The sequence below is a fragment of the Erpetoichthys calabaricus genome, chromosome 2 (genome assembly GCF_900747795.2).
Source record: "Erpetoichthys calabaricus chromosome 2, fErpCal1.3, whole genome shotgun sequence".
In the NCBI taxonomy this organism is placed as follows: Eukaryota; Metazoa; Chordata; class Cladistia; order Polypteriformes; family Polypteridae; genus Erpetoichthys; species Erpetoichthys calabaricus.
The window spans coordinates 348,703,189-348,771,522 of record NC_041395.2 but is presented as its reverse complement, the minus strand read 5'-3'; the positions used below and the strand labels follow the sequence as shown (position 1 = coordinate 348,771,522).

The 68,334-nt window shown below is 46.6% G+C and overlaps 2 protein-coding genes across 3 annotated transcripts in view; one reads left to right on the top strand and one right to left on the bottom strand.

Moving 5' to 3' along the window:
* Positions 1-31,198: 31,198 nt before the first annotated feature.
* tnnt3a (troponin T type 3a (skeletal, fast)) lies at positions 31,199-52,964 on the top strand. Of its 2 annotated transcripts, none has more exons than XM_028796130.2 (10): positions 31,199-31,274; positions 38,603-38,621; positions 40,461-40,506; positions 41,673-41,789; positions 42,578-42,655; positions 44,264-44,377; positions 47,567-47,676; positions 47,887-47,977; positions 50,054-50,094; positions 52,628-52,964. In XM_028796130.2, the coding sequence occupies exons 1-10, from the start codon at positions 31,214-31,216 to the stop codon at positions 52,662-52,664; spliced, it is 714 nt and encodes a 237-aa protein (XP_028651963.2). In that variant the 5' UTR covers positions 31,199-31,213; the 3' UTR covers positions 52,665-52,964. The 2 variants fall into 2 exon arrangements, with proteins under 2 accessions (XP_028651963.2, XP_051779474.1); XM_051923514.1 differs by lacking the exon at positions 50,054-50,094 and adding an exon at positions 49,225-49,265.
* A 12,855-nt stretch (positions 52,965-65,819) lies between these two features.
* Positions 65,820-68,334, bottom strand: part of myod1 (myogenic differentiation 1) — a 3,256-nt gene continuing 741 nt past the window's right edge. Inside the window, 4 exon segments of the mRNA XM_028796120.2 lie at positions 65,820-66,512; positions 66,514-66,588; positions 66,591-66,673; positions 68,070-68,148. Coding sequence (XP_028651953.2) covers positions 66,300-66,512; positions 66,514-66,588; positions 66,591-66,673; positions 68,070-68,148 — 450 coding nt within the window. The 3' untranslated portion in view covers positions 65,820-66,299.

Below are 68,334 nucleotides of genomic sequence, written 5' to 3'. Positions count from 1 at the left end.
TCTGATCAGCTGCCTGACCACTAAAAGTGCCTTGAGCATGGGAAAGGCGCTATATAAATAAAATGTATTATTTTTATTATTATTATTATTATTATTATTATTATTAAAAGAGGCTGCCACAATGACAGTTCGCAGACATCCTAAAGGTTTGCGGCGGCCCCCCGTATATTGTACCCTGGTAGCAAATGGCTATTTGGTTGAGCCATTCACAGGACTGATTAAAAAGTGCAAATAAAGGCCGGGACAGGAAGTGATGTCATCAATGACCTTAGTGGGATTTCCTGTGGATGGTGTGCAGATGATTAAGAGAGAGAAAGTCAGTGCAGCTCGCCACCCCCTGGTCTGCCGTGGTACTACTACTATTATTCAGGCCCTTTAGCTGCCTCCCGATCACATCCACAAATTCTACAACCTGACGTAAGCCCATCGTGAGGTAGAATTTGAAGAGTAAACTCATCCGTAGGTGATGTCGCACAGAGGGCATCTTTGTTGTCAGACAGACGAGTTCACAGATTCGCCAAAGTTATGACCCGAGAGTCCTAAAACACACAAGAGAGTCCCAGAATGCCCACTAGAGGGGGTATGCCATCAAACCCCAGCCTGATGTAAAGCCACACACAAGATCTTCACAAACTAAAACAATTTATTCTTTAAAAATGCTCTTCGACAACAACGAAGCTCTGTGAAGCCTGGAAAGGCAAAAGGAGTTGCCAGACAATCCAAAGCAAAGCGAGTCTCAGCAGAAAGAGAGCAGGAGGTGACAAACGTCAGAGAGGCTCACGTGAAGTCGCCGACTCCCAGCCGCAGTATTAACCTCACACCACTGTGACCTGCACAGGATTATGGTAAGAAGTGGACGTCGTCACCAACCTGCGACTAAAAGGCGTCTGAGCTCATTAATTACCTGGGGAGGTGCAGCTCCTCTAAGCGGTAGAAATAAAGCAAAGGGTCAGAACGGGACGGGCACTTTAAGGACCAGCAGAAGATCAGGGCCACCAGGACCACCGTGTCGTGTTCAGTGAAGAGGCAGATTGTGCCACAGAGAGAGCAGCTGGCACCGTAGTTAGTGGTGAAATCGTACAACAAAGTGTGCGTTGAGCTCCCCGTTCATCGGCGTCTACAGAGACAATTTCACTTCTTTGTATCTTCAGATGGTGGAGTGGTGGCTCTGAGGCTGGGAGTCTGCACTGGTAATTGGAAAGTTGCTGGTTCAAATCCCGTAAACACCAAAAGTGACTCTACTTCTTTGGGCCTTTGAGCAAGGAAGGCCCTTAACCTGTCATCGCTCCATCCTGTGGATGACGTTAATCTTCACCCAGCCCTCCAACAAGCAGGGAAAAACCTGGGGATTGGTGGCAGAATTGGCACTGCAGTGACCATAAAAACCTCACACTGGTCCCATTCCACCTGAACTAGTGTGGTGCTGAGGTGTCACCTGTCACATGGCTGCACTCGTGTCCAAATCTGGCATCTCAAGTTGGATTGGCATGTGTTGGGTGCGACAATGCGCTGTGTCAGTGTGTACTCCTAACCTCTCTCTTCAGACTGAAATCCTGATCTTTTGGTATTCCTTTTAAACAATGAACCAGTTCCATTCCAGTGTGATGAAGCTTCTAACCACTGGTGCACCTACTGGGGAGCCGAGGCGGCTTGCTGGCCCCTTTCGAATGAGCATTTTGGAAACAAAAAAGTCCAAAAGAAAATCAAAATGTGCTCAGCCGTCCGTCCTTACAACAAAATGATCTGCAATGATGGCCAAGATGGCCGCCCCCCTTTTGTTTGGGGTCAAAAATGACGACCTTCCCGGCCCCACCCTTCTCTATTTATAGGTCCTGCTCCATGGAGGGTGGGGCCAGTGCAGCCTGTTAGGGCGGAGCTTTGGGGAAAGCAGGAGACGTCATTGGCGAGGACGCTGCCCGTCGCCCTGAGGTGATTTCAGTAGACGTGCCAGAGCCGTCCCCCCAAGTACACACACGTGACACCAGTTTAAGAATATTTGGGTTATTACGAATATGAATAATATTAATAGTCACATCATATTTAAAGTTTTATAGTCTTTGGTAATATCACCTTATTGCTGATATAATGGGCGGCAGTGGGTAGCGCTGCTGCCTTGCAGTTAGGACACACAGGTCCTCCCTGTGTGGAGTTTGCATGTTCTCCCTGTGTCTGTGTGGGTTTCCTCCCTCAGTCCAAAGACATGCAGGTTAGGTGCATTGGCCGTCCTAAATTGTCATAGTGTGTGTGCTTGGTGTGTGTGTGTGCCCTGCGGTGGGCTGGCACCCTGCCCGGGGTTTGTTTCCTGCCTTGCGCCCTGTGTTGGCTGGGATTGGCTCCAGCAGACCCCCCTGACCCTGTAGTTAGGATATAGTGGGTTGGATAATGAATGGATGGATGGATGTTGATATGATGTCTAAAATATCAGAACAGACTTGAAATGATCCCCCTCAGCTGAGGTTCGCCACTTCCTTGACATCAGTCATTCTGTGCACGTGGACCACCCGAGGCAAATGCAAAACTTAAGCATTTCTGTGGTGGCATTAATGTCCTTCTCATTGCTGTCTAACAGTTGCGATGACACTGGCCAGTGTTGAGTGGCCCAGTAGTTCACGGTGTGTTTACACGCATTGCTTTCAGGACACCAAACACAACTATCTATCTATTGTCTTCTATTATTATCACGACTCTCTGTCTATTATCTTCTATTATTAACACAACTATCTATCTATTGTCTTCTATTATTAACACGACTATCTATCTATTGTCTTCTATTATTAACACAACTCTATTATTATCACGACTATCTATTTATTGTCTTCTATTATTAACACGACTCTATTATTATCACGACTATCTATCTATTGTCTTCTATTATTAACACAATTATCCATCTATTGTCTTCTATTATTAACACGACTATCTATCTATTGTCTTCTATTATTAACACAACTCTATTATTATCACGACTATCTATTTATTGTCTTCTATTATTAACACGACTCTATTATTATCACAACTATCTATCTATTGTCTTCTATTATTATCACGACTATCTATCTATTGTCTTCTATTATTAACACGACTATCTATCTATTGTCTTCTATTATTAACACGACTATCTATCTATTGTCTTCTATTATTATCGCGACTATCTATCTATTGTCTTCTATTATTAACACAACTATCTATCTATTGTCTTCTATTATTATCACGACTATCTATCTATTGTCTTCTATTATTAACACGACTATCTATCTATTGTCTTCTATTATTATTGCGACTATCTATCTATTGTCTTCTATTATTAACACGACTCTCTATCTATTGTCTTCTATTATTAACACGACTATCAATCTATTGTCTTCTATTATTAACACAACTCTATTATTATCACGACTATCTATCGTCTTCTATTATTAACACGACTCTATTATTATCACAACTATCTATCTATTGTCTTCTATTATTATCATGACTATCTATCTATTGTCTTCTATTATTAACACGACTCTCTATCTATTGTCTTCTATTATTAACACGACTATCAATCTATTGTCTTCTATTATTAACACGACTCTATTATTATCACGACTATCTATCTATTGTCGTCTATTATTAACACGACTATCTATCTATTGTCTTCTATTATTAACACGACTATCAATCTATTGTCTTCTATTATTAACACGACTCTATTATTATCACGACTATCTATCTATTGTCGTCTATTATTAACACGACTATCTATCTATTGTCTTCTATTATTGACACGACTATCTATCTATTGTCTTCTATTATTATCACGACTATCTATCTATTGTCTTTTCATATTGTCTGAACACAGCAGCTGCTTCAATAATAGTACATTGTATTTTTATAGCGCCTTTCCCATGCTCAGGGCACTTCAGTTAAAGTGTGCCGTTTAGTGGCTGACTGAGTGCTGTCGTCCTGCCACCAGAATTCAGCCATTGGATTTACTGCCCTAATACTTGGGTTGGGTGCTTATTGGGGTTTTGATTTGTTTGGAGTCACCTTTGATATTAACTTTTATATATTTTAAAATCAAAACTCACTTTACATAATAATTCAATAGTTCTGTGACACTACAGTCTATCAGCAAGGCTCCAGTCCTGGCATCAGATTTATAAAAGTGGCGAACGCACAGAGAGAGGCCTGCAATGGGCCTTAACCTGACGGGAGGACGTGTGTAAATTTAGGGCGACTCCTACCCATCCATAATGAGAAACTGGGAAGTGACGCCCCCCCCCTCCGCGATCACGTAAGGACGATCGTCCAAACCAGCCCCACCACGAGACCTGCGGGCGTGTAAGAATTATGAGAATGACATCCCGAGCCTCGTGGCCCAGTTGTGATGTTTTGCCCGCATGCCGTTTGCCTGTCCTGGCAGGTCACATTCATCAGTACAAGTGACCTGGACGTCTGACTGTCCTCTGAAATGACACACATGTGGCGCAATGAGGCAAAAGTTCACAAGTGATCTGGGCCACCGACAACAAAAAAAAGTCACCTTTGTGAGATGACTTGTGCTGTCAGCGCCACCAAAATGGTCGTGCAAGTGCTTAGTGCATGCATGACATTGTGCTCTGGGGGACAACAAGCAGTCCGTCAGCTGTGCACGAGAAGGTCAAGAAGGTGAATAAAATTCGACGGCTCGCCTCGTCACCCGTCACAGCTACTGCTGGCACCGCTGAGCCAAGAGATGTGTGGCTACAAGAAACGAGGCAGCAGTGTTGAGATTGTGACTGTCACCGCTGTCCGTCCCCTCCAGTACTGGCTGATGACGACGGCGCTCGGCCCACGCGTATCCAACCTGTCCACAAATGAGACACCTCACCAATCAAAGGGACACAAATCAGATTTGAAAAGACGGGATTTCAGAAAACATAAAGGCAAAAAAAGTTCGGATCTGAGTGACCTCAACCTGGTCATGCGAAGGCAGCACGGGATGCACAGATGCCATTGGAGGGCCCTTTCCAGAGGGCTGGCGCTGCACGTTGGCACTGAAGAATGTTTTTGGTTTGTTGTCCATTTCGATCTTTTTTCGCTTTTTGGACCTGGCCGACAGGTTAAGAATATCTTCAGCTTCACTCTGTCAGGCCTGTCGTTGCTGAAGCCATTAACCAACTGGCGAGGCGCTCCATTCAGTTTTCATGGGGTGTGAGTGCCCTGACGTAAAGCATACGAGGGTTATGCCCACATAAAAAGTGAATCTGGTTCTCCTAACTTTCCCTGCACTCATATTTGAGTAAGGCCACCTAGTGAGAAGGACGTGGCTTTTGTTAGTTATGACATTTCATTAAAGCACAAGTCATCTGTGATGCCATTTTGAGACTGGCAATCGTCACAACTGCTCTGCCATAATGCCACCTCCAATCACAGCATAGTTGTGCTTTCTGCTCCTCCTCCCGTTAATCGCACACTCGGCTGGTGACCAGCAATCCACTTTGTCACCTGAGATTGGACCTTTTTCTTTTCTTTCTTTCTTTATTTCATTTCAGGCATGGTGCAGCTGGCAGAGCTCGTGTCACTCACAGCAGCAGTCACCTGTCATAGTTGTGCTTGTTGGTGCCACCCAGTACATGTTCATTTGTGTGCCCCTGATTTAGAGACGAGAATGTCGACCTCGTGCTACTGGATGTGATCCTGATTGCATATGCATGAGAGTGATTAGCATTGTCCATATATGGGGGACTGGGCGGAGCTTGAGTTGCATTTGCATACACACATTTACATTATTGTTGTGATTTATGAAGGTACAAATGTGCGCATGCCAAGTGTTAGAAGTGCCATCCTTTCATGGCAGAGTTTTACAAATGTGACTCCGCCATTCTGCTCATCCTGCTCATGCTCCACATGAGGCCGGGCATTGTCGTGCACCAGGAGGAACCAGCATAGGGTCTGACAATGGGTCCAAGGATTTCATCCCGATACCTAATGGCAGTCAAGGTGCCCACCATTGTCTAGCCTGTAGAGGTCTGTGTGTCCCTCCATGATTATGCCTCCCCAGATATACCATCACTGACCCACCACTAGACTGGTCATGCTGAATGATGTGACAGGCAGCATCACGTTCTCCACGGCTTCCTCAGACCCTTACACAATGAGCACATGTGACAGACGTGAACCTCCTCTCATCTGTGAAAACGCCAGTGGTGGACCTGCCAGTTCTGGTATTCTATGGCAAATGCCAATTGAGCTCCACGGTGCCCAATAGAGGACATCGGGCCATCAGGCCCCCCTCTTGAAGTCTGTTTCTTTGGTCAGAGACCTTCACACCAGTGGCCTGCCTGCCTGCTGGAGGTCATTTAGTAGGCTCTGCCAGTGTCCATCCTGTTGCCCAAAGGAGCAGATAGCGGTGGGTCCTGCTGATGGATTAAGGACCTTCTAGGAGGGGCCCTGTCCAGCTCTCCTAGAGTCACTGCCTGTCTGTCTCCTGGAATCTCCTCCATGCCCTTGAGACTGTGCTGGGAGGCACAGCAAACCTTCTGGCAATGCCACGTGGCATTGATGGAGAAGTTGGACTGCCTGTGCCAACTCTGTAGGGTCCAGGTATGGCCTCATGCTACCAGTAGTGACACTGACTGTAGACAAATGCAAAACGAGTGACAAAACAGATGAGGAGGGAAAAATGTCCGTGGGCTCCCGCCAGCTGTTAACCCATTCATTCCTGTTTTGGGGGTCGTCTCATTCTTGCCCCTCTAGTGCACCAAAGCAGCTGAAACTGATGAACAAGCCCCTCTGCTACTTCACTGACCTGATCAATAGAAGACAAGTGTCACTGACTTGATGCCATACTCTCATTAATAAGGGGTCCTTTCACTTTTTTGAGCAGTTTATACATACAGACATGTGTTGACAGGACGCCATCATTACTCTCAGAAGTGAAATACGGTGTCCTGCAAAAATGGACTTGAAGAATTTAACGTCTGCCATCCTGGCTGTCACTCAGCTGGCTCTTTCACTTCACTTCACTTTCCTACCTGCACCTTTGACCCATTTGGTGGTCCGGATCTCCCAACGCTGCTTATGGAAAATAAAACGTCACAGAAATGGAGCTGATGAGCAGCAAAACCGCCGAGTCTCGTGTCACGTGCAGGTTTGTGAAGGGGACACCGACGTTCATTTCACTTGGGATTTGGTCCAACGCTAAACTCACTTCCAAGATTTTCTTGAACTTTTTAATTTTAATTTTATTTTTTTTGGGTTGGGCAGAAAGGGACCTCCTACTCCTTGAGGGTCTGACCACACTGTACACTTCTGGTCGACCAGTAGATTTCTCACAAAGAGGGGAAACGCAATCTACGATGTGACAGGAGATGTCATCCAAACGAAATGAGAGGAAAACGCTGCAGCGCTGCTCTTTGTATGAGAAGATAAAGTGTCCTCCCATCAGCCCCGGCTCACTTCCGCTGCCTGATGGGAATTGTAGTCCCTGTGCTGGCTCTGCCATCAGGTTGCTGATGAGATGAAAAAATTGGTGGAATTAAAATGGATTTCTTCCTGGGTCAACGGCATGAATTGTATGGTCACAAGATGTCAGTTTAATGTATTTATTTGTTTATTTATTCATTTCTTTATTTTTAGCACATTCAATTTTGCTTGCATTGCTGCCTTGTTTTTACGAATAGCGCAGGCCAGGGGCCGGGTGGTCTCCCCAGTTTCATGGTCTCTGGGGTAGCCACAGTTGCCTCCTTGAAGCCATTGAGGACATTTACTTTTTATTAATTTGGAGGCTCATGTGTCATTCGAATGACTGTAATGTGATTACATGAATTTAAATTCATTACGGGTGGGGCGGACCACCGGGGGTCCCTTACCCAGCGGGGACGCCTTTGTCATAGAAGGACTTACTCCAAACACTATCTCCCCTGGAACGCTAGAGGGCAGAGGGCAATGGGTTTGGAGCATGGAAGCCCAACCACCTACTGGGGTCCTTGGCACTGCCAGGGGGCACCTGAACGTCTCCCGAGCCCCTTTTAGCAGCACATCCGCCACACCCATTGGACACCTGGTAGCAACTCCAATGGAGCTCGAGATTAAAACACAATTTCTGACAATGTGGAGGGCGCACTGTCACTTCACACTGATGACATGCCTCCAATGGTCCTTTGGTGTCGGTGGCAGGTAACTGGGGGGAAGAGGGGCAAGAGAAGATGTCGGCCATCCGCTTTACTACAAATGTCAAATCCTGTGCCCGCTGTAGTGTCCTGCCGCCCTGGGCTGAACAGATGACTCTGCAGGAGATAACACAGCCACTGTGGCTGAACAGCACTATGCACCCGCAGAACAGAACTGGGGGGCTACAAGGGCAATGGGACAGGACTGGGAGGTCAGCAGGATAACAAACAAAGTGGGGCCAAACCTGGAAAGACAAAAGAGACCATGGAACCAAGAAATAAACTCAGCAAGAGGGCATCATGCAGGGCCTGAGGGTCTATGGAGGATTCAGAAACCGTTTAGAGGTCTTCACTGTTTGTTCAATGGACTCATGCTCTTCATCATTTTAAACCCTTCAGTCAGGTCTCCTCTTCATCTCTCTAAAGGCTCAGCTCTTTTTATCTTTCCTCATAACTTATCCCTGTAGCTCTGGAATCAGCTTGGTCGCTCTTCTTTGGATCTTCTCCAGTGCTGCTATGTCTTTATGGAGACCCAAACTGCACCCAGGACTCCAGATGAGGCCTCACCAGTGTGTTATAAAGCTTGACCAGAACCTCCTGTGACTTGTAATCCACACATCAAGGCGCTATATAACCTGACACTCTGTGAGCCTTCTTAATGGCTTCTGGACCCTGTGTGACAGTCGATAGCTTAGAGTTCACTGCGACTCCTAAATCTTCTCATAAGGTGGTCTCTCGATTTTCAGACCCCCATTGTGTACTCAGACCTCACATTTTTCCTTCCTATGTGTCATTCTTTACGTTTACTGACATTCAATGTCATCGTCCACAAATCTGTCCAAGCCGGTCTGCTGCCTGGACTTGGGGACTCGGTGACAGATGGAGTCCTTTGTGTTAATTCAACGGATTCTCGATTATCTGCCAGTCCCCCTATCATCTGTAAACTTCCCCAGCTTGTTCTTTATATTCCTATGCAAATCATTTCTAAATATTCAGAATAATTAATTAATTAAAAAGAATTAATATCAGCGGCCCCCCACACTGCCCCCTGTGCATATACAGTCAGTTTGTTTTTTTAGGTCATTATTGCAATTGAACTTTCTTTTCTTTTCTTTTCCTGTCTCTACGTGACTGAGGGCTTTGAATCAGACCACCATAACCAGAGCTCACCAGGGTCCACAACTCTAAAATGAGCCCGAGCTGCGCGGGTGGCACGTATTCCCATAAAGGACCATTGTGGGGATTCTCTGAGATGCCAGCAGCCCCCACACTTGTGCTGAGTGCCACTGGCTCGTCCTCCTTCACTACCCGAATCTTCCCTCTGGGCTCCTGGGCATGAGAGTAGGTGCCAGTGCCTGCTATGAGGGGCTGCATGTGATGCTCATCATCTCTGTTTTCAAACTGTCAGTCATTTTATAACCTACTGAGCCCTCTGGTCAAGGGGGATGATGGAGCCCACCCAGGTAACATACAGCATAAGGCAGGAAGAAACCCTGCAGAGGGCGCCAGTCATTCACAGGGCGATTTTAAAAATGTGCCTTTGATAAGATAAGTTGTGCTTAAAGTCAAAGGAGACTGAAAATAAGAGAGACACAAAATAAGAGAAACAAACGAACTGCGGGGCGAAGAAACGTAGTTAGGTGGTCGAAAAAGAGGGGGCCGTCGCGGGGGCTAAGTGCATGGCTGCTGATCTTTGACATTTTAACAAATGAACAACATAAAATGTAGCCAAGCGGTTCATTCTACAGATTATTTAAAACTAATGTACAGTATACTGGCACTCTTTACTTAGCAGACATTGTTATCCAAGGTGACATACAAAGCAAGTTATAATGAATGACTAGAAGGTGCAGCCATCAAAAGTAACAGACAGTGAGATCAGAGACAGGGAGGCGGACGACTGTGACTGAAGAACAGAATCCAACCACAACAAGACGAGGACACAAACCAACAGCTCAGTACAACGGCGACCGGCCTGTAATATCATGGAAAAAGACAAAAGGGGACGAAACAGGGGGGCACTCTGAACAGACAAAAGGGGGTCAAAGAAAACTTTGGAGCAACAATGGAGGAGAAGCATCAGCAGACCCTGACACCTCAGGAGAAATGAGGGATGGACAGCAGTGAAAGGCACTATATAATAGATAGATAGATAGATAGATAGATAGATAGATAGATAGATAGATAGATAGATAGATAGATAGATAGATAGATAGATAGATAGATAGATAGATAGATAGATAGATAGATGTGAAAGGCACTATATGATAGATAGATAGATAGATAGATAGATAGATAGATAGATAGATAGATAGATAGATAGATAGATAGATAGATAGATAGATAGATAGATAGATAGATAGATATGTGAAAGGCACTATATGATAGATAGAAAGATAGATAGATAGATAGATAGATAGATAGATAGATAGATAGATAGATAGATAGATAGATAGATAGATAGATAGATAGATAGATAGATGATCAGAAATATAAAATCCACCAATTGTCCATTAACTGAATTTCACCTCCAAATCAGAAGCTAAAAACTGTCAGAAAATGAAGCTCTAAGTTGTCACCATATTGATTAAAAAATGAGACTTCTGTCTCCAACCTCCCTGGCACAATGCCAGTTTAAAAATTGTCACTCCAATGACGTCATGTGATGCCACTTGCAAGGGCCCGTCTCAGCAGTGGGCACCCACATCATAAAGTTGGCAGCACCACCTTTATGCCACTTGATTTCGTTTCAGTTTTCTTTCAGTTGTCCTCGTGTGTTTTGGACCTGGCGCTCGTTGCGTAAGATCAATGGAAATGAATGGGAGTCAAAAATGAAATGAAGACCACCAAGACACCAAAGACCAAATGCGATCTGAAGTTTGAACTCTAAAGGTTCGCCTCACAGATCTTTAAACACAAACACAACTGGAGTTTCTTGTGAGGATCCGTGATCTCGGACAACCTTGAAATCCAAGATGATGACTTTTATACCCACAGCATCACACATTAAAGAGGACGTCAGGACCAAAGGTGCCGTCAACACCAGAAGTGTCAGCTGCCAGTTACTGCAACACCACAACGAGGAGCAAAGAATCAAAGTGAAAACAAACAGGAGCTCAACTCAAAAACGACTTAGAAATAAGATTTGTTTTAGCGTAAGACTGAATGTCAAAAGCGTTTGTGGAATTGGCCAACTCGAAATGGTGGCCTTCTGACAGGACATCATTACTGGCAGTTCACGACCTCTGAGGCCACGCCCCTAATACTGAGGGGGCTGTCCTAATGACCAGATGACAAAAATAGCGGAGATTGAAAATAAACAAAATGGCAGCAGAAATGGACCAACATTTTCCATAGAAGTAAATGTGGGATTTAATTCAACAAGCTCAGGAAACCAACAAGGAGAAGATCTCATAAGATGATGAAGATTAAAGTTCTAAGATATTCACTAATGAGAGCGTTTATAAAAGTGACCGCACGCCTGTATCTCCACTTGTTATCATTTCTGCACCACCGTCAGGTTTTCAGGAATGTCGCTCTTTTTGAGTTCTCCAGCCTTGTTTGACGTCCCGGTGCTACCCTGAGGTGACCTCGAGTTGTGACACGTGATGCCATCGTGACGACTCGACTGATGCCGTTGCCAGGGTGATGCCCAGTTTTCTGGTGGTGGTGGCAGATCTTTCTGTCCTTATCTTAAAGATCCATTGAAGGAGCTGGTTGGAGTTCTGGGTCCTGCGCTGGCCTTTCCTATAAGGGTGCCAAGATGATCAGATCCTGACATTTTACAATTGTTCTCATTTTTGAAGGGTCCAATTTTTGGAATCCCCTTTTTGTTTGGATGGGGAGTCACATTTTGGGGTTGTTTGTTCGGCCATTTTGTGTTGTCATGGTTGCCTCCCGTGATCTGGACAGTTGCTGTCAGATGGTGGTCTTGTGAAGCTGCGTCTCATCACCGAAATGTCCAATGGCAGTTGAGTTCTTTCTTGGTTCGTCACTCCGGTATTTGGACTCTTCTTCTGCCTTACATTTTGGTCTTTGATCAGATACACTTTATTAATCCCAGTGTAGATATTCCCTCTCCTTCTTTGTGCTCTCCCAGTTTCTGACCTGTCTCCAGGGTCCTGGCTAACTTTAAGTCCATCCATCCATCCATTTTCCAACCCGCTGAATCCGGACACAGGGTCACAGGGGTCTGCTGGAGCCAATCCCAGCCAACACAGAGCACAAGGCAGGAACCAATCCCGGGCAGGGTGCCAACCAACCGCTAACTTTAAGTCTTTGATGTTAATTTTGTTAATCATTTGTATCATTCAGTGTTTTTTTATTATTCTTTTAGTGTATAATTTAACTTCTACGTCTCCATCCCTTGTGTTTTGCAGGTGGCTCGTTACTCTGGGGCAGGGCGCAGAACGGCAGCACGGCAGCATGGGCACAGCCGGTGCTGATCTCCAGTCTCATCTCCGTAGCTCAGAGGGTCTGCCGAGTGTCCAGAAGGATCCTGCCTTCCATCAGGGTACCAAGACGGTGAAGGTGGGCGCAGATGGAGACGACTCTGGTGTTGAATTGAGTGGCGAGAAGCAATACGACAAAAGTCAAAGTTGCACCAAGTTAAGGGGGATTTGGCAAAGCCCTCAGTGCTCCTTCGCTCATCACAAGTTCTCAGCATTGTTGCATCTGTTGGAATGCAAATGTTTGTGATGTGCCATCTGTTGGAATGACAAATGCAATGCATTTTATTTCATAGAGAATGTGCACTGTAGATGTTAACACTGAGGTCCACATTGGCTACTTAGATTTCAACTTTTCTTAGGTGGGTAGCACAGCTAGTGAACTTATTCAGAGTTATCGATTTGGCAGCGATGGAATCGTATTTGTGACAGATCTTGTAGGTTGTGTGACGGATCCATCCACACGGAGAAGCCATGCACTGCCAGCCACAATGCAACTCTCTGAAAAACACAGCATGGCAGTAGCAATGAGGTGGGTTTTTGCACCAACACCTGAATGCCACGACAACAACGCATGCCATAAAATGTAGAAGTGTTCATTTGCCGACAGCTCCATGGGAAGTCATGTTAAGGCAAACTGCATTCGTGCAAATCAACACTCACACAAAAAGAGCACAGAGATGTGAATCTCAGGCAGATGTCATGGCGACAACACACAGGAGCCCATGGATACAAAGCACATTGTAGTCACCCTGAAGATAGGCGGGGCTGGATGGGTGATTGACAGTGAGCTCTGCATTCCGTCAAACCCCTGGGAAGGTTCAAGAAGGCCAGCAGAGACTTCCGTGGCATCAGATGAACGGAGTCACACAGAGGATAAGTGGGAATCACAGAGAGGGACTCGGCACACGACTCCGGAAAACGATCGATAAATTTTGGGATGGTGAACACGGCACATGACAGCACTGCAATAGCCATGGCTGGCTTCAGTAACTGCTGCTTTATGAGGTGCCCTCCACAGCCATAACAGCTGGAAGAGGATTCTTCTACAACATGGCAGTGGATCATCCACCTATTTCCTCAGCCCTGATTACGCCAAGCAGGTGAAGCTGGAGCCCATCCCAGAGTGCAAAGGGCACAAGGCAGGAACAATCTCTGGCACATCAATAAATGTGCCCGCCATCAAACTTAACTCTCACTCGGTGTGTGTGTCTCAGTCTTTGATCTTGGTGTTTGTCACTTTATTATTCTTGATGTTGTCACAAAGTGGTGACAATGACGAGCAGCTTAGTGCAGTATTTTCCTTCTTCTTCTTCTTCTTTGATGATGAGGGTGGTGATGATTATTATTACCATCATCTTCGTCCTCGCACTGAAGCCTTAGTGTCAGTACCAGTAAACTATTAAACATCAGGACGAGTAATCGAGATGTCATTCATCCTCAGACATGGACTTCTGCTCCTGGGTGGGCCCGACTGCACCTCTCGTGTCCTGCCCTGTGGCCGCACAACTTCTCATCCTAGTCAGACGCTGGATACGCACGGCCGCAGGTATTTTCATCAGCACTATAAAAAGTTTGACTTGCATGAAACCTCAGAACCCACTAAGACGCAGACACAGCGGCCATGTCGGCTCTGCTCCTGGGTGAGTGAGATACGACAGTGCCCCCTGCTGGGCAGGTTCACACTCTCCACGTGGGCAACTCTCTGCTGTCACAAGTGGATGGGTGGACACCTCACCTGAGACGTGAAACCCTGACGGCTGGGGTCTCCTTGATCCCCATCACACCTCCGCTCCTGGCCTAGGACCACCAGCTGTTCAGTGCCCTCCTCTTTCGTCACCAGGGTTGCTGTGCCAAGTGAAGGTCTGCTCTGCCAGGCTTACAAGTCACGTCAAGGCCTGAATGTTATGAGGTGCCACCAGATAAAGGCGCCATTCTGCTGCAGGCCCACCATGACACTGGCACAGTCCTCACTGACACCGTTACTGACCCGCTTTCTAATGCCAGTGCTGGGCTCTGTACGGAGATCAAGCCAGCGATAGCCGGGGGTCTCCTTTGAAGGAAAACCAGAATGAGAGGAAAAACATCAAACCTGAAAGACCTGCCAGGCTACGCCAAAGCCAATAGGAGAAGCGAAAAATGCCAGGCAAGGGGCGAGTGACAAACTCAAACGTCAAGAAGGGCTTTCAGAATCCGTAACCTCGGATAAGAACACAATCTCATGGGTGACATTTTAAACCGGACCCTTAATGACACGGGAGCCGGCCGACTGACAGGAGGACAACAGAGAGCGGCGATCGACAGCAACCACGATGGAGGGGAAGATGGAACACAAAATGTGAAAAGCAACAAAAGTAAAACTTAAATTAAAAAAACGAATGGAAGATTCAGAATCTCGAGCTAAAGAAGCCCCCAGAATGAGGGGATGTAGAAAAACACATTAAAAGAAAGGAATAACGAATCCGTTCAGGACAGCTACTCCAGGATCTCACTGCTCATTTAAAAACAACCCCCAGATCCAGGGGTCGGGCTCTTCTCTCTGTGGTCTTCCACCTGCACCATCTCACTTGTGCCATCTAATGGAGGACCCCTCTAAAATGAAGCCTGCGACCGATCTCTGCTTGGCCTCCTTGGTGTGACTGGAGTGTCTGCCCAACCTCGTGCTCTGCTCCTGTGTGCTGAGGACATCCAGAAACGTCACCTGCCACAAATGGGTGACCAGATATCTTGCCAACTGAACGCTGAATCCTGCCGACTACACCGGTCTTGTCTTCCTCTGTGCCTGGCATCGGCTTTTCACTTAGTGCCAGCCTCATTTCTCAGCTGCTGCTCACTAACTTACTAAGGGGGGCTCACTGGATGTGTCAGATTAGCTTCTTAGGCCATTGGACTCTGAATCCTGCCGACTACGCCAGCCTCTGTTCCTCACTCAGGGTTAGCCTCCACATTGAACCCCCCATCCCAGCTACAGTCCACTAGTCTACTAGTGGTGCTGTGACTCACTGGAGGTAACAGATGTGCTTCTTGGCCCGCTAAACTCTTAATCCTGCCGACTACACCAGTCTTGTCTGCCTCTGTGCCTGGCATCGGCGTTTCACTCAGTGCCAGCCTCATGTCTCAGCTGCTGCCCGCTAGCTTACTAAGGAGGGCTCACTGGAGATGTCAAGAGTAACTTCTTAGGCCATTGGACTCTGAATCCTGCCGACTACGCCAGCCTCTGTTCCTCACTCAGTGTTAGCCTCAGCTCGAAGCCTCATGTCTCAGCTGCAGTCCAACAGTCTACTAGTGGTGCTGTGACTCACTGGAGGTGACAGATGTGCCGAGCGAAGGCTGAATCCCACCAACTACACCAGTCTTTCTCTGTGCCCAGCAGTGTTAATCTTGACATTGAGCCTCAAATCTCCACTGCAGTCCATTTGGGTGACTCAAATAGAGCCCATCTGGCATGCTGCCACCCCCCTGATGGGCACACCTCAGCCAGCAGGCACCACTACAGTATGAAAGCCCACCACTCCGTACCCCATACCAACATCTTGGACTCTTGATGTTGGTGAAGTGTTGGTGAAGTGATGCCACCCTTCTCTGCTAAATCGTTTTGTGCTTTGAACCCGTGTCTCATCTATGTGACTTTTGTCCCCGTGTCTCCCATTTGGCTCTGAGTTTGCCTCTGCTGGGTGTCATTTTGTTGCACTTTCTGTGAAAAGCATTAGAGATTGAAAATCTCCTGTGTGAAAGGCGCTATAACATTCCTGGAGTACTCGAATGGTGGGTTTGTGCCAAAAGCAGGTGAACGGCCCGACCACTGGGCTTCCTGGTGCTGCCGTGTGACGGGTGGCCTACTTTCTGCAGGAAATGCCAGGATTATTTAAAGATTGGTACACCCACCCTAATATGCTTTGCTGCCCACATTTTATCTAAAAATGAGCTTTCAAGACATCCGTCCATCATTTGCCCCACACAATAATCCCAAATCCTTTCACTGGAAAGCAAGCCCCCAAAATGCATATGTGACAGAGATTAGTGCCAGGGCATAAAAGTGGCAGATACCTTCTTGTGGTGCCTCCCTACAGTAAATAGTGGCACAGAAAGGGGGGTGTGGCAATTTAAATAGCCAACCTGCAGTTGGTGCCCACCATGTAATGTGGGTATAGCGACAGACTGGCATTCCAGAGTGACTCAGACCCCTCTGCAAGAACAATCAGTCACCCACAGAACTCATATGCCAGCTTGAGCCTGTGGCTTTGCCTGGCCTACTGGCATGGCAGAAGGGGCACACACAGGGCTCTAAGACTGAACTGCACCAGCCAGCCTGGGTGATTCTGCCATCAGCCCTGAGGGGCACAAAACAAGGAGCCTGAGAATGGAAAACAATAAAAATACACACAAAGCAAAGTGTCGTCCGCACACAGCCAGCCATCAGTGCTTACGCGGGCACCACTCAGCAGCGGCAGGTATTTAAAAGCATAAAACACAAGGAGAAAACACAAGCTCGGTGGATTCTGAAAGGCGCTATAAACGGTGCAGATCAACTGTCTGCCTTTCATTCCCAAATCATATGCACTCACCATTTGTGGCGGCCAGGCAGGACCTCACGGGCAGGAGTGATTGCCCCTCGAAGCAACCCGGAGTGACTTGGCCTAATTTTAGCAGAGTGACAGGATCCCGTAGGCTCAAGTGACACCATCACCTGTTACTTGTCTCAGAACTTTACTGAAAGCTGTAAATCAGTCGAGTCCGATGAAACGAAGACCGAGAGCTTCGCTAGAGCGCAAAAAAAAAATTGGGGTCGAGGGGCGCTATAAAAAGGGCAGCCACCCAGCATGAAATACTCCAGGAGCCCAAAGTACAAGCATCAAGTCAATGAAAGGTGCTATATGGAGTCAGCGGCCCCCCCGCCACAGTGCAGGGAGCTTTATGTAAAATGAGAGGCGATATGACACGGCTGGGGGGGGGGGGGGTGTCAAAAAAAGGAGAAGGGGGGTCGATGTGACTAAATAGGCAGCTGAGCTCTCTACAAAATAGGCCTTTTATGAAAGGTGCTATATAAAAATGTTCATATTACAAATAACAATATCTGTGATGAGAACGAAATAAATGGCTTTGTAAGACACAGAAGGACATGCACAGCAAACGTTACACCAGTCAGAGCAGAAAAATGATTATTAATAAGGCGCTTGGTTATGAACGGCACTGTATGTCACAGATGACGTGACGACGCTCATCAAACTGATCACAACACGGAGGAAGTGGTCTCACGACGTGACTTTCAGAACAGACGCTACAAACCACAAACACACTGAGGACCACTGTGATCTCTCTAAAAGGCGCACTGTATACAGGGGTGCCCGAGTGTCCAGAGTGACTGCCGGCCTGGAGCCAAATACAACTGGCAGAGGTGGCGCACAAATGAATGAATGAAAGGGAACAGGAATCAAAAAATGAATGAGTGAGTGAGTGAATGAAAAGGAACAAGATGGACTGGATAATTAATAAAATAAATGGATGAATAAAAAATTGAATGAATGAATGAATGGGAACGAGAGGGACTGGAAAATGAATAGAATAAATGGATGAATGAGTGACTGAATGAATGAATGAATGAATGAATGAATGAATGAATGAATGAATGAAAAGGAACAAGATGGACTGGATAATCTTTATTATTCTTTATTATATTCTGTAAGTGCCTTGAGCATGGGAAAGGCGCTATATAAATAAAATGTATTATTATTATAATTAATAGAATAAATGGATGAAGAAAAAATTGATTGAATGAATGAATGAATGGGAACGAGAGGGACTGGAAAATTAATAGAATAAATGGATGAATAAAAAAGTGAATGAATGAATGAATGAACAAATGAATGAATGGGAATGAGAGGGACTGGAAAATTGATAGAATAAATTGATGAATGAGTGAGTGAATGAACGAATGAATGAATGAATGAATGAATGAATGAATGAATGAATGAATGAAAAGGGAAAAGATGGACTGGAAAATTAATAGAATAAATGGATGAATGAGAAAGTGGATTAATTTGTAGGTGAAGGAATGAATCAAGAGAAAAACTATAGAAAATAATTCTATATTAATGAATGAATGAATGAATGAATGAATGAATGAATGAATAAGAGGGACTGGATAAAGCAACAATGAAAAATGAGGGTTTGAATTAATGAGAAAATGGATGAATGGATCAATGGATGAGTTCATTGATATATGAATGAATGTAAGGAATATGATGAACTAGATGATGAATGAATAAATGAATGAATGAAACGGATTAAGAGGGACCAGACAATGAATCAGTGAACAAATGACTGACTACTGAATGAACAGTAGATGCTCTTTTCGATTCCTAGATTAACCTTACTATAGCGCCTTTCCTAGTCTAACGCGAGGACGTGTTTACAGATCACAATTCTTGTAAATTCCGCCTTTTCGAGGTGACCACCTGTACAAAGTAATGAGCCTGCCCTCGTGAGGTGCCATCCTTTAAACGCACACTTTCGTGATCTCGAGGTCCTGCGCACACAGCCAGTCGTTTGTACGAAGTGCTTTATGAAGTAAACGATCCTTTAATGGCGCCAGCTTTTGATCATCCAGCCTGCAGTGACGTGTCATACTGAAGCCTTGGCAGGCGGTGTGGCTCAGCAGTTACCCTCTTGGACCGGCTGCCACTGACTCCCCCCAGGCTATGACCCCCGAGCCCCCCACCCCTCAGCACTACCTGCATGGAGCTCTTTTTAAAGAGTCGACTGTCACAAAGCACTTTACATAAAGAGTCTGTGTGTTTATAGTGCCTTTCATAGCAGGCATCGGCACAAAAGACTTATAAGCACAAATAACAGTACAAAACTTCGCGTGTCTGTTCTTCCAGGGATGGACTGGGATAGGCTCCAGGTACCCCACAAACCAGCCCTGGATACGCAGATTAGGAAGATGGATGTTTCCAAACCATTTAAGGCAGATGGAGCCTGTCCTGGCATTACTGGGCACAACCAGGGCAGTCCCTGACGGAATTCCTGACCTTCCCAGGGTCCACAGAAAGCTTCAGATGACCCTGACGCTTTGTGTCTCTGGGGTTGTGAGATCTTGCTGACTGTGAGTCTCATCATGTAGTCTTCAAGCACAACTCATTTCACACACTCGCTTTCATCCCAAGACCTTTTAAAACTCCATAATTATTTATATAGCGCCTTTTTATCTAAGGAAGTCTTTAAATGGGATTTTTCAGTACAAATAATTTTCCGAATTATCAGGTAGATTTCTTTCCAGAAGGCTCTACAAGCACAGCATTCATAACGCCAGTTCAGTTCATGGAGCTTTATAAGTCATTTCAAAGTTGACACAATATCTTTATATAGTGCCTTGCAGTGGAGGAATATTTCAGACAAAATAAATACATTACGAATTGTGACGATAAGTACGTTTTCACAATGGATATATGATCATAAATAATTAAACGTGTCACGAAATAATCTTTCTTCTGCTTATTTCTATTTTTTTGTATTTCAGAGACGCGCACACGCAACACAAACTCCGCTTTGACTGTCACTTTCATTCGTCAAAGTCGAGTGCTGTGTTTTGATTGGTGTATGCAAATCTTCGCCCATGGAGCGCCACATTTACGCCAGACACTTCAAGATCCGAACTCCATTTGACAAATTAATGTCGCCGCATGTCACTCAGATTGTTGGCAGCTTTATCTTGCATTCATTTCGTATCGAACGCGCAAGCGCACGCGCACTGTCACAAGTTCGCCCGCGCCTGTGAGCCCCGGGTTTCTCAAAGTAAGCAAAGCGCATGTGCAGGTCTAGGGGCGCGCACGTCTGCGGAGGATGCGAGCGCCCAGAAACGGCTGCACATCGCGGCTACTTTAATTTAAGAAGCTCAGACTTCGGCCTCAGGCGTCTGCGTCGGAACCGTGAGTTGTAAATGTAGATGATCTACCGATCATTCACCAATCAAAAAGCCAGCACTCCGTAGAGCCCGCCCTCTCAAGTTTAACGAGTGAAAATGACAGTTCGTGTGGCGTGCGGCGTCACTGAAATAAATAACTGAAGAAGTAAATGCGTCGATATATAAAGAAACGAGCCAGAAACAACATGGCTTATGTGCTTGAATCACTTCGGTGAAGGGTAATTACTGTCAAACTTTACAATACTTTATTTGCATATTTATTTACGTCATTTCTGGAAGATTCCTCGGTGCCTATTCTTGAATTGTCGTGGAAAGCGGACGTCACTTGTGCCTCATGGAGCTCCTTTCTTGAGAGACAGTTTTATAAAAGCCATGAAGCTCTATATAGCGCCTTTTCCATTTAAAAAGTGCTTTACTTGTTATCTTATTGTGACAGACGCGCATGTCCTGACTGGACTGACGGGGCTGCGGATCGGCCCTGGTGGATGCTCAGTCCTCTCGGGTCTTCAGCGTTCCTTCATATCATTACTTTATCCTAAGGACTGACCAGAAGACCAAGTGGACAGTAAGAGAACAAAGCTGCCCACTGCTACTGATTAGGGAGGGACACCCAGAATAAGGAGGAGAATGGCGATGACCGCGACTACCTGCTGGGGAGACACCCTCTGATTTGGAGTTTACATGCAGTGCCAGTAGGGGGCAGCACAACAACATCGTGATATCACACATAGGCCGTGTCCAAGGCAACCCCCCACTTCCCTTAACTTCAAGGGGTCTTCTCAGATTCAGCACATTACATTCCAGTTGCTGTTCAGACCACTGGTCAGCTCAAATGACCCTGGCGTCCTCTGAAGCCTGCTGGCCTGCCTATGATTTACAATCCCCCATTTTTAATCAGGCCACGTCAGTGTCCAGCTCCAGAACTTCAGCTTGACCGTGAAAGCCTACCACCACCTAGTGGCCAAACATCACACAGAGAGTCCCCTAATACAAGTTTATGGCACCAGAAAAGGAGCAGTGGGGCGCATTAACTCAGCAGGGCAAGATGAGCTTAATTTCCACCATCAAGAATTTCAAGGGTGCCACCTTTGTCCAAGACTCAAAGCAAAAGGGAGCTGGCATTGACCCTCACGTGCCCACCTGTCGGCTTGCATCACAAATTCAAGCAAGTGATTGTCACCAGAAATCAAGAGCAGACCCCACGGGGTGAGAGTAGCGCAAAGGACTACACTACCCACAATCCTCTGCACACAGGCTGAGTTGGCATTCTTTGTAGACGACCTCAGCTGTGGGGCACTCGCTGTGCCTGCTGTCCTGGCCCCCAAACCTCGACACACACATGTCCTGCATGGCGTGGTGGGCAACCTGCCATGGGTGTGCACTGAAGGTGGCGGGCCAGGCACTCCCACCATTAATACCACCACACACATCATGGGTGTGTGACCGCCCCCGTCCCCACTCCATGCTGGTCCCCACTATTGAGCCTCATCGGGTCAGACATCAGTATGGTGCTCCCTCTTGAGGGCCACAGCTGTCATTACACCTCCGAGTCAAAGCTTGGTCAGCATCCTCACTTAAGTATTAGCACCACCTAGGGGTGAGTCTCCGAAAGTGTGTGTTTGCCAGGCCGGGGACACTCAAAACAGCCATGACGTGTCCCCAATTTCATAATTGTCCTCCATTGTCTCTTTATGTTTAGTTCCATATGGACTGGTGGGTCTCCCATCACACACAGATGTGAGTAAGCCAGGCTGAAGATGGCACCCACACAGGATGGGCACCACACGTCACACCTTCAGCAAAAGCAGATGGAGCCAAGAGAAGCAAATCTTAGGGGAGACATGGGAGCTGCAGACCTCAGCCAAGAACCCAAAGAGCAAAGTATGGGAACAGGACTGAAAGCAAATCCAGATAAGGACAAGTGAGTGGACAGTGATGGTGGACAGAGTCGAGGGCCTCCACTCACCTCACACTTCCAGTGCAAATCAATTCAGAGACACACGTGGGGATGACAGGAAGGCCAGGAGTGTCACCCCCTAGTGGAGACACGAGACGTTCGGTTAATGAAAGGCTGAAGTGGGGGCCAGTCGTACACAGCTGATCCCACGTGTGCTTTGGAGCGGCTCAGGTTGAGGACACTGTTACTGTCAGCCTTGGATGAGGCACAGCAGGAATGGCATAACTCGGCTTCTTCACCAAACCTGAGGATGTTAAACGCACTCAAGAAGAGTCCCAGCCGGGACCAAAGGCCCTACCCACCGACAGGGGTCCATTTACACAAAGAGCCGAATAGGGGACCACCACGGCCAGGAATGGGAAGGATCACACTGACAAACACAAGAGGGGCACCCATCAGGCACCCATCATGAAACGGTGGCCGTGGTGACCTGCAGAACCCCTCAGTGATGGACGCCAGCCCACCACTGAATGACCAAAGCAAAGGCTGGGTGGTCCTGGAAAAGCGTAAGGCCATCTAGAGACCTGAACGAGAGCCTCACACGGCCAGTCCAGGGAGAGAAAACCACTGTGAATGAGGGTCCTAACTGAGCCCCTGACCACGCAGCCCTAGGCGGGCAGTCAGAGTTGAGCCCCCAGTAATCAAGTGCCAGTCCATCCAGGCCTAAATAACTAAAATCAATTTAAAGCCAAGTAAGTCGTTAAAAAGTAGGCCAAAGTGACCTTCTGATTCAAAAAGCAGAGTGACCCCCATATTGATTAGAACTTAGGCCTAAGTGACCCTCAGGTAATTTAAATGCTAAATGACCCCTCTACTGATGTGACCCCATATTGAGTTCGAGTTAAGCCAAGGTGACCCCTCAACTGATTTAAAGCAAAGTCACTGCGTATTTTTTCAAAGTCAGGCTTAAGTGACCCCCCCTATTAAAACTGACTGTCAGTAAGCCCCCTTACAGTTTAAGCAATACTCACCTTAGAGACCACCTGGACATTTAAAGCTGGACCTGAGGGACCCCCTATTGCTTTCAACCATACTGAATTAAAGCCAGCCCTAAGTGACCCCTTAGTCCTTTAAGGTTACACCCAGGTGACCCCATGTTGGTTAAAATTCAGGACCTTAGTGACCCCCTAGTAACCCTCCCCCCACCCCATCCACTGATGTAGAGCAGGGCCTAAGCGACTTCATACTGATTACTGACCCCTCAATGGATTTCAAGCTGAGGACCCCCATTGCTTTAAAGTAAAGATGTCCCCTTACTAAGCGACCCCCTTAAGTCAAACATTCATTATTGCCACAACACAAGTGACCCCCATTGAGTTTACCTCTCAAATGATTTCAAGCAAAGATACCCCAAAGTGATTTAAAGTTAGGCCCAGGTGACCCCCCTAGTCATTTGATGCTGGACCTAAAGGACCCCCCGACTGATTTAAAGTCAAAGTGACCTCCTAGACTTTTAAAACGAGCCCATAGGGACCCCCATTGACTTAAACCTGTGTGACCCCCTAATGATGTAACACAAAGCCAGTGTGATGCCATATTGGTTAAAGCCAGCCCTAAGTCATTTAGAAAGTGACCCTGTAGCGAGCAGCGTCACCAGAGTCGGTGTCATCCAGTGCAGTAACCAAGGCTGGATTAAGACCCCCACAGGCCCCTGGGGGGCTTGATGAATAGAGCTCCTTAACAGACAGTGCAGCGTGCAGACCCCTGGCTGTTTAATGCAGCACAATAGTCTCCACTATTAATGATGTGGGGGACACTCAGTTGGGGGGTCCCCTTGATGATTTGAGCCCGAAACACTGTAAATACATTTCACAGACTGTCATTTGGGTGTCACCCGGTGTGGTACGCACTCCCCTAGTGATGCCGCTGCCCAAAGCCGTTTCATGTTGGACCTAAAAGACCCCCTATGGGACTTAATGCCAAGTGAGCCATTTAAAGCCAGCTATAAGTGCCCCCCCCACTATTGATTTATAGCTGACTCCCTGCTGATGATGTAACTTAAGTGCCCCCTTCATTGATTTAAGTGACCCCTTCTGTATCAGACTGTCAGTAAGCCCACCCGGGGGTTTAAGTCCGTCTTCGCTGCACCTCCATACCTCTAATTTTAAAGTGACCCCCCCCCCACACACCTTGGTTTAACTTGTCTTTATTTCACATTTATTTCTACTTAAGGTGACCCCCAGCACCAGGACCTGGTGGGTGACACACTCAGGGTCACACTTTGAGTCAGAATGAGCCTGGGAGGCGTGACTGCGGTGCCCTCACCAGTATGCCACACATTTTTGGGTAGACTTAAAATGAGCCCCCCCTTTAAAAAAGTTGACACCCCCCCCACCCTTAATGGCCCCTAAGTTGAACCTTGATATTAATTTATCCTGACCCCCCCCCCCCTTTTCTTAAGGCACTAAATGCCCTTTGACCTCTTTGTGTTAAAATCTCCCACTCTGAGAGGGAGCTGATGACTGGGGGCACCGAGGAGGGCAGCAGCCTTTTAAGGAACTGATGGGTCAGCATTTGGTCAGCGCCCAGCAGATGAGTTCAGACGAGGAAGGATTAATTATAGCCTGACAATGTAAGGAGCTGCACAACGGGCACCTGCCAGGTCAGTGCCCACCGAGACCCCCTCTTCAGTTGCTTCAAGAATCCAGAAATAAAATACGCAGAGGAGCTTCTGAGCTGACAGAGCCAAAGCAGGAGGAAAACACAAGAAGAACACTGGCAAGGTGGCAGGCCAACCCCCCCTCCCGGCAACTGGAAGTGACACCCACCCATGACCCCCCCCACCAAGTGCAGACGCGTACAAAGTAAAGTTAAAATCCCCAGGCCCATCCGCCACTTACACATTGTCTATCAATGGTCTTTACCCAAATAAGCAGCCCAGAATGAAACCAGCCGGCAGCTGGCACAGGTGCCCACAAGGAAAGAAACCCAAAGAGTGCTGTGCTCTGTACCTGAGTCAGTGCCGCTGAGGGGGGTTAGAGGCTCCCGTCTCCAGCTCCCAGCCTGTTGTGTGAGCTTGGAGAGTTCATCTTGGTCTTTAGTGCGCCTTCCTACAAATGGAAGAGGCAAATCTGAGAACCACTCCAAAAATAAAACCGGCCCGAGCCCTGCAGCAAGCGTGGGTGCCGCTGGGGCAGCTTGGGCTGCATTAAGTAACCTGAGGGCCCGAGGCTTCCCCTCCCACGCCCTGACATCTACTGGCAACTGGGGGAACTGCAGCCTCGGCTCGCCCCGGCCAGGCCTGAACCTTTACGGTGCTGCCAAGAGGGAAGGTGCGCTTTGGAGACCTGCGTCAGGGTGAGGGCCGAGTGTGTGCTGGGCAGCAATCGGGTGGCTTTGTGTAACCAGAGTGTGACACGTGGCCGCCAGTGGGGTCACCGCCGCACTAGCATCGCCATGGACCGTCCTCATATACCTGTCACTTCGGCAGCCTCCTCAGGGCTCGACTCCTCGGGATTTTGCTGGCTTAGTTGGAGAGCAAATTTAGAAACACGAGCCCCCGGTGCTTTTTTTTTCCAAACTTGTGCCGCAGTCTTTAGCAAGATCTATTCTTGTCCTCGTCCCAGGCCCTCTCCTTAGACATCTCCTTCTCAGCTCACGTAGCTGGAGCTTCAGCCAATAAGATCTCCGGACAGATCAAATATCACTATAACAGGAGGACTTAACCGCCCTGGCAAGTGGAGAGAACCTACGGCCAGTCGCAGCCACCAGGGAGCTACCTTCGTTCAGCTTTTGTCAGGTAAGAAAAGCAGAGGAACAAACCGAGAGGGCCCGTCCACTGCGGCCGCCCGCGCCCAGTCCTGTGGGTGCAGGTCAGGCACGTCCAAGACCAGCAGGGGGATGAAAGGAGGAACGGGCGACTGCAGGAGGAGGAGGAGGAGGAAGGACAGCCGAGTTAGCCCATCAAACTTTAGGATTAAGGTCACACAGAACTCGTAAAATCGTCATCGAAATTCTGTGACAGATTTCAGGGTACTTGGAGATGAGAGGGGAGCAAAGATGAGGGCAATCTGACTTGGCTTGATCTGTCTGTCTGTTACACCATGATGTTCACTGTCTGTCTACATGTCGGTTATATAGCGCCTTTCCTATCTATCTATCTATCTATCTATCTATCTATCTATCTATCTATCTATCTATCTATCTATCTATCTATCTATCTATCTATCTATCTATCTATCTATCTATCTATCTATCTTACTGTATATAGCGCCTTTCTTATCTATCTATCTATCTATCTATCTATCTATCTATCTATCTATCTATCTATCTATCTATCTATCTATCTATCTATCTATCTATCATATAGTGCCTTTCCTATCTATCTATCTATCTATCTATCTATCTATCTATCTATCTATCTATCTATCTATCTATCTATCTATCTATCTATCTTTCTGTATATAGCGCCTTTCCTATCTATCTATCTATCTATCTATCTATCTATCTATCTATCTATCTATCTATCTATCTATCTGTCTGTCTGTCTGTCTGTCTGTTCGTTTTGCTTTTCAAAATATGAATTTGGAAAAGTAAGATAGGATCACGTCACAGCAAATGAGCTTCTTCTTCTTCTTCTTCTTCTTCTTCTTCTTCTTCTTCTTCTTCTTCTTCTTCTTCTCCACGTCAATGTGAATATTTCTATCCTCCCGAGTTATTCAAAGTCCCATCCGCATCCTGTGAGTCACCGGGAATGGTGACAGCGCTCCTCTGAATGTGTCGCCTCTCTTCTGCGACATTGACCCCATTAGCCAGGGCAGTGCGGGCTTAAGGAAGGACAGCTGGGATCGCGGGGCCTCGTGATTCTGTAAAGTGTCGCGCGCCGGTGAGGCAGGTGGGGTGGCGGGCCATGTTGCTCAAACTTTCCACAACCGAAACAGCAAACAAATAAATAAATAAATCGTAGCAGTAAAGTGAGTGAAATCGCGCTGAATCCTGAACTGCACATCTGCGCCTGCGCCTGCGGACGCGCTTAACGGAGATGCCGGCCACCATGAGTTCGCCGAGTCGATCGCTCTATTAAGGCGAATTTCGCATCAGTCGGGGGTCAAACAAATCATTTCGTCACTCAGTTTGCAATGGACGTTAAACATTTCTCAAGTCGCAGGCTCCAAGAAGCTGCGTGTTCTAAAAGTAGCGGTTTAAATGCGTCATGGATTACAGGTAACATGTGACCTTTTTCAGATAATAATAAAGATGATTTCTGAAGCTGACCATGAATTTGTTTCATTTAAGAGACCGTCAGAATATATTATTATAATATATACAACATATGCATTACCTTTGTTACTGTCGTACTAGTCTGACTTACTAGCATCCCCCTGGCCAGCTAAATGTCATTACATTTTAATGCCGCCAGCACTTAAAGCACATATCACGTTGCACAGGAATTCGTAGCGACAAGCAGTCCTAACATGCAACGCATTCTTCTGTGCTTAAAAATAAAGCGCGTCCGTCCAAAACCCGATCGCGCGTGCCCGTGAGCGCGCACCTATACCCCGTCCATGAGGCGAGCTCGTCCACGCAACACCAGAGCGTCAGTTTATTTGGCGACCGCGCGTGCCCGTGAACGCGCACCAATACACCTTAATAATAATAATAATAATAATACATTTTATTTATATAGCGCCTTTCCCATGCTCAAGGCACTTACAGAATATAATAAAGAACGGCAGTGTATACAGTATATAGCATTGTACAAACCAGATAAATAAATAAAGAAGATTAAGACAGTGTACTCCTTCCATGAGGTTAGCGCGCCCCTTAAAAAGCAGGCAATGAAAGAGCGCGCGTCCTAGACGAGCAATTCAAATCAGTTCAGTTTAATTCAGTTCAATTTATTTGTTTTCGATTGTCCCAAGTGGGGAATTTGGATTGCTAAGATATGCGACATCCTTAACATTTGTAGGATGCACAGACATCATTCAGTATTAAAAACTGTGTAAAATGTTAAAAAAAAACCTTTAAAAAGTATAAAAAAATGCTCATTTACAATTTGCTACTTTAAATATGCCGTGTTGGTTTGTGTGGCTGAGCACACCGACGTCAGAGTCAAAATAAAGTTTTACATTCACTGAGTGCGACTTGGTCGTTATGTCCCTTTGATCATCCTGAGGTGAGGTCAGCGATTTCCGCGTATCGTTCTTAACGCTCACAGCTCACAGTTCCCAGGTAAGGTGCGCTCTTATCCGACTGCCCTTTACCCGCATGCACGTGCCGTTTTTTATCCCGTAGGCAGAGAGGTTTAATAAGAATACCGGACGTGAAAATAATGAAATAAGCCAAAGAGGCTTTAGGCGATCAGTGGCCGGGGCCTGCCAGTGGGCAGTTATGTCCCAATATGGCAAGAGAATGAGAAACGCGAGCGCAATTCCTCCATAACAAGCCGAGCTGAGAGCGGGAAATTTGATCCACTGGTGACTTGTGAGAGACGGGCCCAGCTGTCACCATAACCGTGACATCGAAGGAAAGTGAGGAGGTGAAAGGCATGAGTGGGCAGAAGGGTCACCTGGAGTAGATGGCCCTCATGGTCGGCTTTGGATTTGTATTCCTTACTGATGGAAAAGAAAACAATTTTAGACTAAATGGTGCTGCTGGTGATGCTGCGACCTTAATGAAATGGCCAAGTCCCACCCGCACCTTCTGCGAGGTCTTTGGTGTTTCAGCCCTGGAACCTTCAGACCACACATGTGTCACCATCAAATGAGGGTAAACCTTTAAGGAGTCCTGCACGAAAAATCCCGAAAGTCTAAAATTCCTTTATCAGTCCGACTGTGACCCTCTGGGCAATAGCGCCCTGCGCCCCTCTCATTTTACACGAACTAACGACATACCGCGGGTGGCTGATGTCACCTAAGGCGCTGCGCCAGTGCACTAAAGGCCTAAGAACAAAGGTACCCGAACGACTCAGGGGTCACCACACTCGGGCAAGAATGACAAGTGAGACCCCCGAGGGTCTAAAAAGAGCGTTAGGACAGAGAGACGAGCGAACTGGGATAAAGCGTCACTCGGAGCGGCAGGTGCGCGACACGTCGTGTTCTCAGAAGCGCGACGGCTCCGCGGTAATCCTATTGGTCCTAAAATTTAAGGGTGGGGAGGGGGTGTTGAAATATCGGGAGGGGGGGCGGTTTGATGGGTTAAAAAAAAGAAAAGAAACACTTTACACGCTTTGACTTATTGTGCGCTCTCATTGGTCACCGAACATCTGATTCTCTACCAGGCGTCTTAGCCGCCGTGTGCGTCTGGGCGGAAGGGGGCGGAGTCAGTCAGCTTAAGAGGGGTCACCTCCTCCAGCGGACCAGTCACAGTTTAAAAGGGACCCCCGGGCTCTTCGGTCCAAGTCTCACAGCTGCTCCTTCTCTTTCTTGTGCCCTTTAGGTGTTCCGAGGTCCACCGCCATCATGTCCGACACAGAGGAAGTGTAAGTACTGGCAGCTGACCAGACCAAATTTTAACGTTTAAAAAGAAATATAGAAGTGTGGATTAAAATGTAAAAGAGTACAGGCCTTAACTTGTTATTCAACTTGTAAGTGAAATTAGGGTTAGGGTTAGAAAGTACAGAAAGTATCAGCACATTATTATGATTATTATTATTATTATTATTAAAGCTAGTGCACATGGGCTCCTAGGGGATATTTAAAGAATTTTTATGTTTGTTAAATGTGATAACGAACTAAAATGAGACAAAAAGGGCAAAAAAGAATAGATTGATACAGCTATGAATGGACGTGAGAGACACTATATGACATATGGATAGAAATGAAAGGCACTATATAACAGATGGTTAGAGCAATATTGTTCGGGTGTTTATTGTTAATGCGCGCTATTCTTTTATACAGTCATCTGCTTCCTTCCGGGTTCCTAATTTTTTGTCTTGCCTTTCTTTTTCAGTGAACAAGTCGAAGGTAAGTCGTTTCACTTCACACTGAATGTCACGTGACCGTTCAATGCCGTTTTCTGTCATTGGATTTGTGATTCCGGGGTTTTCGCTTTTCTTATCCGCCCACTTTGTTCTTTCACGTCTCTTGTTTGGTTAAAGCGCCATCTAGTGTTCATTTTGTTCTTCACCTGTCTGGAAGTTCCCGCTAATCCTTGATTTCAATTCGAACGATTCCAAATGTTTTTATTTTTTATTTTAGGGGGATTGAAGAATTGTTTTTTTTGGGGGGGGGGGGGGGGGGCAGAAGGATATTTTATCAGTCAAAACAGAATCCATTATTATGGAGTCTTTCATTCCGCGTGCTTTGTGCTAATGGTGTATCACTCGTGTACTTCCTATTGGACAGGTAAGTGTATGACGCTGGACGATAGGTAGGCTCAGGTGGGAATCCAAGCCTCGTGCTTTGACTTTGCTTAGTTGTGGTCGGTGTGGCCGAGTCGCCCCTGACTATTTTTGGATGTACTTCTCCATGTTCAGCTGCGGGCTGTCCCATTCAGAGCTGAAAGCCGCCCTCCTCTTCTGTACCTCGTAGCCTGTTGTACAAGCCGTGCGCACGTATAGATGGGGGGTGGTGGTGGTGGTGGGGGGTCTTGTCACCAGGTTATGGGCTTACAGACCGCTGCTTTCCAACTGCTTCGCTTTCCAAGCTCTCCGGCATCACGCTCCCTGCTTTTGAACTCTTGAGCCCGCCTGGCACTCGGCCTTGGGTTGGCACCGCGGAGGTTGCATGCTGGGGACGACGGCGCCTTTTTCTGTTTGTTGTATCCAAGCTGTCACATTTCCAATGATCTGCCACTCGGATGCTGTATGTTAATTGTGTTATTTTGCTGCTTTCTTTTATGGAAACATGAAGAATATGAAGAAGAAGGTAAAGCCACCCCTGCCCTTCCTTTCTACTGACCCTAATGATTTATTGATTTAACCTTCGGACCATCTCGTGTAAATTAGAAAAAGGAATGCTTGCTGAGGTCTGCTTGCTTTGTCCGCACGTTGACTTCATGTGTCCGTCCATTCATCCTCTCATGTCGTCTCCGCGCCTCACCCGCCATTCATTCCATTGTCTTCTAACGCAGAGCTGCACGGAGTCTTGAAAAAGCCGCCGCTCGTGTGCGCGTGCGCGCGCGTGTGTGTGTGTTTTGGGGGTCTCAGATTTAATTGTATGGATGGAGGGGCTCGCCCAACCAAGCGCAATATACAAAGTGAAAGACTCAAACCAGGCGACACCTTTGGCTGGCGATCACGTGAACCGTAGCGTCAAGGCGCTATACTCGGGTGGCATGTTGGGTTTTTACAACACCTGATCATGGGTCAGCAGATGGACGGGACCTTCAGGGTCACCTCAATGTCCTACCCGTGTCACCGAGAAGTCCATTTCAGCGCGTAATAGTTGGTGGTCTCCGCTCGCGGCGCACCTTTTATATGGCACTGCTTATCATTTACAAAGCAGGACCAGTGCCACGTGACTTCAATCGGGCTTGATGTCGTAAAACTGACTGTCACTAACTGACTGACTGCGACAAGCCCCCCTAGTGGTTAAAAAGGCCATACATGTCACACACATACACACGTCCCTAAGGCTGAGTCCACACTACTGCGGTTTTAAATTAAATCGATCCACGTCCACACCGACGTGTCCACATTAAATGACCAAAAACGCGTATGACGTAGTCGTAGGGGCACGCTGGGCATGCGCATATCGGCAGAATCGTCCTTGAGGGACATCGCCGGCCAGGGGATTTATCGCTAAATTGTAAGAGTCGGTAAACGCTTTGTATTTTGCGCACGGAGTTAGAATTCAAATTAAATAAAAATACAACTTAGAGCCACACAACGACTGCCATGGAAGGCCACTCAGCTCCGTCCTCGATGTTTGGCTTTCTTCTGGTAAAGGAAGACCAATCAGAGAATGAGATCCTCCAATGAGCAGGGGCTACGTAATGAGCACGAGCCAATCAGAACGCTATCCGAGTCTGCGATTTCATATGTCGATGCTGAGGTGGCGTTTTCAGAAGAGCTCGACTCTGGAGGGCGTTTTTGAATCTCTGAGGTTTAAAACACTCAACGAATAGGCGAACATGGAGGCTAAATGTCCGAGTTGGCCTGTGTTCTCTGCGAAAAGGCGCTATATAAAATGTCTCCCATCAGTTGGCTGTCAGTTCAGACTGAACTCTACGCTGCCTTGTCGATCTTAACGAACAGTCAAGCAGTTTATAAGATTAAAGGCATGCTGTGACGCCCCCTAGTGGTTGAAGGCAGTAAATCATTAGAGCGCATCTTCAGGTGCCCCGCCATCCGTGCCAGTTTGCACCACCGTCATTGGCCAAGGTACCCCTTTGACCACCCCCACCTGTGAATGTATTAAAATGCTTCACTCAAAGTGAAAGGCACCACATGGACACCCCAGCCCCTGCTGCATTTCGTCTCACAGTGAAGAACATGGAAACAAGAACAAGGCGCACTCCGATAAGGCGCTATATGACATAGCAGGGTTAGTGGCTCAGCTCGCTTTCCTTCCATTATGAAACCCACTTAACCAGTTCAGGGTCGCTTAGCACATTTCTAACCCACTGCTAAACAAATCAGAACTATAACGGATTGCCCACCTGGTCCCAGTTTCTTGCTTTTCCAATTGTCCTCTTTAATATAGCGCCTTTCACATCGAGGTGGGTGGGCATGCTGCGTTTTTTCTCCTCCGTCTCCTGTTACCCTTCCCGTGCAACCTTTCAGCCCACTCCACTGCCACGGTGGTCATTGCGGGGGTCTTCAGACCCGTGGGCTGTGCAGCGGTGTCACCTGCGTGACTTGTGCCATGTCCTCATAACCTTAACACCGTCCCCATCCTGTGGTGTTCGCTCCTTGCCGCATGTCGAGGACTCTGGATGGTCATGTCTGGTTCTCAGTAACCTCTCCGTCACCTTCACACCTCATCCAGACCCCGTTTTTTGTGTGTGCATGGAGAGGGCCACGCATCCCATACGCGACCACCTGAGTCGAGGCCATCCGTCGCCATTGTCCATCCGTGTGCAGAGTTGTCCGTCCTTTGTAAGATTCTGTGCTCTCTTGCCTTATTAATCTGCTGTCCTTTCTGTTCTCTGCTGCTTGCTGCATGCCTGTTAGCTGAGGAGGAGGCACCCGTGGAGGAGGCCCATGCCGAAGAAGGTATGTGGCTTGACATTCATTTATTTCTTCAATCATTCATTCGTTCATTTATCCTTACAGAGCAGCGCTCGTATTTCAAGTTCTTAGCAGATGTGACTCCAGATCTCCTCTTCATAAATCTGTCGGCAGCTTTGCACAGTTCTGGCTTATTAGGAGCTGCTAAGTAGTCCAAGTGGCTGGGGTTTACTTTTATACTGCCTATCATGCTCACTTTCCTTGTTGAAAATGCAGACTGTGCTCAGCTAAATAAATGCAAAAGAAACGAATTGTGTGCCTGACGTTTGCTGGGTTTGTAAAGAGACATGGCTGTCGACGTCCCCCCCACCCCACCCACCCAATTCCCCACTGCAGGCTTAAACTCTTGACAAAATCTTAATGGCATTGTCGTAGTGAAACTGAGTCACCCCGAGAAGGCTCACCAGAAGGAACCCCTGGCGCTTAGGAACGGACAGCGAGCCACGCGGACATCGAATATAGAGGGCTGATGTAATACCACCGACTGCCAGCAGGGGGAAGTGTCAGCCACGTTAAGAATACGGAGAGGTGGTGGCGATTGGTAGGCGCGTCTAGAGGACACTCAGCGCCACTTGTCCCCGTGTCAGCTGATGACATATCTGTAAATAAGCAGGGAACGAGCGTCACTTCAAGTGAAAGGTTAGAAAGATCGGCCTGGGAAAGGAATGACACCCTGAGGGCGAAACGAAGACAAACGGAAAGTACGAGACGCGAGTGGGACAAGCGACACAAAAGAAACGTGCTTGACGGAGAAGGTGGCGACTGATGTCCACAAACTCGAGATAGATAGATACTATATAACAAAAATAAAATATAAGATAGATAGATATGGAAGGCACTATATAACACATAAGCACATATACAGGTACTGTATAATAGATAGATGAAGTATGTAAGGCGCTATACTATAGACAGATAATGACACAGAAATCCACTATTTGATAGAGACAGAGACAGAGATTACAAGCAATGTATAACAAATAGAGGTAGAGATAAAGGCACAGTATAGTAGATGGATAGAGAGTGAGAGATACAGAGATAAAAGACACTATATATAAGATAGACATAAAAGTTGCAATATAATGTATTAATAGATTATTGTATATGAAAGGCAAATGAGAGGGATGCAAGGCACTATATCATAAATACCTAGAAAGGCATTATATAATATGCAGATACATAGATATATAATAACACTATAATGGATAAATAGAAAGCCAGTATAGGAAAAATAGATACATACATTTAAAAGCAGAATATAATTTATAAATAGAAAGGCATTAGATAGATAAATAGATAGATACATAGATAGATAGATAGATAGATTGATAGAGTGAAAGGCACTATATGATAGATAGATAGATAGATAGATAGATGAGAAAGCACTGTACATAGAAATCAGTATATCATAGCTAAACAGAAAGGTACAATATAATTAAAAACATAGAAAAACACTATATAATACATAGCTTAGATGATTATGAAATAATATAATACACATACTTAGATAATATAATATAATTTTATCAATAATTACAGAAATTATGATAAATATATAATATAATTATAATACACATACTTAGATAATATAATATAATTTTATCAATAATTACAGAAATTATGATACATATATAATTATAATACACATACTTAGATAATTGAGTACTGCGAAAAGCGCTATATAAATGTAATGTATTATTATTATTATTATTATTATATAATATAATTATATAAATAATTACAGAAATTATGATAAATATATAATATAATTATAATACACATGCTTAGATAATATAATATAATTTTATCAATAATTACAGAAATTATGATAAAAATATAATATAATTATAATACACATACTTAGATGATTATGAAAGATGCTATGCAATAGATAGATAAGTACACTGAAGGCGCTATAAAACAGATTACTAGAAAAGTGCTTTATACAATAATCTTTACATAAAGATGTGCTCTATAATAGATCGACAGGTAGAAAGGCACTATATCACGTAGAGATAAGTCGATATAGAAACACGATTGTAGAATAACTGAGAGCCACTGCAGGACCAGCCGGTACACACACTGAGCCCCAGTACACATTTTTAAATGGACAGGAACTCTAAAGTTCCCTCTATCTACTGTATATAGCGCCTTAAGTCTTACACTTTCAGACAGTTCCACAGTCTTTGTCTCTTTCTACGTGTGGATCCCCGACTTGAGACGTTGTGTTTAAAGCCCAAACTCATCTTGTTGAGGATGATGATGAGGATGGCGGTGGTGTGGTCGCTGGTGCCACCATGGTGTGCTGCTGAGTAGGGCACGTCCTGCCGTGACACCAGTGTGTGCGCGTGGACAGCACAGTACGCTGCATAGGTAGATGGGTAGATATGAGAGGCACTATATGATAGAAAGGCGCCATGTGTTAGAGAGGTATCTAAGGTGCTATACAACAGATACACAGGTATATAGAAAGGCACTTTATCGTACATACATAGAAAGGCGCTATATAATTAACAGGGAGAATATTTCTGCCGGGCGGCACGGTGGCGCAGTGGGTAGCGCTGCTGCCTCGCAGTTGGGAGATCTGGGGACCTGGGTTCGATTCCCGGGCCCTCCCTGCGTGGAGTTTGCATGTTCTCCCTGTGTCTGCGTGGGTTTCCTCCGGGCGCTCCGGTTTCCTCCCACAGTCCAAAGACATGCAGGTTAGGTGGATTGGCGATTCTAAATTGGCCCTAGTGTGTGCTTGGTGTGTGGGTGTGTTTGTGTGTGTCCTGCGGTGGGTTGGCACCCTGCCCAGGATTGTTTCCTGCCTTGTGCCCTGTGTTGGCTGGGATTGGCTCCAGCAGACCCCCGTGACCCTGTGTTCGGATTCAGCGGGTTGGTGGATGGATGGAATATTTCTGCCCTTTTGTACCAACTCGAGAGTCAATATGGCAGCAGTCTCTTTAACAGGCTTTTTAAACTCCGCAGTCTGTTCAGAGAAGCCCGGGGTTGCTGTTGTCTGGTGGGCTGCAGTGGAACTTCAGGGCGAGTGGGGGTGGGGGGACTCGACAGAATGTCCTCGTGCCAGAGCTCCGGTTTGTGACCTCTTTATTACGACAGGCCGGCTCAGCCCGCATGTCGGTGCCCACCTGCCGGAGCTTTCGCTACTGTTTTTCAGGGGGTCTTGACATGGGGGTGGGGGGGCTGGTTGTGTCGGACCCATGCGGCCGTGTTGTTCAGTACGCTGCCGTGGAGGTCTGAAGTGCGTTGACTTTGCTCTGAGCTGCTCGTGGGCGCGTCAGGCTTTGCTGCTTTTTCTCTGATGGCGTTCCTGCCCTGGTCCATTAGCCAATAACGTCTGTTTTGCTTTTGCTTTCATTGCTTGCTGCATGTCATGTCCAGAAGCCTATGAAGAGGAAGGTACGTGGATGTGATTTTTATTTTTTTTTTGTTACGTTTTCATTGTCTTTAATTGTCTACTTGGACTCCACATGACTCTGGTGCACCTCAGCCATTTGCAGTCACCTCTCGACTTTTTCATTCTAACCAAACCGTCCCAAGTCCTGTGTGCCGCTCATTCTCTTAATAACCGGACTAACCGTCCTCCCTCCACACACGCTGTGACACTTTACGTGTCCCTTAGCCTCCCCTTCAGACGGTCCATTAACGACGGCTCATTGGTTCCAGACGATCTCTGCCTCATTTTCCTGGTGGGCTTCACGCTCACGTCAGTTTTGCGCCCCAATTCCTCCCCACCTTTCTGTCCTGTCCTGCGGCTGCCTGTCCTCCCGTGTCACTCTTCAAACGTGACGTGATGTGATGAAATGTTGAAGAGCTTTCCTTGCTCAGGTCTGACCTCATTGCTCATTTCTGCTTTGCTTCTCTTTTGCTTTGCATGTGTCGCCCTCGTCCAGCTGGAGAAGAAGAGCACGATGGTATATTTGGATTTTCTGCTGCGTTCTCCTGTCTTTGCATTGTTCTGGGCTAGTCGGGGTGGTGGGCTGGGAAGGGGAAGCCAGAGGGAGGTGAGATGTTTCATTTGTGGAGTCGAGCTGCTGCTCATTGACTGTGAGGACCAGACAGGCCGACACCTTTGGGGGGCTTCCATGGAGCGCGCTCACAGCCAGAGGCTCCATTGGTTGATTGGCGGTGTACACTCGGCCCCCCCACACCCCCCCCCGTGTTTACATCCCCACAGACTCACTGGCCCAGTTTATTGACCGGTGTGACGGTGAGTGTGACACTTTCTTGATCCCATGATCCTCTATTGTGTCCTCCTTCATGCCGAGTGACCTCAGCCCAAATCCAGGTGACTGAGTGACTGGACCTTACAATAGTCTCCACCTTGTACCCTTGCCACCGGGTGATTCCAACTGTTGTGTCACACATGTCACAATTTGCTGACACATGTGCCACCTACACCGTTATTGAGAGTCGAACTGAACGTTCATGAGGAGGCACCGCCCATGTCCACCTCAGTGCCCGCCCCTGTGCCAGTCAGTTTGGCCTTCCATTGGCGTCAGCCCCACATGACTGAAGAGTTTGGAAGTCAAGCAGCCTGAGCGTGGAGCTCCATAGGTGGCTGTGGTTCAGACCTCAATGAGCAGCAGAGCACATCCGAGGGGGGGCCAAGGACGGGGGTCCCTCAAACTGCCTTATAACCCGCGTATGCCTTTAATTTCGTGTCACTGGTTTTGTTTTAATTATTAATCTGATGGTCTTTGATGTCGGGTTTGATGTCCCGGTTTGCACACAACAATAACACAAAGTGTTTCTCTTACCAACTTTAATCCGTCAAGAGATGGAAGTCGTCCCATACTAACGGCAGTGGAAGGAATAACATGAAGACTGGCGTGGGGTCATCGGGTCAAGCGGGACATGTGAATGGTGACAATACTAAACACGTGCCTTGTCTCCTCTCCTCCTTTCACTAAACCTTTTAATCCCCGTCCTTGTAGCGCGGTCGCCTCTGTTTGTTCCTTCCGACGATTTTTATGCTTCTGTTTTTTGTTTTTCTCCATGTCTGCTGATCCAATGAAGAGGAGAAGCCAAGGCCCAAGTGAGTTCTTTGAGTTTCATAAACTGTTTGGGTGGAAAACGAGAAAGGAGTGCTGAGCAGGTCGGACCTTTCACACGTGCAGAACAACAAATACAAATCTGAGTTAGCCTGGGGGTCCTCATAAGAAAGGTGATGGTGGCAGATGGGCACAGTTAGCAAGAAGGGCTGGGCACATATTTGAAATAGGAAAAGGTGGCCTTCTGTTGATAAAGTCTAAATATTCTCAGTCATAAGAGAAACCTGTCAGTTGTCAGCCTCTGATGTCCACAGAGAACAAGCGAAGGACCAGAAATCAGAAATGACCTCACATTCGTCATCAGTGGCAAGGAATGACAAGATCGATGACACACTGACTACAACCGATGGCATCATATACACTCATTAGAATGGAATGGTCACCTTATAGATAACCCCAGTCCATCATAAACACTGCCATCCCTTTGTCCCCCCAACCCGTGTCCCAGTCCCTCCAGTGTTCAAAAAGGACACACACACACACTGTGCACTCTTCAGAAATAAAGACACCAAAGCGGCTCTTCACAGCAATGACATTGGGGAACTCCCAAAACGACCATCAGCAGGAAGGATCCACAAAAAGAACTTTAAATTATTTAGAGCCATAACAGACTCCATAAAGAGCCAGGGAGAGATGGAAAGAACCTGCAATGCATTCGTCAATTTAAATGGCGCCTCACTGCACCCAGCAACTCGGGCTGAGCTCATGAGGTCTTCATCTCTTGTGTCCAGCCAGGTGTCCTGCTATACTTGAAAGATTTCTGTCTTATCCACACATTAGAAGGTCTCAGTGAGCAGAGAAGCAACTTCATAGGCACCTTGTGAGAGATCGATAGGAAAGGCGCTATATAATAGATAGATAGATAGATGTATGTGAAAAGCACTTTATAATAGATAGATAGATAGATAGATGTGAAAGGCACTATATAGATAGATAGATAGATAGATATGAAAGGCACTTTATAATATAGATAGATAGATAGATAGATGTGAAAGGCACTATATGATAGATAGATAGATAGATAGATAGAATTTGGTATAGTAGGCAGGATTAGATAGATAGATAGATAGATGAAAGGCGTTATATGATTTGTCCATTTTCTATTTTTCTGTTTTATCCCGTCAAGTCCTACCAGTGAGTTTGTATTCAAATCAGGCCGTCACATTCTTTAAAGTTCTGGTTCTTTAATGGCTCTTTACTGGGCTGTGTGCTTCCATGGCACCATTGCCTTCTGGGAAGGCTTCTTTGTATATGTCATTGGTCCTCTGGGCTTTGAGAAGGTTCCTCCTGTGTGGACGAGACAGAAGTCTGTGATGTCCAGTGGGCTCCCCAGCCAGTGACGGCAGATCACGAAGGCCTGTTCTGAGCCTGAGTTGCTGTCTGCAGTCCGAGTCCTTTTCAGATCCTGCACATCCAGTTATTGTCATTGTCCCGTTTTGGAGCCACTTTTGGATTTGGAATTCTTTCTGGACCCTTCATGGTTGTTTTGTGACCCAGAAGATGTTCCCCTAATACATCACTCTGAAGAAACACTTTGGTTTTCCAGGATGTATTTGATTTGCTGTAGTATTCTGTGTAAAGCTCTAGTGGACAATGACCCCCAGATGGAATTTTACCCTTTTGAGGGTCCCTATGGTCACTCAGACACTCCTTTGAAGCTTGGCACACTTCTAAGACATAACAGCCTCTTGACGTGACAAGTTTAACTGCCGCTTTGTCACACTCGTCGTGCTGGTGTACCTTTCTGCTGGGAAGATGGGTGGGACTCGGTGGGTTGCAGGGTCCCAGTGACTTTCCTAACCCAATTTTCTCTCCTCCTACAGGTTGACCGCTCCCAAGATCCCAGAGGGGGAGAAAGTTGACTTTGATGTAAGTTGCTGATTTGCACTCAAATGAATTGCCATCTTGATCCCGAGTGCCGCCGTTCTTCTCCTACTTTATGATGTCCTCCTTTACCGGTTTGGTCTCCCAAGCTTGTCACTTTTGTTCAAACTGCGTTGTTAAACTTGGTTTTGATGTGCTACAAACATGACAAATAGACTCTTAGGGTGACAAACTGTTTGTCATTGGTTTGTTTGTCTGACCGTGCCGTGTCTCAGCAGTGTATCAGACCCCCAGAAAGTGACTTTGAAGGCAGGGAATGTCGCCTTTGACCACCCGCCGTCTCTCGTCATTGATGGGGTTCACTTTCAAAAGATACGGCCTGTGAAAGGCGCCATATAATCTCAGCTGTGCACCCATTTACTCTTCTCGTCACTGAGATGTTTTGCCAGCTTGGACTCGGTGCCCTTGAGGAAGACCCCTCTCTGTTTAAAGAGGACAATGACACAGTCAGTTGACAAGGCAGCAGTTAGATGGATTTGTGTGACACGAGCACCCCCACTTGTGACAGTCACTTGTCGTGTCCTACTTCAGACTGCACATACATGACGTTTGTGTTTGAGAGATGCCAATGTGGCACCACAATTGTATGTGTGGCAGGGGTCAATCCAGCACACAGCAGCTCCACACCCCCCTCTTACCTGCTGGTGAAGCCACCAACTTGATCTCACATCTCAGCTCCAAAAATGAGCTGCCCTTCACCTTCAGAGACCCAAATGTCCCCAAGGGACACCTTAAAGTGTCTGGGTGTGCCCCCCTTGCTGCACCTTTATCTTAACTGAGGAGCTTACTGTCACTCCTCCACACTCCACCCCAATCATCAATAAAACGTCTTATTGTCCTCGTGCTGAAATCACCTAGGGGGTCCAAGCCATACCAGCCCATAATAAGCAAGAACCCCACCACACCTGTCTGATGACACGACGGGGTCTCTGCCCAATGAAAGGAAGTGTTGAAAGATCTGAGGAGCTCTGCTCATTGAGTCACCCAGGGGTCATCATGGTCAGTGCCCAATGGCAGACAAGAGATGGCCATGTCACCGTGTAGTTTGTGTCACGCACGTTCGGTACAAGTGCACTCTTTCTTTCTTTCTTTTTCTTTCTTTCTCTTTCTTTCTTTCTTTCATTGAGCGCTTTCTGTCTTTCTTTCTTCAGGACATCCAGAAGAAACGTCAGAACAAGGACCTGGTGGAGCTGCAGGCCCTCATTGATGCTCACTTTGAGCACAGAAAGAAGGAGGAAGAGGAGCTCATCGCTCTGAAGGACAGAATCGTAAGAGCGCTTGGCATCACCCGGGCTGTTATCTGAGAGGGCCAATGGCTGCTCTGCTTTAGCAACCTGCCTGCTGGCACTCTTCTGAAGTTTTGGGCCAAATCTATTTGATAAAGTGCTGGCCCCTCCACCGGGACAAATAAGGGGGGCAGAGGGTGAAGGAAATGGGTGAATGGTGACAGATAAGGCGTCTCAGGGATCCTGTGACAGGTGCCACCTCCTGGCCATTCTCTGCACTCTTGTTTAAAGATTCAGCTCACGCTCGCCCCCTGCTGGCGAATGAGACTCACGACTGTTGTGTTGCCCCCCACGGGCCCATTTTCTGAAGGATGTTGCCCTTGGTCTTTGTGAGATGTCCCTTGAAGAGGTACTTTGGGTGGGTGTGGTAAAGGAGAGGAACTCCACACTGATGGGTGTGTTACAATTTGGGAAGTTCTCGGGGTCAGTTGTCCTCCATTGTCATTTCTTAGCGTTGTTTCTCCTTCTGGTGTGTTGAGTGGCGATGGCTGACTCTTCAGCACAGCCCAACTTTCTGCTTATGTAGATTTTGAATTAAGGTGGAGCAAGAACTGATCCTCGGGGGGCCATTGTTAAGTGGTCCAGCTGAGCTCAGGTGGTCATCACATAGAACTTAGAAGATCCCACCTAGAGAGGGAGCTGATGCTTTCAGGGCTTTGCATTGGACTCCCTCTTTCACTGGCGTGGTTGTTCTGACCAAGAAAATCCGCAAACCTGGAGGAGTCCGAGGAGAGGACCACCCTGGCTAATTTGCTGATTTCTCTCCACAGGAGAAGCGCCGAGCTGAGAGGTCCGAGCAGCAGAGGATCCGAACGGAGAAGGAGAAGGAGCGCCAGACGAGACAGGCTGTGAGTGGACCGTCCTTCATCTTGTAGACTCCTCCATGAAGTCTTCAGATAAACTGTGTCTGTAATTGTAGGGTCCGTCTACACGATTCGCTGTTATGGTGGGCTCAGTTGGATACTAATGGTGGCCGTGTAGTCAGGCTGGCATGAACCTCATAACTTGGGGGTACCCAGTCAGCACCCTTGTGCCATGGCACTCTCCAGTTATTAGTTGAATATGCTGTCACCCATGTAAGAGACGGTGCTATGGCCACTCGGACCCCAGTTCAGTCCAGAGCTGGCATGGTCTCTCTGCCTCCTTTTAGTCTTGAAATGACATTGGGACAAGTGAGGGTGCCATGTGTGGATGGCATCTCCTCCACGGTGGGTTGCTGCCTTACTCGCCATACTTCTGGGACCAACAGTGAGGTCTGGTGGCCCTGGTGGGTTCAGTCAACAGTAGTGGTCAATATGGGACCATGTGACAAAGGCAGAGGAGTATAGTGACACAAGTGAGGACAACATTGAGTCCTCATCAGGCTCCTTTGGTTAGCTAATAGACATTGTGTGCCTGAATGTCACTATGTCACAGCTCGGAGTCCTGGCTTGGCACCTATGACTCGTTCCCAGGACCCCTTTGTCACTTCTCAACTAATGAGGTTGACCCACCTGCTCTCCAGGCTCGTCCTCTTCATAACTTCTGGTTCTGTAATGGCAGCTTACTGGGTAGTGTGGCACCTTGTGGTACTTGTGACAGAGAGACGTTTCATTCCAAGATGGACTAGACATGAATATGAAGAACTCAGGTCTCCGTACTCCAACTGTGCAGACAAAACAGAAGTGTCTCATGACCTGTAGGTGACCAAGCGGGGTAGGGACAGATCAACAAGACCCGGGGGATTGTGTGCCACAGGAGACCACCTCCTAAAGTCACAAAGCCACTGGTATTTTTACATATCTCTAACCGTGGTGGTTTATGGATCTTGTTAAAGATCTAAACAAGTTAAAGTTCTCTCCAGAACGTTCCTGTGATGGCTCTCTTGGGCACCCACCTGTGCCACCACTCTGAGGGGCCATGCTGGCACCTTTAATATTATTGATGCGTTACTGGATTACCTTAATGGTAAGCAGTGGATATTTGCATGTTGACCACTGAAGCTGAGTTGGTGGAGGTCAGTGTAGTGAGACACCACCTTTAGCATGGGAAAGGCGCTATATAAATGTAGTATTATTATTACTCCCAGTTGCCCAGTGGTCAGCGCACTTGTGCTTTCAGTTCAATCAAAAACTGCCCATGCTGCCAAATACTGGCTTGGCCTTCACACTGAAGGCAGTGGGTGACCATCAGCTTGATGTTTTCCCAGCTGGGGGACCTACAGAGCCGCCGATGGCTCCACCAACCTCAGGAGTAAAGGCGATAGAAATGGCCGCCTCAACTTTTCTGTTATGCTATTAATGTTATGACGCGGCCGCCGTGGCTCAGACAGCGCGTTCCCAGGTGCCACCGAGAGACGATGCGCTCTGTTAGACATTTCCTTGTCAGGAATCCCAAACTGGGGTCCACCAAAGTTGTCTTCCCCATTCTCCATAAGCCACTTGAAAGTCACTTTCCTTCTGTCCCGTGTCCTGCAGGAGGAGAAGGCACGCAGAGAGGAGGAGGCCATGAAGAGAATGGCTGATGATGACCTGAAGAAGAAGAAGGCTTTGAGCAACATGGGCTCTCAGTACAGCAGCTACCTGGCCAAGGTAAGGGGGGGCACAGGGGGCACCACTTGGCTTGAGTTCATTGTTCACATTATTGATAAGTAAAGATGGTGTAACAACCCAGGGGTGCGAGAAGGAAGACTCAAGGCGGTGGTGGCACTCGGCCCCTAAACACACCGTTGGCACCTTCCCTGCTGAAATCGCCAGCTCCTTCCATGCCCACATTTTGATGCAACCCTAAGTGCCACGTCTTGTGCCAGCGCACTCGTGCTGCTGGTGTTTTGCCATTTCTCGCTTCCTTATGCAGTTGGAGTCAAAAACAAGGGAAACACAATATGGCAGAAGTCGCGCTTCACAGACAGAAACGGAGAAAAGCCCCCCGAAGACCGAGGTGTCAGACACTTCTAGAAATGTAAGAATCGAATGCCAGGCTTTGTGTTGTGAGAAGATGGGAGTGTTGGGGGTCTGCCTGGGTAACACTCAGCGCTTAAGAACAAATCTGTTTCTCCGAACGTATTTGGGACCCACGTTACGTTACGTTACGTGAAGGCGAGGAGCCCCCCCACCCCACCCGCTTCGATTTCCAAAGCACGCAGTTAACTTCCAAAAAGTCGGGCGGCGGGCCGTCACTTTATCTGAAAAGTTTAGTAAACGGGAAAGAAAGCCGAGTAATTGAAATAAAACCCGATAGCAAACTAAAATTAAATGACAATTTTTTTACAAGACTTTCAGGTAACAAACGTTAAAAACACGTAAAGTAAAAGAGCGCCGGAAGAAACGGCAGGATGGAGGAAGCGACTTAAAAGAAGAGAACGTTAAACGTGGCCAGAGGGTCAATTTACTAATAAAATGTCGCAGAAACTCGACGATCAGAAAAGTCTGATTCACTTTGTCCCATTGAAAGTCTAAATATTCTCAGTTGTAATAGAAATTTGTTATTAGTCTCCCTCTGATGGAGGTCCTTAGAGCGCTAAACCCCCCAGTAAAGGACGAAAAATATAAAATAACATCACATTCGGAATCCCGGACCTGAAATCGTCTGAAATGATAGCCCGCAGGCTTGTAACTGACATTTGTCATTTTGAGCCTTCTAGTAGTTAATCGAAGGTTAGGACCACCGGTAAAGAGTCAAATACCAGAAATAGCATCGCTTTTGTGATCAGCAACCTCGAAAACGGCATGAAATGAAACCCCAATGTATGCCAGACCCCGCTTTTTCAACTAAGTTTTGTAAAAAGCAGTAAGTTTGACCCCTCGCACCCCAGTCGGGGGTCGGCTGCTATATCTGCACAACTTCAGGTCTTTCTGATATTTTTTTCTAAGACAGCTTTGGTTTATTCCTTATGATAAGGGCGTCAGTTTCTACACCAAACATGCTATTTAAACGGCCTGAAAGTGAGGGTCTAAATGGCGAGATATAGGGGGACCCCCAAAACGCTCAACGTCGTGCACATCTCGACCTCAAGAAGTGTCAAATCATATGTCATATGCGTGCTTCTCGTAGCGGTGTGTCACAACACTGAAGTGACTTCCAAGCGTTCAGAAGGACTTCTTACAAACACAACTCCCCCCCCCCCCCCCCCCCCCCAAAAAAAAAAACGCCGGACTTGATAGGCGGAGAAGAAAAAAAATCGTTTGATTGAAGGTGGTCGTCGGTTAAATCGGTAGCATCAGTTCACGGGCGCGCGCACAAACACACACACGAGCACGCGCTCGCGCACGGACTAAACACAGCGGCCGGCGAGCGGACTTAATGAAAAGTGCAATCAGCACCGCCAGCCAATCAACACTCTCCAAGGGAGCAGCAGGTGAGCCAGGGTGAAAGGTCAACGTGCTGCAGCTGGCCTGAAGCCCACTAAGGGTCGCAAGTAACAAGCGGGGATTGACAGACTCAACAAGCAGCAGCCTGTGCGTGTCCGGCTTTGAAAGAGAAGAAGCAAACCGCGTGTCACAACAGAGAGAGGGCACGACATCTGGGCAGCCAGCGCCAGAGACAGAATGTTAAAGGGACTGGCGGCGTTATCCATCTTTTTTATTATTTACACCACACCTCAAAATTAGTAGCAGTCAGTTAATCAATGCTTTTCTAAATTGCTTTGTCCCGAACAGGGTTTGCTTTGGGGGTGCTGGAGCCTATCCCAGCTATCCATAGAGCACAAGGAAGGAACAAACCCCGGACAGGATGCCAGTCGAATACAGGGCGAAATTAGAATCGATATACTGCAAACGAATATACAAATGTAAAAAGTACATAACGCTCACGCCAGTATGTTTTCATTACATAAACTACGTTTTCTGACATTTTCACATCGTTTCCCAAAGTATCTCCACTTACACTAAAATGACCAAAAACTCGGGTGATGTAGCCGTTTGCTTACACTGGGCATGCGCACGTCAGCAGAAACGGGACGAGGAATGGCAAGTGTCCGCCACGCTAAACGCTCGTCTGCAGCTTGTGGTTACACACGGAGAACAGCAATACGACAAAAACGAAAAATGAGTGACAATTGTTATTGAGAGGAACGCACCTGTACCAGGTGAGCAAATTCATAAATTATCATGGCACATATATGACGATGTCTTGTATATTGCATATCACTGCAAAGCAGAAAGGGATTTGAAAAACTGTAAGGATAGTAAGAACAAGCTTCACAAAATGTAATTAGAAGGAGCCAATCATTGAGAAGCTCCGTAATAAGCAGCAGCCAATCAGGAAGAAGCTCCATAATAAGCAGGAGCCAATCAGCAATAAGCAGGAGCCAATCAGGAAGAAGTCCCGTAATAAGCAGGAGCCAATCAGGAAGAAGCTCCATAATAGATAGATAGATACTGTAGATACTTTATTAATCCCAAGGGGAAATTCACAATTATTCACCTAATAAGCAGCAGCCAATCAGAGTGCGAGTAGCTTCCGCGTTTTGAAAAGTCTCCGTTTAAAAGTGCCAGGCTAGCGTGGACAAAAGCGTTTTTAAACCGAAATGTACCGTTGTGGACGTGTCCTCAGTCTACTTCTATTGGACAGCAAGTCCCATATCATGATGTCCCCCACGCCGAGGGTCTCACAGCTTCCTTCCTTCTTTCCTGGGCTGAAGCAGCAGGCAGTACAAACACTCTGTTCTTGAGAAATGGCCCATTTATGTGTTGAGATCACATTAGATCTGGGGGTGGGGGGCACTCCTGGTCCCCTTCAAGTTCAGTAATCTCCATTGAACGTTTTCCATTTGAACCCAGGCTGACCAGAAGAGGGGCAAGAAGCAGACTGAGAGGGAAAAGAAGAAGAAGATCCTGGCAGAAAGACGCAAGCCTCTTAACATCGACCATCTGAATGATGACAAGCTCAGGTAAGCACCGCGCCATCCTGGCCGGGTCGCCTTTAGCTGAACAGTTCAGACAACCCGGGGGGGTCTCAGTGACTTTAGGAGCTCACATCAATGACTTCTTTCTGTAAAGGTGGGTCTCAGCTTCATAGTGGGGCACATTAGGTAGAGACTGGCCAGGACGGGCATATTAAACTCCTCTCCTTGTTTTGCTATCACCTCATTGTGTTCCAGGGAGAAGGCCAAGGAGCTTTGGGACTGGATGCACTCTCTGGAATCTGAGAAGTTCGATCTCGGAGAGAAATTGAAGAGGCAGAAGTACGAGGTAAATGTTTGGGCCTCAAAGTCAGCCAAATGACAGAGCCTAGCGGTCAGTGTGACAAAGGGAGCCGAGACCTGGCACCATTCTGTCTTACACTTGTACTGATCTTTAAAAGACAAGTCCAGGTGCAGAGTCTGATGGAAGAAGATCACGTGTTGAAAAGGCAACGCCGAACGAGAACGAGCATCACGAGTAACAGTGGGCCGTTACAGGCAGTGCCACACAGGCGTGTCCTGGCAGACATCTCTAACAGGTCTTAGTGGGCACGAAGGTGGAGGGCAGTCTACTGTGAGGTGGGGCAGGCAGGACCTCACGAGACAGACCCTCCTATAATAGAGATACCTAGAACAGAGAGGTTAAAGGAAAGGAGGTGCTGCCATGGGTGAAATGATATGAAAGGTGCTATATAACAAGGGCAAGGAAAGGAAAGGCACTATAGGGTAGCTGGACAGATGGAAAGATGGACTTGAAAGGCACTAGAATGCAGAAACAGATAGGAATGACACTCTAAAATAAAGAGCTAATTCTAACAAGGCATTACAGCATATGATAGACGGGCAGAGACATGAGGGGCATTACACCGTAGAGAGCTCCATGTGAAAACTGCTGGTAGACAGACATGAAAGGCACTATATAATAGATGGCCAGGCAAACAGACCAGAAAGGCACTTCATGATAGATAGAAAGAAACTCAAGGATACATGGAGAGATATGAAAGGCACTATATAACACATGAATAGACATAAAGAAGGGATGAAGACACCACAAAATAAATTTGAAGGGCACTGTGCCAGAGAGAGCTAAATATGACAAGAACAATTTGATAGAGAAATAGGAGATATATAACAGGTGGATGGGTTGAAAGGCACTATATAATAAATAAATGGATGGATAGATGAAAGGCACTATATAATAGATAGATAGATAGCATAGTTGGCAGGATAGATAGATAGATAGATAGACAGGAAAGGCACTATATAATAGATAGATAGATGGACAGATAGGAAAGGATGTATATAATAGATAGATGGGAGAGGCAGAGCATCATAGATAGCTAAAAAGATATTTTTAAGACACTATATACTGTACTTGACAGTTAGATCTGAAAGGCACTATATAACAGATGTCTTCTTACCATTACTTTTATACTAAGGAGCCTGGTCGGTGTGCTTAGGCACCCTTTTCGGTGGTCAGACCCCCGTGTCCTAAGTGTCCCCCCTGAACAGAGCTTCTGCTTTGATTCCCCTCAGATTATCTCGCTGCGTATGAGGGCCGAGGAGCTCGCTAAGCAGTAAGTACGATGTGCCGTTGTGGCGGCTGCAGGGCTTTGCCAAGAGCGCATGGTCTGCCCGCATGGAAGGGGACATCTACAGGTGACCATCGTGACGTGGTAGCAGAGCAGAACTGGGTCGCTGCTAGTTAAGTATGACGTGCTTATCTTTAAAAAGACACAGCAGCTCTCCTGGGTGTGCCCCCCATGCCAGTTTGAAGGTGGTCGTGCTGAGAGCCCAGCTCGCCATAGACCCCCCTGATGAATGGACTGTTTAATAAGTAAAAGGGGTGGGGTGCCTCGTGCCCTCTACTTTCTTTTCAAAGCCCATGGTTGCCCCGACTCTCGGGTGGATGTTGTGACGTAGCCAGAAGGTGGCGCTCTTGAGCTCGTCACTCATACTCAGAAGAGCACTGTCAGTGCCGACAGTCACGTGTGCCAGTGGTACTGTAAGCCTTCTTGGCAGTGCCCACTGTATTTGTGAAGCCAGGCGGCCATCGACTCTACAGGTGAGGCTGCTGTGTCTGTTGCCACTTCTTAGGGATGGCATTTCCAGTGGTAAGTTGGTGCTTCCGCGTCGCCCGGCATTTCCCATTTGTGGTCTCGGACCCACAGCAGTTGCAGTAAGTATTTCATCTTTGATGCCACTGTTGCCTCGTGCCGTCTGTTTGCAGGTGTTGTTTTCCAACTTGGCTCTCTCTCTGACAGTCTTGTTCAGGATCTTTGTGCAGGGACATAAGGTAAAAGGCTCCTGGAGACCACCTCGGTATTGGGCACTTGAGAATTAAATGCTCGTGTGTCACTTTCAGGTTATCTCCCTCCGAAACCGAATTGATGAACTCCAGAAACAGTAAGTGGACTTTGTCAGCTTTGGGGGAAACAATGGTTTTCAAGTCCAGTCTCGGGGACTCCCTGCCAGTTGGGTGGGTTAGGGTTTTTTTTTTTTTCATCAATTAAGTCTATTATTAAAATAAAAGATAACGGTCATCTGCACATTCTGTTAAGAGTACGTTAGGGCAGGGAGCATTTCCTCGAGGCGGGCACTGAGAATCTGCGTTACTCTGCCAATTTGCATGAAGCTTTGATGTCTGTTCAGTCGCATGGCGATTCCAAAAACGAACGACTGTGCAGTAGAGGCTCGTGTCTGCGAAAACGAGCTCGGAAAGCAAAGGCCACGGGAAACCCCGCAAAATCCACTGGGAACTGCAACGGCGAATACAGGAACCTGAATCTGCCGGGAGAGGGCGCTCTTTCATGTTACAGACGCTAACGTGAGGCAACAGGCGTGGAGTCTGCGGAAATGATAAGCGCCCCTTCACTGCGGGGGCACTGCGTGGGGTGTACAGTGTTTAAATAATGTCACGTGTGTGGGCATATATATAATATATATAGATACCTACTTGCCTATAAATATTTATTAATAATAATAACTAGGGGCGGCACGGTGGCTCAGTGGGTAGCGCTGCTGCCTCGCAGTTAGGAGACCTGGGTGCGCTTCCCAGGTCCTCCCTGTGTGGAGTTTGCATGTTCTCCCCGTGTCTGCGTGGGTTTCCTCCCACAGTCCAACGACATGCAGGTTACATGGATTGGCGATTCTAAATTGTCCCAGGTGTGTGTGTGTGTGCCCTGCGGTGGGCTGGCGCCCTGCCCGGGGTTTGTTTCCTGCCTTGCGCCCTGTGTTGGCTGGGATTGGCTCCAGCAGACCCCCATGACCCTGTAGTTAGGATATAGTGGGTTGGATAATGGATGGATAGATAATAACTAGCTTTATTAGGACCTTTTCTTTACTACCTACTTACTACTATCTGTCTAGATACTGTATACATATTCTACTGTACTGTATGTCCAAAGATTTCAACAGATAACAGCGACAATAATAATAATAATAATATGGGTAGTGCAGAGCTTTAGGTTTGAATACTATGCTAGTTCACTATTTGTGTGGAGTTTGCATGTTCTCCCTGTGTCTGTAAGATTTAATTAAGTTTTCCTTTCTGTCTCTAAAGGTGGAGGAGTTGGGCTTGAATGGGTTATTATTATTATTATTATTATTATTACAGTTTCCCATTAATTTCGACCAATTCACTCCCTTATGTTGTTTAATAAGGAAAGGCACTATATAAATAAAATTGTAATATTATTATTATTATTATTATTAATAAGTCAGTTTAGGATATTATGGACTGATAACGGGCTACATCAAGTTATGGACTGATGATAATGTAACAGCCTGGGGGTGCGAGAGACGAAGAAGTGGACTTGGCGCTCTGGAGACGTTGGCCCTTACAAGACCCCTTTCGTTCCTTCGCGGCTGAACCCGCTGCCTCCTTCTCATCCAAATCCCGCACATCCTGAGCTCGCTGTCGCCTCACCTCAGTGTGATGGCACGACCCGCCGTGCCCCCCTCAGCTCCAGCGCCAGGATTGTGCCCGAGGAGAGGGGCTGAGCGCTCGGCGCTTCTCTTCAGTGCTCAGTCTGTGCTTTTATGGCCCCGCCCCTCTCAGATTCGGACCAATGAGGTTACAGTCATTTTCTTCACTCTTCGTACCTTTCCGTTAATCTCACTTTGCTTGGAAGGACAAACATGTGAGCAGCCTGGCAGTTCCCAATGTAAGTGACAGACCAGCCAGCGGGTACGTGTGGCATGTGCACTGCAAGGATTCCTTTGCCCGTGTGTGACGTCACGTTTAATGAAGCCCAAAGATGTGTGTGTGAAAGAGAGAGGTGCTCAAGTAAGAGGTGAAACCCGAAGCAGAGAGCTGGCGTCACTCTGAAGTCGAGGTGCCCGGTTGGTAAGCATGTAAACAGATCGAGGTCCCTGTTAGACAAGCAGGTGAGTTGGGCACTTTTTGTGTTTTATTTTCGTGAGGCATGTCTGCTGCTGTGGATTGAGTACTAATATGACATTCATGGATTCTCTGCAGGTTGACAACCTCCGTGCAGCGCGGCTCCTTAGGAGTTTTGCCATATGGTGTCGTTTAACACGCACATACACTGTACACGTATGTTATTATGTACATTTACACACACACACACACACGTACATGCTGCAGACTAATATTATTAACATTACTGTAAACTAAGAGCACAGGACCCAAATGTGGCCCTCTGTGCTCACCCAGCTCTCCTTTTAAGGACACAATCTGCACCCCGCAGTGCCTGGCATATTCCCCTCCTGGGCTGCCAAGTGACTGTTGGCATCTCCACAGGGTTCGGTGAAGTGATGAACGGCTCACTGGCCACCTCCCCTAATGAACACTCACACGCAGAGCTCAACATCAAAGCACATTCCAAAGAGAACCGGGTAGTGCCAACCTGCATGCCACCTGCCGTGCCCGGTCAGAGGGTCCCTCTGACATGTTGCTTTTATTTCCGAATTACAGTAGCAAGAAGGGCCAGGCCGCTCGCCGTAGAAAGTAAGCTGCCGAGGGAGGACGCGCCGGACCTGCTGCTTGGAGCCTGGACTGCTGCTTCAGAGGACGCCTATGGTCCCCGCGGCCACCCCAAACGTGGAAGCTCGTCACTTTGCTATCTCGCTCTCTGCTTCCCAAACCTCCGTAACAGAACACGGCAGATTAGAGCCTCCAATCCATGCGTCTTTCCATCTGAAATTGTGTGCTTCTCATCATTTCTTTTTTTTGTAAATAAAGTGTCACTATTCTACTTCTGTCTTCTGACCTTTGATTGATCTCATGCCAATAAAATCGTCCTCAGCCTAAACGCAACTTCGTTTATGTTCATTCCGTGAAGGGGGTCCGGGCTTGTGGTCGGCCTGAATGTTTCTTCTCCAAGCTCGCCGCCATCTGCATGGACTTTCCAGACTAGCGGACACGTCTCTCGGAATGAAAACCCCTTAGCGAGAAGGACGTCACCCAAGGTGGCACTCATGTCCTTGAAGCGCACTCCGCATCAGACCCCCCGACTGTCCAGTCTATTTAAACAAATGTGTGTCTGGAATTGGGACTCCGCTCTCAAGCGCCATGGCACTAAAGTGGTCCTGCAGAGCGATGCCACAAGAGAACGAACCGTCTGCTGGAAGTTTCCAGAAAAGCCTTTCCCTTTATATTTGTGGCGGGCTACCTACACATCCATGAGCAGGAGGTGACAGAGTTGTGCAATTCCAGGGAATTCCTGATTTGACTCACCGCAGCTCACCGCAGTTTCAGGTTGTCTTCATCTCTCAGGGTCCTGCTACCCGATCAGACATAAAGGTGCCAACGAGCTTCTTTAGGGGGATGCCACAGGAGAGCCACCTTTGGTTTCCAAAAGCAGCGACCCACAGGAAGGTTCCGGAAAGAAGCTTAGATCTGTAGGAGGCCCCATAAATACCCACAAATACTTGGTAACAGATGGGTGGAGTGCCAATGGGCTTCCTGGTTTCAAAAGGACTCTTGATGCATGAGACCACTTGGCTCGAGTTCAGGTTTCCTTGATCTGCCAGCATCCTGCCTACTACGCTATACAGATGTTTGCTTTGTCCTCATATTAAAAACCTTTCACAAGCAATTGGATCAACGAGGAATCACACAACCCAATAAAGTGCCACCGTGTACCTGTGAGCTCAGACCCCCGTGCCTGAAGCAGTGGGCCGCGCCATTCGCACCCGCAAACCCAGAACGACAAATTGATGTTGCATTCAAAGTGTTCTTGAATCCCCCCAGAATGGTGGACTGGGCTTACTGGGAGTCAGCTCACTTGGTCACACCTTTCACAGTCAAGTGCCACGGAGGTCACGACGCTCACATTTGACAGGCGACCGAATGAAGCACAGACACGCGGGTCATCGGATCTTCTCCATATTCGTGATCATCGCCTGTGTCTGTGAAGGCAATGGACTCGGCTCGGCTCAGTCCAGTGGGCTTTTGTTTAGCGATGACCACGTAACGACAGCAGTCAACGGAGGCCCAGCACTGACCGTCCATCCGTCGATTGTTCATCATATTGAGAATCCTTCACGTCTATTTAGTGCTCACGGGGAGGGTGGAGCCTCGTCAACCCGCACCCACCTGGATGATGCGACGGCAGCCATTTCTGCACATGAGCTCTTAGGTGGTGAAGGGGTGAGAGAGAGTCAGCCAATTAGGGACAGGCGATGATTAGGGGGCCAGAGTGACTACGCCATGGTGGGCCAGGATATCGGGATACCCCCTTACTCTTTACAAAGGATGCCCAGGGGTCTTGAATGAGCACAGAGAGCTTATGTATCATTGGCACCATATTTACAGCACGGGGCATCGGGCTCCACACTGAGAACACAGGGTAAGCACCCCCTGCTGGCCTCACCAGGAGACATTGGGGGACATGGAAAGCAAAAACTGGTGAAAATAAACCTGTGCAGGGTCTGTGGCCAGCTGATGGGGTCCGTCCTTTAAGCTCTGGTAATCTCGCTGACCGCGCTGTCCGGTGTTCGTGAGTCGAGTCGTCGGTCACAGAAGAGCTGATCACTCAGATAAACCTTCAGCTCCTTTGTGAGCCGAGTGCGCTTTATGAGAACAAGAAGCACAATAGAAACACAAAGGCATTCTGCACATTCGTCGAGAGGGTGGAGCCACGTCAACCAGCACGAAACGCCAAAGCATCACGTCAGGCGAATAAAATACCAAAATGAACGAAGCGGGCGTATCAAACCGACAGATCGAGGCAGCGGTGGGGTGGGGTCCAAGTGCTGAGGGTCACCCGCATTTGGGAGAAGTAGAATTCTGAAGGCTTCTAGTAGACGCCATTTACACCAGGATGGCTGTGGTCATCCAAAGGAAGGAGACAAAATAAATAACTCGTTGAAGAAAACCAAAGCCCAATGGCGTCGGGGGGTCTAACAAAATAACTCGGAGTGAAGTCATCTTGGGGGTCTTCACTCACAGAGGTGCTCTGACTCAGCCGTGAAGTGACCCCTCCTCCTGGGCGGCCATGGACCGGAAGGGGCGGAGTCAGTCGCCCTCACCGGGTGGTTTCTCGGTTACCGCAGAAGAAGAGGAAGACAACGCAGTCAGCGGCAGCAGCGCCCCCTCTCGGTCCGGGGTGGTACTACAGTACATACCTGGGAGGGAGGAACTGAGAGGGTGGCACTGTGACGTGTTCATTCATGTCACATTAAGGTGACTCTTCCAGTGGTTTTACGCAGTCCTAGCGAGTCGAGGGGAGTCTGGTCTGACGTCCCCAGTGACTCGCCCCTCAGGCTGGTCTCATTTCGCCTTTGGTTGTAGCGGTGGGCTCAGTGTATAAGAGCGCTGGCAACCAACGAATGTTCATCTGGAATTCCAATGCATGGAATGCTATGATGAGGAACGAGGGACACAGGGGGGCTTTGGGACCTCACAAACTCAGGAGGGGCTCATCAAGCCGATGTAACAAAATGGAACAAAAAAAATCAGAAATGTCCGCTAGACCTGTTAACCCTTTGTATGCCACCAGCCCGTTAAACACATGACTGTGTCGAAAAGCCACCGTGTGGCTGGTGAATTTGACATGTCTAGTGATTCCCAGTCATGTAAACTGACACGGTCCGGTGACTCAGTCCCCAAGCCTGGCATACTGTACCCTCCGACTAGACATCGTGTAATGTGACATCGAGCTACTCTAACAAGTGGAGCTGTGGGGCCTCATGAGGTGAAGGTTGGGGACAAGGCCAGGTAGGGATGCCAATCCAGCGTGAAGGACGCCCAGCCACCGTCACCTCCTTCAAGTCCCAATCAGTGTCACCACATTTTAATTGAAAGAAATGTCACCTGTTAGAAAGACTTTTTAGGTTTAGATTTGCACTTCATTTGTCACACATGTGCACACACACATATGGAGGTGGCTGGGTGGCTCAGTGAAATGCAGCTCCCTGTTAAAGTGCAATAAAATTAAAATAAATATTCAATATTAAAAACCGGGCCGCTTGTCACAGTGTAGCACATAGACACACTAAGCTACAACAAGAGTTTTATTCAACAATAAAAAGCGACAGATCTCAGTAATTGGTGGCCATTTGTGACGTTCAGGGAGGAGGAGTCATCATAAACCTGCCGTAAAGCACGAAGACGAGGGCGCGTTTGGTTTAATTTTACTTGTGTGCACAAAGTGTGACGAAGCCGAAGTGCCTCCTTTCAGGGGTACTGAAGAACATTAAAGTAATAAGCGGCACCGTCTTGCTAGTTTTATATAGCGCCTTTCAATGCCGATGTTACACGTCAATTGGTGTCTCTTCCGTCCTGAAGCTGCTGGTCCCGACTGCTGGTGCAGACCTGTGGTGATGTGTGGTACTGCAGCTCAGCGGGTGGCTGACTTGTGGCCCCCATCCTTTTCTCTTAATCTCCATTCAAACGTTGGGGTCCTCAGAGAAGAGCAGCACTCCCTTTGAGCATCTTGTGCCATGCAGGAACTAACACAAGGGGGCAACAGAGGGCAACTGCAGCCCACCATACCTGTGATGTCCGTCAGGGAACACTAATGATGTCAAGAGGGTCCAGCTGCAGACCTCCATTCAGGTGCACCTATTTACGCTGTGGTTAGGGTTAGGGCTTTCTTTGGACTCGGATAAGGATGACTATCGAGTAAAGCGACGGACAACAAAGTGTTGTTGAGACATCAGAGGGCGTTTTGTGACTGATGTTCATGAGTATGGTGGGCTGCAGTGACACGTGATGAAAGATGCTGAAACGGTGAGCTCCCGGTCTCTGAGACCACCGACTTTATAAGCAGATTAAAATAAAAAGGACGGGATGTGCATCTCAGACACGCTGTATGTAACATCATCGGTCACTGGTCGTATCTCAGAGGTGTACCACACGTCCCCACAGCTCTGTGCCAGCAGAGGTAGACCAGCAGCTTCAGGGCGGAAGTGACGTCACCGCACACACGTTTATGGGTGGGCACAAAGCCATTGACTGAGCCGCTAATTACAGTAACCCCAAATCTTCACGCTAACCATACTAACCTCCCACCTTCACTTGCATCCCTAAAACTGCTTGGCATAGACCCAGTGGCGTAGCGTAGTGGGGGCGGCCCGCCCCGGGTGGCACTTTTAGGGGGCGGCAAAATTTCACAATAAATATAATAATATCTTGTAAAAATTTGACCATATCTAAATAAGGGGGCGGCTGACACCCACGGGCGCTGACACCCACGCTACGCCACTGCAGTAGACCTGCGGTGACGTTTGACTGTCACTGGGCCGGTAGACCCATTTCCGGAAGTGACGACAGAAACACGAATGCTGTGAAATCCCGAAAGAGCCGCGGAGTTGTCACGCTATTGGCTCCGTGTTAGTAGATTTCATCACTGCGAACCACCAGGCTAGGTTGGGGGGGGGGGGGAATGGGGGGTGTTATTTATCAGGGGGGATTCAAACCGAAACCCGTGGAGTCGGAACCCACACCACGTGGCCCCCCAAAGCACATTGTCATTGTAGGCATCACTAGAAGATGGCGAGTTTCGCTCAATGTAGTGCAGGTAAAATTAGGAGCGTGTGGGGGCTTAACAGGTGGAGGGGGTTTGAAGACCACACCTAATAATAAGAAACCATTGCACTAAAATGACAGAAATGCTGGAATAAAAAACCGACAGAAGATCCTGAACGTGACGTAAAAAAAAAAATCACCTAGCACGTGACCAGAACTGGTGGTCGCGGCGCAGCCCACCGACACGTGTGTGACTCACCTCTAATTAAGGGCGGGGGAGGCTCGCTCAAATATTTTCTCTTGAGGTTTGAAGGTCCAAGGTTAACAAGTGTCACGTGTATTGTTATTCGAGTGTTTATTGGAGGATTCGGTGACCACACTGACCTTCGGCGGCCACCTGCACTGAAGATGCGCTGCAGATCTCCGATGGCCCGCCGTCCGATTAGCGGTACGCAAGTCAGACCTGCCTGTCCTACATATAGTATGAGTGACGCGAATATTCATTGGAGGGTCGGTGCCGGTCGAAGCCCCTTTGGAGCCCCCATAGGCGGGGGACGAGAGGTTCGTGGAGCCCCTTGGTGTTCACAGCGTTTAGACGGATTTAGTCCTCGCGCGATCCTTAACTTTCATTTTATTACTATTAGACTTTGACGACTTTGGGGGGATTCGGTTTCCCCCTTTGTGTCCGGAGCGCGCGCTTCCTTGTGCGTGTAACTTGGACTTCAAGTGAAGCGCGTGCCCCTCGGTGTCCTGAGCGCGCCCCCCCAAATCTCAATAAACGACGCCCTTTATGGATTGACCGGCTCAGGCTGTAATTGCCATTCAGAATAGTTTTTGGTGTAGGCGCCCCGTGACGTTCCCGGCCTGTCCATGTCGCCCACCCCTAAATCCGCCACCTACGTTATTGGATACTCTCCGCGCTGTTGGAGTTTGCTTGTTGGGATGGTCTTCTGTTTAAGGCGCCCTTCAGATTAGTTCACAATGGCGACCCCGAAATTAAAGGCGCTTCAACGTTTGTCTATCGGTGACGCCCCCTGTATCACCCTGAGGAGGCTGGAAGTAAACGCGTCCGTGAAATTAACGACATGCACCCCGCTGATTGTACATATAAGTGAAAGGGAACTCATGGCAGCTTGATTGACCAGAATGGACGGAGAATTGAATAAACCTCAATAAGAACACCGAGAAGCCCCCCCAGCGGGCGGGCGGTTCAGGTCACCACGAACATGTCACCAAATGAAAGAGCCCGCGAGCGCACACCGGGACGAAAATCAACAGCGAGTCGCATGTCGAGGGGTACCGGGGGAGTCAGGGGTCCGTAAATCAAACCTGTGGAGCTCGGTGGGTTTGGGAGCCGCGGGGTGTTTAATTAGGAAACTGTAAGTGAATTGGTGAAGGTTCTTGGGCTTGGTCAGATCTGCCATCAGGGGGACTTCGATGCATCCATGGGGGCTCTGCTCGCAAAGGGGTCTTAGCGTATGTTGGACAGAAAAAAGAAAGCAAGCCGAGGAAAAACCCACCGACAGGGTGGCACTCGGGGCTATCCAGCATCCATTAGCCCAAAACAGCGGAGACGCTACAGCACTCCAGACCAGATGCGGAAGCCATGACGTTCCATTTGGAAGTCAAAACTTCTAATTTGTTATTTCTTAATCGCCAGTTGTCAATCACATCCAAGGGGACACTCGCCCCCCACAACCTATCAACTATAGTAAGAGCGCTCATCAATGAATCGAGCCACTCGAAACTTCAAGGGAATCTGGAATTCGCTTCCAGTCCACAAAAAGTTTTAGAACCTAAAATCGCTTCCCACCCAGCTGTTCCCACTTTGCAATTTCTAGGCCGCCGCTGCCCCACACGATCAGGTATCCACGAGTCGAAATGACCAATGTGACAAAGTCTCGATGACACTATGTGGTTTCTGTCTAATAAAAGGGGGACACAACGGGACACTTACACTTACTCTGACCACGGGCATTGATTCCACCTTTTCGTTTGACCCGTGGGCTACTTCGACAAATCTCCCCAACATTTGAACATACAGTTCATCACACCGCTCGTTATTCTAGACCAGCATTTCCCAAACTATGGGTCGCGACGCACTGGTGGGTCGCAAGCGAATATTGAGTGGGCCCTGAAACATAAGACAATATTCCGACCGATCGGGCTAACAGCCGGACGTCTTTTGTTTTTGTGACATTCTTTATCGCGTTGTGTTGTGTTCGTTAGCGTACGCCCTTATAATCTTTTTAAAAACAATTATTAACGTTTGAATATAATAATGGAAAAGTGGTTGAAACGGATAGCAAAAACTACATCGCCGCCGCCGGTTGATTGTGATGAAAAGACAGAAGATGTTCTTATAAATGACAAAAGTGGCACTGAGGCTGACTTCCAAGCTCCCTCAACGAGTTCGCATGAATCGAAACGACGGAAAGTTGTAAGAAAATATGACCCTGAATATCTAAAGCTAGGATTCACTTGGAATCATGATACGATGGATCCGCGTCCTCAATGCGTGATTTGCTACGAAATATTAGCAAACGAAAGTAAGTTGACGCGTCATATAGAAACGAAGCATTCCCATTTTACGAATAAGCCAGTTGATTTTTTTCAAAGAAAATTGTTGGATATGAAATCTTCAAAAAATATTGTTTCACATTTCATTAATATTAATGAAAATGCTGTATATGCCTCGTACCTCATTAGCTTAAGGATCGCCAGAGCAGGAAAGCCTCATACCATTGGCGAAGATTTAGTGTTACCATCAATTAAAGATGCTGTTGGTGCGATGTTTGGAGAAAAAGAAGTAAAGGAAATCGAGCGCATACCACTGTCCAATAATACTGTTGCACGACGAATCGACGAAATGGCTGAATGGGCAGAGGGACGAATTAATCCGGAGGGTAGTTTGTAGTAAATATTATACGCTACAACTAGATGAGTCTACTGACGTGCAAGGCCTATCTCAACTACTTGTTTTTGTGCGTTATGTATGGCAAAACGACGCGCATGAAGATATCTTGTTCTGCAAGCCAATTAGTTGTGGAACGGCCGAGGAAATTTTCAATGCAATTGATTCCTATATAAAAGAGAAAGGTTTACAGTGGAAGAACTGTTTCGGTATACTGTATGCACTGACGGTGCGCGGGCTATGTGCGGGAAAAATAGCAGTGTCGTTACAAGAGTTCTTAAACAAAGCCCCTGTGCTTTGTGGACACACTGTAGCCTTCACAGAGAAGCACTGGTTTCAAAAGCATTACCTAATGATTTCAAAACAGTACTAAATACAGCTGTGAAAATTGTAAATTATATTAAAACAAAACCCTTACAAGCACGTTTATTTCAAAAGCTGTGTGAAGAAATGGGTAGTCTTCATACATCTCTTCTTCTGCATACGGAGGTACGTTGGTTATCCAGGGGGAAACACGATTAGTGGAATTACGCAATGAAGTTACAATTTACTTGGAAGGAAAAACTGAATATATTGAATCTCTACTGGACAAAGAATTCATTCTCAAGCTCACATACTTGGCGGATATTTTTTCGAAATTAAACGAACTCAATTTGTATTTGCAAGGTTCAAACGAATCAGACATTTTTGCAGTTCACGATAGAATTCGAGCGTTTATGAAAAAACTTATGTTGTGGAAAAGTTGTATTGAGGATGGCAAGTATGATTGTTTCGAAACTCTTGAAACTTTTATTATAGAAAACCAAGTGCAGCCAAAGACGAACGTACTGTCTGCAATTTCCACTCATTTATCATTGTTAAAAAATAACTTTGATGCCTATTTCGGGGAAGAGATGAAAAAGCTCGACTCGTTGAATTGGATTTGTAACCCCTTTCAAGACCGCCTACCAAGTAGTATGTCAACAAAAGCAAGTGAAGAACTCATTGATTTATCAGAAGATACGTCACTGAAAAATAGTTTCAATCGCAAGCAGTTAACGAAATTCTGGCTCTCAGTTGCTGGGAACTATCCTTGCCTGTTTGATGAAGCTATAAAAGTCCTCCTCCCCTTCAGTACCTCATATCTATGTGAGGCCGGATTTTCGGCTATGATCAACATTAAAACTAAATACCGAAATAAATTGGACGTATCAAACTCACTGCGATTAAAAGTAACTAAAATTGAAGTTGATGCTAAAGCTGTAATGACAAAAAATAGGAAACAAATACACCCTTCTCATTGAAATAACAGTCCTTGTAGGTATTTAAGTAATAAAAAATTGTAACTTAAAGTTGTTTTTTTTCTTATTTGAAAAGTCCTTCATTCATATTGGTGACGCTTAAATTTCCATAGTGACTGTTTGTGAGCTAAAGTACAATATATGTTGTCTGTGATGATAACAAATTAATGTCAAATGAAAAAAATACTTTAAACAAAATAAACAGCCCGAACAAATAAGACACCATTAAGTAGTTCCGCGACTCGCTACTAGGGAATCTGAGCGTTACCAATATGTTATGCCCCCTTTTTAAGACGGCTAAGAGGTGGGTCCCGAATTTGGCAGTTTTTGTTAGGTGGGTCGGAGCCCAGTCAACTTTGGGAACCATTGCTAGACGCTTCTCGCATGAGCTGTGTAAAATTAAGCAACCACTAGATGGCACTGTTGTTCAACATTGCAATCGCAACCCGAGTCGCCATTTGCACGTCGTGGGGAGTGGAGCCTACAGCGGCAGTGCATGGGTGGCGGCAGGAGTGCGACCCCCCGGCAATCAGAGTGTCCACAAACGCACTTGGCGGCGCTCGCTGGGGGTCCACTGTCTGTGAAAAGTGAACGGTCAGTTCGCGTAACGGGGACACGTTTGAGCATGTCAGATAAACGCGGGGCATTGAACAGTTTAAAAAGTGGTTATGATATTTGTAAGTGACACACTTAGTGACGCACAACCGAAGTTTAATATCATTACATTATTAAGGTTTTCGGTTTTCTAATGCATTATTCATGTCTAGTACTGTATAAAAATAGCGACATAACTAACCCTTTTATGAAAGCCCAAATCGGGATACCCGTCAAAAGAAAACTGAGGAACGGAAGATGCGGGAGAGTGCGGGCTGCGCCATCACTACAGTTGGTACATCCTGACAAATCCAACAAAAGTGACGGACGAGACCGATCGTGTGACCACCTCCGAGCCTCTTCAAGGCGACAGACAATCGGCCAAAAAGCCACGACCAGGAGATGTGGAGGACAGCAGGACTTTAGGGACCCTCAACTCGATATCATTCAGCCGAAGGGGCGCCTTTACAATGAGCCTTATAGCGCCTCACAGCGAAATCGGTATATAGTGCGAAAGTGTGTACGGTAATATTTATTTATTTGTGTATTTATTAATCTTCTGTAAAAAGCCAAATTCCAATAAAGGAATAAATAATCTATCTATGTATTATATAGTGCCTTTCTATCTATCTATAATATAGTGCCTTTCTATCTATCTATCTATCTATCTATCTATCTATCTATCTATCTATCTATCTATTACATAGTGCCTTTCATATCTATCTATCTATCTATCTATCTATCTATCTATCTATCTATCTATCTATCTATCTATCTATCTATCTATTATTATAGTGCCTTTCATATCTATCTATCTATCTATCTATCTATCTATCTATCTATCTATCTATCTATCTATCTATCTATCTATCTATCTATCTATAATATAGTGCCTTTCTATCTATCTATCTATCTATCTATCTATCTATCTATCTATCTATCTATCTATCTATCTATCTATCTATCTATCTATTACATAGTGCCTTTCATATCTATCTATCTATCTATCTATCTATCTATCTATCTATCTATCTATCTATCTATCTATCTATTATATAGTGCCTTTCATATCTATCTATCTATCTATCTATCTATCTATCTATCTATCTATCTATCTATCTATCTATCTATCTATCTATCGTGCCTTTCACACCAGTCTGTCTTTTATATAGTGCCCTGTTTATCTGTCTCGTTCTCTTCTCGTCACAGCTGTATTAATGTCCACTCAGGTCTCGCCACTGTGACTTTTCTGTTATTTGAATGAATCGAATTCCCACACATGAATGTCCACCTCGGCCATCATTTACCCCCCCCCCCCCCGTTCCTATTCGAAAGGTGATGCACCGCTCAAGTCCTCCTCTTCCTCGTTGACATTTCTTTACACGCGACACGGCGTTCGGATGTCCGATAAGCGCGGTGGCTTTAGTTTTGCGCTTCTCTTTTTGTTAAGAATCTCGAAATGTAACGGAACAGAGCATTGACGCATTGTCCTCGTTAGAAATCTCCACGTATACCGAAGCTCGCCTCTTTCTGTGCGTTTTCGACTGCAGACCCCCAAAAGTCAACAATTTGTCGCGGTTCTGATGCCGCGGAGACGGCAAAGATACTTGCTGTTTGTTAAAATTCGTTTATGGAATTGTTTAACGTATAAAAGGCTTAGTACTGCATTATTTACAGTATTCTGGGCATTCAGCGTCAGCATATGGGATTTCAGACCTTTGGCAAACATGTCTTTGCTTAGCAGCAAATGCATCCAAAGCGACTTACAAAACGAACGGTATCAAACTGTTGTGTCGCCCGAGTTTTCTTTTGTAAAGTTTCTGTGTATTAATTGTGTCCCGTTTATGTAATATGAAGTCGTAAACATGAGCTTCCTAAACGCCAGGACCACCGCGGCCCCTCAGGACTCAAGTTCACGTCGCTCGGTGTTGTATTTCTGAACAGGACATGAAGAGTTTTTTTCCTTTATTCGTTTAGCGAGTGTTTCATGCGAGTAAAGGAAGTTCGTGCTCGCTCCGCATAGCGGGACATTGTCTTTGGGTTGAAACAAACAAAAAACAAGAATTATTAATTATGAGATTTTACTGTTGGCTGCACGTTTGCTGGAGATTATTTATTATGATATTTAACAAACTTGTAATTTCGAGAACGGGCAACGTTAAATATAAACATTTATTAACAGTAGAAATGGAAATATGAGATAAACTTTTCTGAAGCGACTGCGTGTGGCGTTCCCTTCAGCGATGGTCCCTGCCTGGCGAGCGGCACCCCGAGACCCTGAAAGTGGGTTCAGTGAGAACATCCATCCATCCATCCATTTTCCAACCCGCTGAATCCGAACACAGGGTCACGGGGGTCTGCTGGAGCCAATCCCAGCCAACACAGGGCACAAGGCAGGAACCAATCCCGGGCAGGGTGCCAACCCACCGCAGGACAGTGAGAATATCAATGTTAAAAAATAATAATGAGGATTGGTGGCGTGTCATTTCATTTTTAAGAAATCTGAGCGAAATAAAATGTCTACCGATCGTCGGCTGCTTTTATTAAACGAATCGCCGTTAAAACCCTTGGAATAAAACGCGGTGGTCGAACGACCCCGTCCTGCTCGGTTTGTTCTTTGTTGCTTTTGATGCTTGCGCATACATTACGCTTTTATTTATGTAAGGCGACTTACAAAGCAAGTCATTAACACGTTATTATTAATAATAATAATAATAATATCAACGGGGTGGGCGGAGCGCCGACGGGCGGACCAGTAAAGACGCAGCACGTGTCCCTTTGGTGGATTCCACTTGAGGACTTTGCGGGTCTCCTTGCTCTTCGCCTTCGTCTTCCCAGTTTTTCCAGTTGGATTGTAAAGCTGCTGTTCCGTTAAAATCAAAAAGACAGCAAATGGAATGCGAAGTCGTCTAAATGGACTACCGGGAGGTCCCACTTGATGGACTGGGGTCTCCGACGAAGTCGTGGTCTTTGTCCGGGACAGGGGTGTTTTTTTGATTTGGGGTTCGATATCCCAGTCCTAAATATTCAGGTTGCACTTTGGAATGAAAAGGCGCTATAAAGTTTATATAAATAACCTTTCAGGTTGTTTTATTTATAATAATAATAATAATAACAGTGTCATTCACACGTTTCTATATATAAATATAACAATTAGGCACAACAAACCAGGCATCCTTATAAACAAGCAATATTAAATATTTACATTTTTTTTGTTTTTTTTTTAACAAAGCAACTCTTATTTACAAATATACACAAAAACAAAGCGTTACAAAAGTGGTCCACACGTCGGTTACATTAGCAGTTTTTTTTTGTCCTTCCTTTTTTTCCCTGGGGGGCTGAAGCACGACGCTCTAAAATGGCTCCGTGGTTCAAAGAGTTCAGACCGCGTTCATATCACAGCACAGCTAGTAATGGCGTCCCCCACCAACTGAAACAGGCCCGGGTTCAGGGGAGTCATTCAGCCCCCAAATATCATGTTGAGTTCCCCCGTCCACCCACGCTATCCAGTATACTTTTGGGATTTTTGGGGACTTTAATCACAGCACGCGCCCCATTGGCATTTAAGGTTACCCCCCCCCCAAACCTCCCTTTACCGTTTTGGTCTGGAGTTGGGCCTGAGATCAGGAGTGTCGATCACAATTCGGTGAATAATACGAGTGTCCGGAATTCAGAGACCTGTGACAGGTGGGCGCTTCAGAACAGCAGGTGAGGTGGGGTGGGGGGGGGGGGGGGGGGGGGGGCGCAGCCTTCTCGTGCATTCGTTCGATTCCCGTTCACTAAGTCGGCTGCGTGGGTTCCGCTCTAAAGGCACTTCTCGTTTAAGGAATTTGGGATTCGTAACACTGAATTGGTACAAAAGGTCAAAATCTTCATGTATCAGTAGTTAGTAAAAAAAAATCATCGTCATCGTCATCACAAGAAGGTCCAGTCTTTGGAGGAATATCGCAATGTGAAGAATGTCGCAGTTGCTTTCGCCCGAGTGTCTCTGTTTTAGGACTACAGAACACATCTTATAGAGCACGTGGTAAATGGGGTTGGGGTCGTGAGGCAGCTTTGGGCATTTGGTCGGAGACGGCACGGGCCCACCGGCAGCGGCCCTCGCTCAGGACGGAGCCTTCACTTTGAGAAGATGGACTCCCTCGCTCGCGTGCTCGGGCACTGCCAACATCTGACAAGTCGACGTGTCCGTGGAAATGCGCTCCACAATGCTGGACAGGCAGTCCAGGCTGGAAATGACGGCGCTTTTGCTCCGGGAATCTGCAGAGGAGAAGGAAGGAACAAAAAAGAGAAAGACACCAACGTGAGCATTAAATCACCAAATAAAAGAATTCATCAATTAAAATACATTATTACTTTAATAATAAAACAACAATAATAATGCATTAATAATAAATAATAGCAATTAATTATTTTTAAGGTGACAACTGGCATCCAAGGCCACTTACGACATTTGAGATACAATTGGTTACAATGTCATATATATATATATTGTGAATTAGGGCCAAGGCAGGTGAAGTGACTTACTCGCTCAGTGTCACACAGGGTCACATAAAGGGATTTGATCCCACAACCCAAGGGAACTGCACCGCCAAAATGTCACCACTGCGCCATAGCGCCGGCCTTCTGTTAAATTAAATTAAACAGCCTTCGATTTTATTGCGCCTTTCTATTCTCATCTTCTGCGCGGGGCGCTAAGCACGTGATTGTACGTCATTTGTTCAATGATTTGAGTACGGGACAGGCGCTATATAAATACAATTAATTAATTTTTTTATTATTATTATTATTATTTATTATCTTACACATAATTGCGGTAAGGACAGGTGTTCTTATCCAGGGGTACAGCGTACTTCAGCGGTTTAACAAGGGCGCCATTTGAATTCGCTGCGCTATTTATGTATTAACGCGTTTAGATCTTATATATCTAGAGCATGCTTTAAATCTCTCTCTCTCTCTCTTATATATATAGTGCCTTTCCTATCTATCTATCTATCTATCTATCTATCTATCTATCTATCTATCTATCTATCTATCTATCTATCTATCTATCTATCTATCATATAGTGCCATCTATCATCTATTTGTTTATTACATAATGCCTTACCTACCAGTAATTCTTTATAATTTTTCTATCTGAGTATCCACAGTTTTGTTTGTTATATTCTTTCTTTCTTTCTTTCTTTCTTTCTTTCTTTCTTTCTTTCTTTCTTTCTTTCTTTCTTTCTTTCTTTCTTTCTAATAGTGCTTTTCTTCTTTATTTCTTTCCTTTAGTGCTTTTCTTTCTTTCTTTCTTTCTTTCTTTCTTTCTTTCTTTCTTTCTTTCTTTCTTTCTTTCTTTCTAATAGTGATTTTCTTCTTTATTTCTTTCCTTTAAATAGTGCCTTTCTTTTTTTCTAATAGTGCCTTTCTTTCTTTCTCTTTCTTTCTAATAGTGCTTTTCTTCTTTCTTTCTTTCTTTCTTTCTTTCTTTCTTTCTTTCTTTCTTTCTTTCTTATAGTGATTTTCTTCTTTATTTCTTTCCTTTAAATAGTGCCTTTCTTTCTTTCTTTCTTTCTTTCTTTCTTTCTTTCTTTCTTTCTTTCTTTCTTTCTTTCTTTCTTTCTTTCTTTCTAGTTCCCCCAAGATGCCCACCGTGCCCAGTTTCCCCTCTCACCATTTGGTGTTTCGTTGAAGTAGGCGCTGTCGTAGTTGCTCCGTCTCCTGGAGTTGCAAGGAGGGGCGTTAAAATCCATCTGAAATCATAAATACACCATTATTATTTGATTGGTCTCTTTTTTTACCTCAAACCGCGATCCCACCACCCCCCCAGATCACCGAACCCCGTGAACTGCCCAATTCTTTTTTTTTTTTTGGTGCCCTCGCCCGACAGGTGATCGTTGTGACCTCTAATCAGCCAAGCCTGTCCCGTTCACTCGCTC

Excerpts from the sequence above, each read along its gene's own strand:
- tnnt3a (XM_028796130.2), top strand. The coding sequence starts at position 31,214 with ATGTTAATTGTGTTATTTTGCTGCTTTCTTTTATGGAAACATGAAGAA. Across the intron at positions 47,677-47,886 it reads CTGAATGATGACAAGCTCAG|GGAGAAGGCCAAGGAGCTTT; the intron begins GTAAGCACCGCG and ends ATTGTGTTCCAG. Across the intron at positions 50,095-52,627 it reads ATTGATGAACTCCAGAAACA|TAGCAAGAAGGGCCAGGCCG; the intron begins GTAAGTGGACTT and ends TCCGAATTACAG.